The sequence below is a fragment of the Malania oleifera genome, chromosome 8 (assembly GCF_029873635.1).
Source record: "Malania oleifera isolate guangnan ecotype guangnan chromosome 8, ASM2987363v1, whole genome shotgun sequence".
Classification (NCBI taxonomy): Eukaryota; Viridiplantae; Streptophyta; class Magnoliopsida; order Santalales; family Ximeniaceae; genus Malania; species Malania oleifera.
In genome coordinates, this window is record NC_080424.1 from 105,126,818 (window position 1) to 105,198,906 (window position 72,089).

The 72,089-nt window shown below is 35.6% G+C and overlaps 5 protein-coding genes and 1 non-coding gene across 14 annotated transcripts; 2 read left to right on the top strand and 4 right to left on the bottom strand.

The window, feature by feature from the left end:
* Nucleotides 1-2,704: 2,704 nt before the first annotated feature.
* On the bottom strand, nucleotides 2,705-8,630 carry LOC131162119 (uncharacterized). Of its 2 annotated transcripts, none has more exons than XM_058118283.1 (9): nucleotides 8,540-8,630; nucleotides 8,133-8,258; nucleotides 6,708-6,788; nucleotides 6,529-6,617; nucleotides 6,305-6,379; nucleotides 5,040-5,101; nucleotides 4,884-4,943; nucleotides 4,251-4,439; nucleotides 2,705-3,097 (listed from the first exon to the last, which is right to left on the bottom strand). In XM_058118283.1, the coding sequence occupies exons 2-9, from the start codon at nucleotides 8,253-8,255 to the stop codon at nucleotides 3,012-3,014; spliced, it is 765 nt and encodes a 254-aa protein (XP_057974266.1). In that variant the 5' UTR covers nucleotides 8,256-8,258; nucleotides 8,540-8,630; the 3' UTR covers nucleotides 2,705-3,011. The 2 variants fall into 2 exon arrangements, with proteins under 2 accessions (XP_057974266.1, XP_057974267.1); XM_058118284.1 differs by having other exon boundaries at nucleotides 8,133-8,255; nucleotides 8,540-8,620.
* A 2,326-nt stretch (nucleotides 8,631-10,956) lies between these two features.
* LOC131162120 (uncharacterized) lies at nucleotides 10,957-23,931 on the bottom strand. Its single transcript, XM_058118286.1, has 4 exons — nucleotides 23,386-23,931; nucleotides 17,705-17,807; nucleotides 12,065-12,226; nucleotides 10,957-11,888 (listed from the first exon to the last, which is right to left on the bottom strand). The coding sequence occupies exons 1-4, from the start codon at nucleotides 23,670-23,672 to the stop codon at nucleotides 11,724-11,726; spliced, it is 717 nt and encodes a 238-aa protein (XP_057974269.1). The 5' UTR covers nucleotides 23,673-23,931; the 3' UTR covers nucleotides 10,957-11,723.
* Nucleotides 23,932-30,725: 6,794 nt separating this feature from the next.
* On the bottom strand, nucleotides 30,726-40,836 carry LOC131162122 (uncharacterized). Its single transcript, XM_058118287.1, has 4 exons — nucleotides 40,433-40,836; nucleotides 32,939-33,041; nucleotides 31,264-31,425; nucleotides 30,726-31,124 (listed from the first exon to the last, which is right to left on the bottom strand). The coding sequence occupies exons 1-4, from the start codon at nucleotides 40,714-40,716 to the stop codon at nucleotides 30,960-30,962; spliced, it is 714 nt and encodes a 237-aa protein (XP_057974270.1). The 5' UTR covers nucleotides 40,717-40,836; the 3' UTR covers nucleotides 30,726-30,959.
* A 1,101-nt stretch (nucleotides 40,837-41,937) lies between these two features.
* On the top strand, nucleotides 41,938-50,781 carry LOC131162123 (pentatricopeptide repeat-containing protein At1g20230). 8 transcript variants are annotated; one of them, XM_058118295.1, is made up of 5 exons: nucleotides 41,958-42,381; nucleotides 42,517-44,384; nucleotides 44,819-44,969; nucleotides 49,480-49,511; nucleotides 49,608-50,781. In XM_058118295.1, exons 1-2 carry the CDS (start codon nucleotides 41,958-41,960, stop codon nucleotides 44,226-44,228), a joined length of 2,136 nt encoding a protein of 711 aa, XP_057974278.1. In that variant the 3' UTR covers nucleotides 44,229-44,384; nucleotides 44,819-44,969; nucleotides 49,480-49,511; nucleotides 49,608-50,781. The 8 variants fall into 8 exon arrangements, with proteins under 8 accessions (XP_057974271.1, XP_057974273.1, XP_057974274.1 ...); XM_058118290.1 differs by having other exon boundaries at nucleotides 41,948-44,384; nucleotides 49,424-49,511; XM_058118291.1 differs by having other exon boundaries at nucleotides 41,948-44,384.
* Nucleotides 50,782-50,971: 190 nt separating this feature from the next.
* Nucleotides 50,972-51,043, bottom strand: TRNAM-CAU (transfer RNA methionine (anticodon CAU)). Its single transcript has one exon. It is a non-coding gene; the product is annotated as a tRNA-Met (tRNA).
* Nucleotides 51,044-53,671: 2,628 nt separating this feature from the next.
* On the top strand, nucleotides 53,672-55,560 carry LOC131162125 (E3 ubiquitin-protein ligase ATL23). Its single transcript, XM_058118296.1, has one exon. It carries the CDS (start codon nucleotides 53,813-53,815, stop codon nucleotides 54,218-54,220), a length of 408 nt encoding a protein of 135 aa, XP_057974279.1. The 5' UTR covers nucleotides 53,672-53,812; the 3' UTR covers nucleotides 54,221-55,560.
* The last annotated feature ends 16,529 nt before the right edge of the window (nucleotides 55,561-72,089 follow it).

Below are 72,089 nucleotides of genomic sequence, written 5' to 3' on the forward strand. Positions count from 1 at the left end.
CCTATATGGTTTGAAATAAGCACCAAAACAATGGTATAAGAAGTTTGAGTCTGTTATGAGGGAGCAAGGCTACAAGAAGACAACTTCAGATCACTGTGTATTTGTTCAGAAATTCTCTTATGATGATTTTATTTTCTTACTGCTTTATGTGGATGACATGCTAATTGTTGGCAGGAATGCTTCAAGGATTGACCAGTTGAAGAAGCAATTGAGTAAGTCATTTGCTATGAAGGATTTGGGGTCAGCAAAGAAAATTCTTGGCATAAGAATCAGTCGTGAAAGGAGTGCCAAGAAATTATATTTTTCATAAGAGGAGTACATTGACAAAGTGTTTCAGAGGTTCAATATGGACAAAGCTAAATTGGTTAGCTCTCCTCTTGCTACCCACTTCAGACTAAGTACAAAGGAATGTCCTTCTACAAATAAGGAAAAGAAAGACATGGAAAGAGTTCCTTACGCCTCAGCAGTAGGAAGTTTGATGAATACAATGGTTTGCACAAGACCAGATATAGCCTATGCAGTTGGTGTAGTTAGCCGATTCTTGTCAAATCTGGGAAAAGAGCACTGAAATGCAGTGAAGTGGATCATGAGGTATCTTCAAGGCACTTCTAGTTTGAGACTTGGTTTGGGAAACAGACAACCATTGTTAGTTGGCTACACAGATGCAGATATGGCTGGGGATGTGGACACTCGTAAGTCTACTTCGGGTTATTTGATAACTTTTGCAGGTGGGACTATAGCTTGGCAATCAAGACTTCAGAAGTGCATTGCTCTTTCTACGACAGAGGCAAAATTCATTGTAGCAACGGAAGTGACTAAAGAATTGTTATAGGCAAAGAAGTTCTTGAGAGAACTTGGTTTCGAGCAGTAGAGGTATGTGTTGTTTTGTGATAGCCAGAGTGTTATTCATCTTGTTAAGAATTCCAATTTCCATGCAAGATCGAAACACATTGATGTACGATACTATTAGATCAGAGATGTGTTGAACGATAAGTTATTGGAACTTGAGAAGATTTACACTAATGATAATGGTTCTGATATGTTGACAAAGACACTACCAAGGGAGAAGCTTGAAGTTTGTTGTTCGATTACTGGGATGGCGATTCCCTCCACATAGTTGGAAAGGGAGAGATTTGTTGAGTTATTTCCTTCCATGTGGAGGAAAGCCCAAAGCCCAGCCCTTTTAGTGTAAAAAAACCTAAAGAAAGTTATAAAAAGAGAGGGGAGAAGAGAGGAGTCATCACTTCTCAAAAGAAAAAGAGAAAAACGTGATTATTCTTATGCTGTCCAAATTTCATCAAAACTCCGATCCCGCTTCGTTTGTGGTCCGATCGAGCTGAAATTTGGAGGAGAGGTTTATGACTCAAGGAGCTACAATCTGAACGGTGGAGAATGGATTTGGAGCTCGGGAGTTGGTGTTTTTGCCAGTAAATAGTAACCGCGAATTTAGTATATTATTTCCATTTCTTTTTGTATTTGCTAAGATTGTAAATATCTTGATGAGAGATATTTGTATCCTCTAATTACGATTAAAGAAGACTTTGTATACCAATTATTTGATTGATAGTGGAAGTTTCAACTGGACTACGTCCCGTAATTTTTCTTCCTCACACTGGAGAAGTTTTCCACGTGAAAAATTGATTGTGTTCTTGTGACTTGGTATGATTGATTATTTCTCTTATAATTTTCAGTACGAATAAAAGTAGAGATATACTACATTTGCTTGCATATCGAGAGAAAAATTATTCCACTGTGGTTGTTTATTGATATCTCTCCCAACAGTAGATTGTACGCAGATACATGCACTCATTTTCTCCCATTTATGATATACATCAACTCATTTATTTATTTATGATGGATATGATTTGGTCAACAGACATAAGTTACAATTGCCATCTCCAATCACAAGATTGCAGTGAAAGAATTGACTCCCAGATTAATTTGGGTTTAACCCATTGGAACCAACGTTAACCATCATTAATTTTGTTAATTTTATTAAGACTTGTTTAAAATATCCGTTCACCAAAATGACGGATTGACAGTGATGCATAAAACTTCCCGACTACTCGACAAAAGTAGAAAATAATAAAAAGAAGGAAAAACTCGGGAGAATGGAACTCCCCACGCATGGGCATGGTTGTCACTTTCAATTTTAGGGGTACAAGAGTTGCGGACACTAGACACATAAGCAACAAGACCAACATTTTGGGAACCATTAATATTGGAATCTATTGTTGAAAGCCCAAAACTGCCGTGAATCCTTCGGTCAAACCAAGAGTTGGCAGCTAAAATAAGATCAGACTTACAAAAGGTGATAAATACATGTTTTGTACACAAGAAATGGAATCAAAAAAATAAAATCAAATAAAATTTATCACTTAATTTTATCATATTTTCCAATCAAAATTCATTCTATTCTTTCTTACCTCACAGAACAGAAATTGCATCCACACACATGGTCTTCAAATCGAAGATGATAGGAATGACTGAGGGAGGGCAGCGCAGCAAACAATGAAATCAACAATGCTTACGGTATCAAATGGCTTCCAAGCATTCTACCAGGAGAAAACTATAGTGCTTCCAACACATTCTCTTCCTGCAGGGAGGGCCATGGATTCCACCAGGTTTTACCCACGTGCAAGAAGGAAGAAAGCATTGGGGATTGTCAAAATGGGTTAATGAAAACACCCTCATCAAGCATTAATTTGATATATCAAAAACTCTCCAAACATAGATAAATAAAAGAATGTGCTGCTCGGTCAACACCAAAAACTACAATTTGTTACTCACCTACTTCTACACAACAATTGGAAAAAAGATGGAAGGGGTTGGGGCAAAAAAAAAAATCCACATGAGGCTGCAGTTTCATCACATTAGTCTACATGGTTACATTCCTCTGCCTAAAGTTAAAAATTAGTAATATGAAAAAGAAAAAAGGCAAACATAGAAATGGAGCAGGCATCCAACACTTGATAAATAGAAACTCTGCCTCATAATCCAAGTGAGACATTTTAAGCAACTCCAGCGCCAGACTGGATCGGCCCGTTAGATCTGAAACCACGGCCTCTTCCACGATTTCCCCTCCCACGGCCACGACCTACAACAGTCAACAGAGAAAATCCATAATTACATGATTAACTCGTCAGACATACTGCTTTTACTGAGCAATTTATTCCATGTATTTTTGTCTCCCCCTATAAACCAGTTTACTTTACTCCAAGAACCATTTAACTATAATGGACAATGACCTTCATAATCTTCGTGAATGCTTCTTATCTTGAAATTTAACATATCCTAGTGCGCATTTTAAGATCTTATACATTCCAGTCCGAATTATTCTTCTCATGTTGCCTAGTAGAGCAGATCATTGACAATTACGCCTTCATTTGACATCCTCACATGCAGTGTTTGGCATGAATTTCTCATTTTGGATTTGTATGGATTTGAAAATAATAATAATAATAATAATAATAATAATAATAATAAAATAAAATAAAATAAACTTAATGAAATTTTATATTGAGTTTGGTTTAAAATTCACAAAAATCCAATTCCAAGACCTGAACTCCATATTCTCAAACATACTCTCATTTGATTTGGGAACAAAGTAAATTCAAATAAGATGCAGGAACTCAGGCTATGATGTCAATGATTACTCTATAACCAAAATGCACTAGTGCAAAACCAAGTGTAAATCACAGTTGTAGTTGCAGACTAATGGATAATTCTTGTACAGAAGCAATCCTTATTTTTCACACAAGACTCGGTGTAATCAGTTACATGTGACCAAGGAATAGAACCCCATGTCCATATATAGCAAACAAGCACCACCAATCCGGGTATACATATCTTTAGAACCATCAAATAGGGAAAACACACAAACAATACAATGGTTAGATGTGTCAGAAACTTTTTATCCCTAAAGGATTGCAATATATAAGTGTAGTCAACAAACAGAAGGAAGAGAATTTGCAGACCTTCAACCATTTCACTACACTATGCATATGCTGGCTACTCTCTAAATTAGAGATTGCTGGGAGTGTTATCCTCCATTTGAAAGATGACCTCTCCAGTTAGCAGAGATTTGGTTAAGTCAAAGATTGCCAGTCCAGTGGTGTACCAAAAAAATTATAGCCGATGGTAAATAAACTAATCAGGAATACATCATTGCTGGAATAAATATCACAAATATATTGCGAAGGAACTTTTTTGTGCATGAATGTGTTTGCAGGGATTAGATGAAGCTATACCACGGCCTTGAACTGGTGCATCTTGATAGTAGCCTCCTGCATCTTGCTGCATGTCAACCATAGGTCCATTGTACCCTCCCCTTCCACGCCCTCGGAAACTACGACCTCTCGATCGACCCCTCCCCCTTGCATAACCCCGGTTGCGATCCCAACCACCATCTTCATACTCAAAGGACACAAAACCATTCCCTGAGATAAAATGCGACTGCCATGTCATAAAAACATTGAATAATTGAACCACTCAGTATTTCAAATGAAGAATCCTTTTTGAATAGTTTTTGCAATGTAGGAATAGAATGGAATCAAATGAAATTGAATCATATTTGTCGCTTGATTTTTTAATATTCTTTATTCATTATTCCATTCCCAATCCATTACATTCAGTAAACCAAATGTGATGTTAGGCCTTCAACTCAGATTCTACTGGGACAATCATTTTTATATTTGCAACTCAGGTGTTGCCATTTAAAAAAAATAATTAAACATTCTTATCCATTCATTTGTACTAAACAAGCTAACTTTGTTTTGATTCACAGGATTCAATGATCCAGTAGTAAAAATCCATACCAGAACCTCTCTAAATGAATGGTTCCCGAAAACTAAAGCACAATCAGATATTTATAGCAGTTATACCTCTAGCCCTTCCCCTCCCTCTACCACCACGGCCCCTGCCTCGACCATTAGGCGAACCCTCTGCACCATGAAAGGATATTAACATATATGCTGATAAGACATACATGCTGATAAGAGTTAGTGAGAGCTGTGTGGATCATGAATTACAATGCTTACCTCCTTCATAATCAAATTCTGTTGATGCCTTCACCTGTTCAGCTGGTAATGGAGGTTGATACCTGCAGGAAATGAGTAATAAGAAATTTTTTAAGTCTGCAGTCTCTGCAGAATTATAGTAGTCACCTTCAGATAAAACACAAAGCACATAATGCTAAGATTGCAGGACCATAGTCCATCAAGTAGTCAATTTAGATCTTACATTCAAGGAGAGTTTTAAGATAACCATGTGGGTTTCTATTCAAACTAACATGTCAAAATCCCATTCATGCTGCAACATTGAGCTGGTAAAGGTTTCAATTTTTTTAGATTCTTTACTTTGTTTCTCATTAAATAATTCAAAGTTTGGACCGATCAATCCAAGGGCTTTGTCTCTGAGGTATTTTTACATGGTTTTAATTAATAACAGGGACTAGTAAATTCAAGGACTGGTCTCAAAGTCTACAAAAAGGGTGGCAATATTTTTCTCTCCAAATTAGCGGACATTAAAGAGCTTTGGCAGCTTAGACCTTAAGGTTGAAAGAAGTAGTTGCATAGTTTCTTCTATTCTATCCTCCTCCCTTCTTTATCACCTTCCTTGCTTCCTCTTATGCATTCTGCAACCAAACTGTCTTCAACAAAGATCATACCTTAAACTACTTTTCGGCACATCCTCTACAAACCTTCCTCTACTCCATTACACTGCTTCTACAAACTCCTATCATATTTTCCCAACGCTAATCCCCTGTACTGGGTTCTAAAACACACAACAAAAACTGTTGCACGCAAATGTGAGAAGTCCTAGACCTGGTATCGAGGACCCTGTGCTAGTCTTTACAATTTTTTTCATATAAAAAAAAAATTATTAACTGGAAAAGCACAGGGAAGAGGAGACAAAGTACTACCAAACCAAAGTGTTTATAAATGGTTCTAAAATGATGAAGGAGCAATTTCAGGTGAACATCTTCATAAATCTTTGTAGATTACCAAGGAATAATGCAATACAAGTTAATTTAGAGAATTGGTGAGTATATTCCTATATAATCCTTGCCTGCTCTCTTATTTTATTTTCCAGTCTACTGATTTTGAATTTTTAAAGAGATTACCCCTCCTTTGTAGTAGAGATATAGATTCTCACCTATTCCTTAAAATAAAAGAATAAAGTATCAGACCTTGTGTGGTAGGAGGGAAACGAGAGAGAATATTTTTTTTACAAGAAAAAAAAAAAATAGCATGCCTTGGAAAGTTGAAATTAAAGACCCATTTTAAAACTAGTGAAAACTCACCCAACAGAGGATGTATTGAGCTCCTTCTTTGAAAGGGTTATAGTGATCATTGATACGTGCCTCGTAGTTTCCAGGCTGTAACAATAACAGGTATTATTCAAAGAACCATAAGAAAATGCAATTTCACATGCAATAGGAAATGGACAAGGCACAGACCAATTCCTATCATAATACATCGGATATGCAACATTTTCTCGGTAAAAGAAGGTTTGCAGTGCTCTTACGGAAGAAGGCCCTCTTCTAGGGGTTCCCATGTGTCAGTTATGTCTGTGGATCCAACAGATGTATTCTGATGAAGACCAACAATTCTTCGCTGTTTACAGGAGCCGAGGCATATTTTCAGGAACTCATAAAAACATGAAAAACCCAAAATACCCGGTCAAGCGAAATGCCAAAGCGAAACCTTGATTAACTCCACAATTGTGACAGTCTTGTTGATTGCTCTTCCCATTGCCTTAAACACAATTTCATTTGACCCTTTCTCCTATAAAAAATATGGCATCAAAGGAACATGCAAAAAAGAATAATCAATATCACAGATTCTCAAGAAGGAAAATTAAGAACATTTAATCACCCAAACTATTACCAAATATAGAGGCACATTTAGCATTTTTTGACACATGCTTCAGCAACTAAATATTTTTCCATAACTATACCAGCCCAGTGCAAACCAAGCTAGAATCAAAATGGTATATGCACATGCATTATATAGTTTGATTTGATCATCAATATTCATCTTGAAACATAATAGAAGCTACTGACCTTACATAAGTCTATCCACTCAAGACAAGATAATGCAGTACTGAAAAACTGAGAGAATGCAGACATAAGGGAAAGTGCACCTCCCTATGTGCTCAACAAAATAACAGTTTGTGTGCTAGTATCCATCACCAATCACCATGTGGTTTGGTTCAAATATCAGTATCGAATAGCATGTTTGCAAGCCACCCAAACTATGCATCTCAAGCACAATTGGTGTTACAGTACTAGGTCTTCCAAGTTTTACCTTTTGCAAAAAATTTATATCCCCAAATTTCAGGAATTATTCCTCTTAAAAAATTATAGCAGCATGATGCATACAACAACGACGACGACAACAAAAAACCAAACCTCAAGTCCCACTAGGTGAGTAGCAACATGATGCATACACTAAAAAATTAACGAAATTAACTCAACATTAAATTGTCATTAGCAAGGTGAGAACCTTTTTTTTTTTGGGATTAGAAAAAGAAGTTGCTGATAATATTGCAGGCTTTAGAGGGTCAAATAGAACGAGAATTTACTATTCTTCCCTGTGTTACTCCATGTACACCCAAAAAAGACAAATTCACAAGATTCTAATAGATATCGATAAAAACACATATAACTACATACATATTGTGTGTGCTATACACGGTCCATTTGGTTGCTGACAAAGAAAAAAAAATTAAGGATGCAGAAGTGCCAAATCATAGAAATTTCATTGTTTAGGACCCTAAATAAAAAGCTTCACCGACTCACGCTTAATCTAACTGTTCTGTTACCTGAGTTAATTTTTCATGGGAGGAAACCAAAAAAAAAAAGACATAAAACATAAAATTCCTAATCCTTAATTTTATTTTATTTTTCCTTTTAATTCTCTTAGCAAACACAATAACCCTAAATTTTCAATCCAAGATGGAAGCCCATTCAAAAATAACTTTTTTCAAAGCAATTAATACGTGCATATTTCACAATTTGGATAAAATAAAAACATTATAAAAAAATTAAACCAAAAAAGAAATTTTTTACAAAAAAAAAAAATTAATATAATATCAGCTGACCAAATTCAAAAAGAAAAAAAAAATACCTGAAGCAGACTCATGGCGTATGTGATATAGCTTCGCATCCGGCCCTGACTTGTAATCCGAATCTCATTCTCGTCTATAGGTGTCTCCGCTCTCGGCTTCTCCACCCTCTGATACCGATCCATCTTCTGAGGCAACAATAATTTTTCTTAAAACAGGAGAACACCAATAACAACAACAACTGAAATAGCAGGAAAATCAATAATAAAAACAAAAAATAAATAAATCGGAGCAAAATCAAGCAAAGCATCGGAAATCCTTCAGCAGCATAAAAGCCTTCGCAAGAAGAAAGGAGAGATAGAAGCAGAGGCAAGAGAATCGAAGAAACAAAAAATCTAGGGTCTCGTCGGATGAATCAATGAAACTACAAGAAAAAACTAGGGTTTTGTTCGATCTGGAATGAACTTACAACTTTTGGTCAACTGCGGAACAGTGGATGCTCTCTCGTGGGGAGCCCTCTTCTACGGCTTCGTTTCTTCTTTTACGCCCTAAACCATAAGTGGTATGTGTCAGGCCTTATATAGCGTCAGTCCCCACAACAAAACTGCCCTAACCGACTGCGTTATCCGGCCCAACCGGGCATCTCACGCGAACCGGATCTTGCTCGACCCGGACCCAGATGATGCCCCGATTCCTGAATATCGAAATGCTTTTTCATTTTTTTTTTTAAATGCGACTCTTAACTAGTGTTAGGTAATATTATAAATATATAACTATATATATTTATAATATTATCATTTCATATTAAATTAATTAAATAAATTTTTATATTAGTTATACTCATTTTCAATTCCTATGTTCATATATATAAATAATAATATAATATAATTTTTATTTTGATTTTATGTCAAACTAAACATGAGAGAGGAATCTGACATTTTATTTCTGATTCAATAAATTTTGACTTCGATTTGAATCTTGATTTTAATTGTTAATAAAACACAACTTTACATGTGTAGTCATTTTTAAAAAAAAAAATTATTTATACAATTCATTACCTCTATATTTGGATAGCCCTTAAATTTGAATATACATTGACTTTGCATAAAATGTATTACAACATTATATTAAATTTATTTAAGCTCACTCAAACTCAAATCTAAAATTTGAATTTTATTCTCCCAAATGCAACGTAAGAATAAGTTCAAAGGTACAGAGAGTCACAATTTTTGAAAATAAGAAATGCAAAAAGGTTTTTAAGAATAAAGCGAGAGGTTGCTACAAATTCATCAAAATCCATACTTTCTAATCTACAAACTCCTCTCACTCTTCTGTCTTGATTAAATTTCTGAACATCCTTATAATTTTAATGATCATGTAGCGCATAGATCCTTACATACTTTTTTTTTTATGATTTATTGAAATTAATAATTTTATTTGGAAAATACAAAATAATATTTTACTTTACTTTTTTCATGGTTGTTTGAAATTTGAAAATATTTTTTACAAAAATAAATTACACTGTGAATAAATTTTTATTGTTGATAATCAAATTTTATTTTAAAAATATTTAATCATATTAAATAAATTTTTATTTTTAATATTATTGAATTAGAGAGAAAATACAATAGTTTTTTTTTTTTAAATTTCCAAACAAAATATTAGATCTAGAGAATGTGTCAAATACTTTACTGTTAAAAATAAAAATTTATTTTAATATGATTACTTTTTTTTAAAAAAAAGTAATAATGTGTAAAATCTAATTTCTTTATTGATCTACTATCTATTTTTATCTTTTCTAAAAACAGAGTTGATTTTTTAATCTTTTTTAAAAAATAGATATTTTTCAAATTCTAAATAGAGTGAATGTTATTGCAAATTCATGATCTAAATCCTAATAATTGTTTTTCTTTTTGTGAAATAACATTTTGTTGATTAAGAACATTAATATATCTTGGCAAAACAATTGAACTTATTCAAATATTGTGCTCTAAAATGTACATCTTCCAAAACAATTGCGTAAAAATTAGTCATTTGCTTAACCCTATTAAAATCGATCAATTATAAATTTATAATAAATTGGAAAAAAGTTGATAAACTCTCATAATATTACTTAAAAGAATGCACAAGTTCGAAAGAATTTTTCACCACTTAAAGATGTAACTTACAAAATTACTCTAAATCTTCTTCAACATATACTAATTGCAGATACCACTTCTAATAAATTTAATTTTTAAATTAAAAATTTAGTATCATCATTTTCACTAAAATATCCCTTAACTAATAGAAAAGATGAACATACAAGGTATTTTAAGAACTCAAAAAGTCAATCTATAGAGATGGATTATGAGAATATCCTTTTCTATTAGTGGTAGATGTCTTTTAATCATTTTTGCCTAACCACTATTAAAACTTGTCGGAGCATTATGATGGTCATTCTACCTATGTTCCCCGCTACTATTAAAAGGTTTCAATATTAAATTTGTGCAAAGAAAAGTAAAGTAGTTTTCAACTAATGCAAATCAATTAAAACTAAAAGTATGACCTTTTAAGTTGATCAAATATAATTCAAATTAGCTTTCCATTGTTCTTTGATGGATTTCTATTAGGGATTTTTTGTGAAATTCATTGTATAAATCTTATCTTGAATATTAGAAGGAATTTTGTAAGGACGATTATAAATGCTTCTAATTATAATATCACTTCACAATACATTTATTTTTGCGTCTAAAAAATGAATTTTGGTTCAAATAATTTCATAAGAAAATATATCTGTTGATACATTCGAACAATTAAATATTTCACAATTAGTGAACTAAATTCATTTTTATAATCTATATTTTCTAACAAAATCAGCCAATATTGAATATTTTATAAAGGGATGTAAAAAAGTATAAAAAATTAAAAATCATCAAATATCGCCTCACAAAGCAAGTTGAGTAATAATTATAAATGTACCAAAATAATGAAAAATATTCAAATGGCCAGCAAAGGGGAAAACGATTAACACAAGTTCATTGCCTTGTCAATTGTCATCTGGGCCACCAAAGTATATCCAAGTCTAGATTTTTCCATACTGCTCTGACCCGGGTGAACTCGGCCGATTCCACTCATACAAAGACTTCCTGCACCTGGGCCAATCACAGGCATGCCCTTGGTTGGGCCATTTAGAAATTGAATTGACTCCACCCAAATCAGCAAAGAGGCCCAAGACACTCCAGCTAATTGCAGAAGTCCCATGCTTATTATCTTCTTCAACCTAAGACCTTTAATATGTCTCAAATTAGAAGCTTGTCATTTAAAGTTTCAAGGCAAATCATCCATTTGATTTAGGGCAGAATACACTAATTTTACTTGAAATTTGACAAAAAGACAACGACCTCCTCTAATTTTTGAAATTTCAAAAATGTCTGTGTCTTTTTACTAAACCTCAAGAGAGGTGTGACTATCTTTTGCCCTTTGATTTTATCTCCGTTCCTTCTTCTCTATGAAAGAGGCCAACTGGAGCTATACACAACACTAAAACCGTATCAAGCAAAGGCTCATATTCAATCTACACAGCTTGTTGCCACCGCAATCATTTCAATTGAGCACCAATGTCATTGTAACTCTTTGAGCAGTTGTACAACTAGAGGAGAACCATAGTTAAATCATTAATAAGACGAAAGGTGTTCCCTCTCTATTGCTCCTAGTTTACTGACCAATGGATCCAAGATGCTTCTCCATCCATTATAGTCTATAGCTGAGCCAGCACCAGGCAATGGAAACCCATTAACAAAGAAAAAAGGTGTCCCATACACCCCTCTTGAGCAACCATACTGCACAATTGAGGCAATGAATGAGCTGTGTGTTAGAATTAACAAGAAGTTACATACTCGTAGTGAGAAGGAATACAATATAATGAGAGATTATGAACAAAATGGAATGAAAAATGCACTTGGAACATCCATAATACCATGCTCCCTTGCAGTTTACCAACTATGCTAACCCTTACCTTGAAGGAAACCCTTGTCGCAAGATTAGTTTGCTTGTCATCGAAGCCAGATTTTACAGCAGAACGAAAGGCACACCCAACTGCTTCCGTTGCAAACTCCACCATTTCATTTACTATATCAGCTCTAGAAAGTTTGTATGTTTGTTGGTTGTAAAACTTATCCTGTTGGTTAACCCCAAACAATAAATAAATAGATAATCCTGTTGGAGAATATTCATGTGTAGACAAAAATTAAAGACACATTTAACAGTGAACACACGATTCAGCATGAATTTAATCAGCATTCATTTATCGTTGATATATGATATCAGCAATGCTTAGATTCTAAAGAGCGAATTCATTAACGCACACATATTTGCAATCTGCTAGTTTCAGTTTCTAGTGCCATCAGCGAATTGTGTTTTGAATCCATTCCTAAATCAACAAAAAAAATTTAAAACAAATATATGACAAATCTCACATAGAGACCATTCAATTACTAAAAAATTGATATATCTGCAATGTTTAGTGGCAAAATCAATCAATGCAAGCAATGCTATCTGCTATGCTCAGTTTTGATTTCTAAAAGTGAATTGTGTTTTGAATTCATGCATAAATCAACTAAAAAAATTAACAAATAAATGATAAATCACATATAAAGGCCATTTAGGACAGTCTGGTGCACAAAGCTCCCACGTATGCAGAGTCTAGGGAAGGGGGCAGACCATAATGGGTCTCTAATACGCAGCCTTACCTTGCAATTTTTGCAAGAGGCAGTTTCCAGACCTCGAACCCGTGACCTTCAAGTCACACGTCGACAACCTTACCATTGCACCTAAGCTACCATTTTGTTGTATTTGTGTGTGGCTCTTATACTTGTTGGGGTTCATAAATAAAGGAAGAAAAGCATATGGATGAAGACTTTGTGTTGTGCAGCAGTGACTCGTCGACAAGCGCCCTATGCTTGTCGACGAGTAGATACTGAGAGCCAGAAAATTACAGTTCTGAGACTCGTCAACAAGTGGCCGTACTAGTCAACGAGTGGTCTTCTCTCTCTCGCCAACAAGTGCTCTAGGGCTGCGAGGAAAAATTCAAATTTTGAATTGGAACGTTGGGACGGTTGGGTATTCGGAGGGAAGCCTCTGAGGGGTTGTTATATATGTTCTTCTAGGCATATTTTGATAAGAGAGAGGGTAAGAGAAGGAGAGAAGATCATTGTAATCAATTGTATTGTGTATCCTTGATCTTCATAGTGAAACTCTTGCCAATTGCTCCCGTGGATGTAGGCTTTGTCAAACCACGTAATTCCTGGTGATGTTTTTCTTATTATTGCTTTCTTTATGTTGCTATGGTTGTGGAAGTATTCTGTATTCATCATTTAGATTGTTGCAAGTGTGTGTTTGATCCTTTACAACAATATTGTTATTCTGCAGTGCATTGTTTAAGAGGCGTTATTTTTCACAACAATTGGTATCAGAACATGTTGTATGACCTCTGCATTAAAGGATCTCATGGTGCAACAAGGCATGGTGTAAGTTTTATACAAAATTCAACCGGATAGCATGGATGCAGCAACTTGGAATGAATTGGGAGCAATCATTTGTCCTTGTTTGGCTTATGACATGTTGTATCACGTCATGGATAAGAATTCTCGGGCATTAGTTTGGCGAAAACGGGAATGCTGATATATGTCTAAGGGTTCGTCAAAATTTGCATCTGCAAGAGTAGTGAAGGAAGATTCAAAATGTAGTGATAAAGATATGCTATGTGTTTCATCGGGTTCAAAGTGCCTCACGAGTGATTCTTGGATCTTAGATATCAGATGTTTTTATCCTAGAAAATGATTTGACATCTACAGGTCAATTTATGCTAGTTGTATTTTGATGGAAAATGATATTTTATGCAAAATATTTGTTATTGGAAATGTCAAAATCAAAATGTATGATGATGTTGTAAGAACACCATATGTGATGTAAAGCATGAATCGGGTCTAAGGAAGAATGGTATTTCATTGGGAACTTTAGACTGTAATGGATATTGTTATGAGTCTGAAAGCAGAGAAATGAAAGTGTGTGAAGGTGACTCGATAGTGATGAAAGGAGAAAAAGTAATGGAAATATATATACACTGCAGGATGTTACAATTGTAGGTGGAGTTACAACTATTGAATCTAAGTCGGATATCTTGTGGCATATGCAGTTAAAGCATATGGGTGACTATATGTTTTCAGATGTTTGGGAACTGATGATGATAGCATCAAAGGATAGACATATGTATTTCGTGAATTTATCACAAAGGGTCTTGGTGTACTTCATGCAGTGGTTGAGGTAGAGAACCAGATCGAGAGAGAGATTCTCAAGTCAAACAATGGGTCTGAGTACGCGGATTTTATTCAAGGAGTTTTGTGAGCAGAGCAGATCATATGCAAGGCTTGCAGGGTACTTCTTGGTGAAGTCAGTGAGTATGGCGCGTTTCTCGTGTGACCGATCGCCAAAGTTATCGCTAGATGGGAAAGTAGCAGGTAAATTGTGGGCAGGTTTTGTGGTAGACTACTCGGTAGTGAGTGGATGTTCACTGGTGCACTATTCTAGTGATGGAGGATCTAAGCTTGGTGTGATGTTCAGACAATACACTTTTCTGAGATATAAGAAAGGTGGGTACAAGCTAGGTTATCTTGTGGCAAACAAAGGGGTGATTGAGGATGTGGTTTTTGGTGATAAAGTCATGGGGCAGCGTACTTAGGTAAAGGAAGAGAAACAATTGTCAGAAAAACTGCGACAGCAACAATCTTGTTATTCAGGTAGAGTTAGGAACTCAGGGCAGAAATGCGGAGTTTTATCTCGGGTCAACAGTATCATGGTATGAATGAGCATGTGATGCAAGCGGAACAACAGACTAAGGGCAGTGATGACATAGTTTATATTGCAGGGAGTTTCAACTCGGGAGACCAGCAGAATCACAGTGGGCTCATGTGCACTATCAGACCACTACTCAGGTGTGTGAGTTGGTGAGGCTTTCAGTATTGAAGAGGATGATAAGATGCAGTGTCAATGACATGTAATTGGCTGGAAAAACTTTAACTGAGGCTGATCAATTGAAAACTCTGTCGAATGTTTTTGACATGAATGTGTTGGGTACGACCAAGATGAGTCTTGGTTTGCTGATTCGCATGGACAGAACTGCAGGGAAATTAGTGTTATCTCAGGGTGGTTTTGTGGACAAGGCTACAGGGAGATTGGTGTTATCTCAGGGTGGCTTTATGGATGAAACCGCAAGGAGACCTCTGTTTCTGTCTCAAGGGGGTTCTGTGGAGAATCAATATGGAATGTCTATCACTTAGTACCCAAGGACGAGCTGTGATGTCCGGGATACGTCAAAGGTTCCCCATGATTGTATAATGGGGTGTTTCAGTAGGCAACAGAGTGAACCGTCAATTGTGAGATTTGTTGAAGACTATACAAAGGACTTCGGTGATAGAAGGCTTGCAGCAGTGTTTATGTTTTCTATTGTGGAAAGGTCTTGTTGAAAGTTTAGGGTGAAGTCTTCAAGTGTTGCATCTACAACTGTATTAGGGCAAGTTCAAGCAGGGTTACTTGGACGTGGTGCATGTCTCCTAGTGCTAGAAATGGAGATAGTCTCAACCGAACGTTCTAAGTACAAGGTGGAGAAATCATATATGTTTTTCAGGTTCTCCTAAGAATTGTATAATCGCCAAGGTGGAGATTGTTGTATTTGTGTGTCGCTCTTATATTTGTTAGGGTTCATAAACAAAGGAAGAAAAGCATATGGATGAAAACTTTGTGTTGTGCAGCAGTGACTCATCAACGAGTAGATACCGAGAGCTAAAAAATTGCAGTTCTGAGACTCGTCGTCAAGTGGCTGTACTAGTCAACGAGTGGTCTTCTCTCTCTCGTCGACGAGTGCTCTAGGGCTGCGAGGAAAAATTCAAATTTTGAATTGGAACGTTGGGACGGTTGGGTATTCGGAGGGAAGCCTCTGAGGGGTTGTTATATATGTTCTTCTGGGCATATTTTGATAAAGAGAGGGTAAGAGAATGAGAGAAGATCATTGTAATCAATTGTATTGTGTATCTTTGATCTTCATAGTGAAACTCTTATCGATTGCTCCTATGGATGTAGGTTTTGCCGAACCACGTAATTCCTGGTGTCGTTTCTCTTATTATTGCTTTCTTTATGTTGCTATGGTTGTGTAAGTATTCTGTATTCATCATTTAGATTGTTGCAAGTGTGTGTTTGATCCTTTACAACAATATCGTTATTCCGCGGTGCATTGTTTAAATGCCGTTATTTTTCACAACACCTTCATATAAAGGCCATCTAAGTACTAAAAAATTTATAGAGTATAGTATTATGCTAAACAATAGAGTATATTATTATGGACAACTTCTCCGCAGTTCTGTAATCTTCTACGTGTTGACGATTTTTTGCATCTCCATGCATATCTTGAAACTGCACATATCTAATAAATATGTCATACAGAGGTAAGAAAGGGCTTCTGTTGAGTTATGGTTCATATTCAAAGGGTTATCTACTTGAAGTTTGTTACAAGTGGGAAAGTATCGAGTGGAGGGCGAGGGGGTCTGCAGGATATTTTGGGGTTTTCATATGGTATATATACATATTTAAGCCGAGGGTTAAAAATTTAAGGCAGTTTTCATTTGATTATACCGTTAAAATTGCGGCAGAGGCTCTGTAGACATAAGAACACTGCCGAACCACATAAAAATTCATTTTTCTTCTTCTCTCTTTTGATTTTCTCTGTTTTTCATATTTGCTATGTGTGTGAGCATAACTTAGGGCGTGATTTCACAACTACTTCTTTACTAGAGTTCAATCAATGATGAAATTAATAATCAGTAATCAGATTAATTCAATTTATCACAGGCATTCAAGCACAGCTAAGGACAGATGACTTCATTCTCCAAGAACTCCAATAGCATAAACTTAGCAAGCTCTTTTATCAAAAATAATAATAATTAAGCAAGCCTGTTCCGTGCATTGTTACTCATAGCAATAATCATAAATTATGTCAAGGTTCAAGTTTTCTAGATAAAAAATGATTATCTCAAAGCCAACCGCTCATACTTTCTTTTCAACCACAAAGTGATTATTTTAAACTTCTCCAAAAAGCAACAGTTTTTTTCTTTTTATGAGGTGTCTTGAGAGAAATCATTTGCACAATTTCATAGCATTGGAAGAGATAGCTTGTTCAGCGGTATAGCAAATATTCATGGTCATAGCCATTCACATCCAAAGTTAAACAACAGTGAGGTTCATGTTAACTTGAAAAGAAAAGGAAAGAGTTGATGCCATCAACAGAAGTTCATACAATAAGACTATAATTTTAATTTACTGCCTTATCAATGAACCAACTTGTGTACAGGAAAGTAACATCCTAAAACATTAACACATATGATTGGAGTTTGTTCTGCTGTAAAATCCCATGGTTCATGAATTTTCGAAAACCATTCAAACAAACAGTTTTCAGTTGTAGTGAAATGAATTTTTCTAACAAATTAAAGCACACCATTTGGTAAATCATTCCTAGGATGTCACTTTGAAGATGAACATTCATACTGAAAATAAATTTGGGGAAACAATGACATTTTCAAAATCAATAAGATATAATGCATTGTTAAACCTGATGCTGGAAGAACATTTCCAACAAGTTGTATGTAGCAGATGTGTTCAGCTTGTTTATAATATGCAAGGCACGGCAAGCAGCAAAAGCATTATCATGGTAACTGCATTCCCAAAAGAAAATTTTCATTGTAAAGAACCAAACATTCAGAAAATTAATCCTACATACCAACTGACCAAGAAGAGAATAGTATAAATTTATTCACAACCATTAAAAATTATTCACAGCCACCTTTTGGTGGGCAAGCTCTGTGAGTAAAGACAACATTAGGAGTTTAAGGGTAAATACATGATGGACAACACTACTGCTATATTCCTTAAAACATTTCAAAAACCTATTGGATAGTTGCATGATTCATCAGAATAAAAAAATGATCCTATCAAAGCAGGGGATGATGATTCTATTATGTGCCAACGAGCTGGTTCTTAGTCCATAAGTTGTAACGAGAAGAATGGAAGTTACGCATAATCCACGGCTAAACTTCTAGTAATACCTTTGTGTGGAAGTTTTATTTTTTAGGGGGGGAAGGGGAAGGGAGAGTTCCTCATTATGTTTCATTCCATCTGAAAACTCCCAAAATATGATACCCTTAAATCGGAGGCTTTAAATGGAATGTGAAGAAAATTTAATGATTATCCTTCTATTTATTTTTGTAGTTTAATAAAATATCAAAACGATGGAAGGTTTATCGTCCCACCCTTCTTTTCCTTTTCACTCCTCTCTCTCTCTCTCTCTCTTGCTCGTCCAGAGGAGACACAGAACACCACAAGGTCCACAACACAGGACCAAAGCACAGACAGAAAAACAAAGAGAACAACAAATGAAGGAAATATCTCTTTTTTAATTTCTGATTCCTTTCTATTAAAAAGCCATTCATGGCCTCTCCTTCAAACTCCCAAGTCCCAACTATAGCCTTAAAGATATTAATCATTTCCATGGGGCCTTCATATATGCAGGCACAGTGTCCTATCCGTGTTTTGCTCTTCCTTTATCTCCTCAATCATCCCAAAGACTGCTTGGAACTTGCTAAATATGAAGGAAAGTAAAAATAATGGGGAACCCACTTTATCTTGTTGGTTATCAAGGAAAGTGGGAAATAAAACCAGATGCATAGCAAATCAATGAACAAAAGGAAAATTGAGGCGGAAAGAAATACTAAGGAAAATTGATTTCTACTTACTTCCTTTTCCTTTCCTTTCCTCCCAAATCCCCTCCCCCGCTCTCCTCCAAAGAAATAAAATAAACTTAGGTGGTGATTGGGAGCATTAAGACTTGAATTTTGTGTGAATTTGAAAGAAATTTAACATGATTTTTTATACAAAATTTTGTCTAAATTCGCATAAACCCAAATCTAAATCCCAAAATCTATGCTAATCTCAACATAGCCCAAAGGTCTATTTTAACCACATATAAAGTTAACATTTGAAATTGACAGAATGAATTTTGAGACTTACATTACATTTGAGAGCATGAATTTCAGACTTTGGATTTAGATTTGAACAAATTTTAATGCAATTTTATATTATATCTTATCCAAACATAATACAAATCCAAATACAAGGCCTCTCAAAACATAAAGTTAGAGTTTGTGTGAATTTGAAAAAAAATTTAATACAATTTTATAGAAGGTTTTGTCCAAATTGGCACCCAAATCTAAATTCCGAGATTTATGCTAATCTTAACATAGTCAAAATGCCTATTTTAACCACATATAAACTGTTGAGGTTGGATCAAGGAGCGACAATCACACACGAAGAAAAATAAAAAAAAACATCCACAATGGAACATCGGATTTACATGGTTTGGTCCAACTTGACTTACGTCCACGGAGCACACACCAAATCACTATACTGGGAGAATATTACAGAGGAGCCTCACTGCTCTACTCAACTCTCTCTCTCTCTCACACCTCTAATTCTCTGCACTTGCACACACACACACTCTGCGCACAACACATACACCACTCACAGCTCACTGCAACACACACACCACAGCTCACACAGCAAGTCCATATATACACAAGGGAGAGCAATAAATTCAAAGGGCAGTGGCTAAATGTCAGCATAGTCGGCAGAGTAGGTGGAGGGCTGCTAGTATTCATTTCAACATAGGCTGCATGGGGAGGTGCTGCTGCTGACGGTTCCACACCACCAATCCCAACAATCTCCCACTTGGAGACGGAGGCAGCATCTCAACCAGTGTATAGACAAATGATGTGCTTATGTCTGTCTTCAAGCATGAAGACCAACTGAAGTTGAGCACAATTTCAGCTTTTCTGTAGTCACCATCTTCCTATCTGCTCGATTTCTACGGACTAATTTGATGGCTGTTATCTTCACAATTGGTGTAAAAATGCCAGTGTAGTCAATCTCTTCCTTCTGCTCAAAGCCTTTGACTACGAACTGGAGCTTGTACCTTCTGGAGCCGTCATGCTCCTCTTTGATTCTGTACACCCACTTGTTGTGAAAGACCTTCTTACCTTTGGGCAACTCAGCTAGTTCCCACGTTCTGTTGGAGGTAAGGGACTTCATCTCGTCCTTCATTGCAAGCTCCCACTTGCTCGTATCTGCGACCTGACATGCTTCATCACAGCATTTGGGCTCTCCTCCATCCGTAAGAAGTAAGTAATCTATATACCTTCTGTCTGGTACATGAGGCCGAGTAGATCTCCTAAACTCCGGAGCTGGAGTAGGAGACGATGGTGCGACGATCTGCTCCACTAGTTCCTCCACCTGAGGATTCTCGGCATTCTGCTGTTGTGTCCCGACACACTTCTTTGGGGCACGGGTGTTTATCTGGAAACTGACCCTCTTCTATTTCCCGACTATACAATCCTCACACATGTCAATCTGCACTGACTGTAGACCACTCAATTTTTCCTTTGAGTGCATCACCCTAAGTTCCTTCTCGCTCATGTGACCAAGTCGTTGGTACCAGATGTTGCTATCGTCATTTCTTGCAGCAACTGAAATAGACATGGAGGCATTGAAAGTTAGAAAAAGTGTTCCGCTTTTCTTACCTCGCGCAATCGTAAGTACACCCTTTGAAACTTTCCATTCATCGCCAATAAATTTTGTCGTGTATCCCTCATCTGCCAGCTGACTAACTGAGATCAAATTCTTTCTCAGGTCTGGAATATACCTGACATTCTTCAGCTTCCATACTGACCCGTTTATATTGATCTTCACAACTCCCTTACCGGTTACGTCGCAAGGTTGATCGTTGTCAAGGTACACCTTACCAAAATTACCTGGTGTGTACTCCTCTAGACAATCTCTGTAGCATGTGGCATGAAATGAGGCTCCGGAGTCTAAGACCCAAGACTCCTGCTTGCTTTCAAAAGAGCAGATCAACATCTCATCATTCTCGGAAGCAATATTTGCTTCTGTCTTTGCCCTCATATCAAATTCTTTCTTCTGACTCCTGCACTGGTTCTTGTAATGACCAATCTTTCCACAGTTCCAGCACTTAATAACTTTTGTGCTTTGGAAACCTGTGTCTTGAGTACCTCTGGGATTTCCAGATTTAGACCGTCTGGGCCTAGATCTGCCTCGATTGTTTGATCGTCCATGCCTGTTTCCTCTGCCTCGACTCTCCATGTTCAAGACTGAACTTGAAGTGGAGCCATGGATCGACTGCATTCTTATTTCTTTCGTCAAAATCATGCTGACGACTTCATCGTATACAAACTTCGATTTTCCTGCGGAACTACTGATGGCAGTAACGACACCATTCCAACTTTCAGGCAACTGACTAAGAATCAGTAGGGCCCGAATCTCATTATCAAACGTTATCCCTACTGAGGCGAGTTGATCAGACAACTCATTGAAGTTATTCAAATGCCTGCTGAAACTCTCACCTGTAGACATGCTCATCGTAAGTAGTCTTTTCATGAGATGTACCTTATTTGCGGCTAAAGGCTGCTCGTACATATTGGAGAGCGCATCCATCAGAGACTTGGTGGATGTTATATGCTTGATATTGAACGCCACAGATTTTGACAACGTCATTCTAATGGCTCCGAGGGCTTTTCGGTCAAGCAACTCCCACTCGCTCTCCTTCATGGATTCTGGCTTCTCCATAAGTGGTAAGTGTAACTCCTTACCAAACAAATAATCCTCGATCTGCATTTTCCAGAAACCGAAGTTCGTGCCGTCAAACATCTCGATTCGAGAGCTCTTTTCGTTCAACATCTCGATTCACTGATTTAGAGACGGAATTAGCTCAAACGGACAGCACAGTTAGATTCGGAACGGCCGAAAACCTTAGAATTGGCTTAAGTTGCTCGAAAAACGGACCCGAAATGGCTTCTAAATGTTCGGTCAAACTTTCAGTCAAACCTGGTCAACTTTAACAGAATATTCCTCTCACGGACGGAATATTCCCTGACGGCGTTATTAATGCCGTTAACAGTGCCGTTTGCTTACGTGGCACTGTGGGGCCCACCTACTGGCGAGTAACTATGGGCCCACTGCTGACGTGGCGTGGGCGCGGGGCTGACGTAGCGGCTAACTCGGCCGCTTATGTGGCGGTGACGCGACTGCTGACTAGCCGCTTACTCGGTGCCACGTGGCTCTGACTGAGCGCGGGTCCCGCTGATGTGGACCGTCTTTTTCCTCTCGCTGACTCGACGGTTGATCGTCGGCGCGTGGACACGCGTGGATGGTGCCGCAGACTACCTTCCGGCACGTGATGGTGCGTAAGAGCACGTTGAGACGTCCTTGAACGTTGGTAGCGCATGCGAGGTGGTATGAGGTTGTTTGGAGCTCCGGTTGACGCCGTTTGCTTTGTCTCGACGAGAGGAGTTCGATGGTGGCCTCAAAAATAAATTTTGAGCTACTGGACAGAGGCTCAAAATCCGGGAATTTTCCTCGGACTGGCAATTCAACTCCAACCAAGCTCTGATACCAATTGTTGAGGTTGGATCAAAGAGCGACAATCACACACAAAGAAAAATCAAAAACACATCCATAATGGAATACCGGATTTACGTGATTCGGTCCAACTTGACCTACGTCCACGGAGCACACACCGAATCACTATACTAGGAGAATATTACAGAGGAGCCTCACTGCTCTACTCAACTCTCTCTCTCTCCCACATCACTAATTCTCTGCACTTGCACACACACACACACTCTGCGCACAACATATACACCACTCACAGCTCACTGCAACACACACACCACAGCTCACACAGCAAGTCCATATATACACAAGGGAGAGCAATAAATTCAAAGGGCGGTGGCTAAATGTCAGCATAGTGGCAGAGTAGGTGGAGGGCTGCTGGTCCTCATTTCAACATAGGCTGCATGGGGAGGTGCTGCTGCCGACGGTTCCACACCAGCAATCCGAACATAAACTTCACATTTATACTAAAAATTCACACCTATTTAAGTTTCAATATACAAATTCAAAAGCAAACATGAGATATGCAGATATCTAGAAGAAAACTAGAAAAGAGGGGGAAAAGTTCTGAACAGCGTCAAACAGCTCAAATAAAATAATCACACTCCCGTTAAAAGAGTACTCGAAAACATGATCAGTGCTTCCAACAACGAATAAAGTATTAAACGAACAAAAAAGGCACTCATTAGAACCGGAGATTGTTAAAATTAAAAATAAGCGGCGTCAAACTGAAACTGCGAAAAGAACGAAGCTAGAAAGAATAGAAATACTAACGGTAAGGCGAAGGGGTGAACGAGGAGCGAAATGGCATGACCGTAGTAGTCGAGGGCGCGTTTCAGAGGCGACCAGGCATCCCTACTATCGGGGCAGAGCGGGTCGAGAAAGGCTTCGATCATGATGGTATCGAGTCCGAATCTGCGGTTCCCGTACATGAACCCGTCGTACTTGGCCGGAACCAGACCCTGCGCATCGACGATCCAATCCGGTAGGCCGGAGAAGAAGAAGAAGAAGAAGAAGAGATGTGGTAGTAATGCAGGAATTGTGGGCTTTATTCTCAGCATCTTCGGTGTTCTTCTTCGTCTCTCTCCGGTGCTGTCTCCGCCGATGGAAATGGATGTACGGTGGTCGCCGCCGATTGAAAATGTTGTATTCCGGATTTTATATATTTTATTTTTCACTTTCTCTTGTAATCGGCATGAAAAGGTGATCGATTCTTATCTGGTCCGTGCGAGATGATACTCGAATCTCTATATCATTTTCGTTAAGCGTCCATTTGTATGTTTTTTTCATCTAGGAAAAAGGGAGGAAAGAAAGATGACTAGGGAATTTATTTTTTATTATATTTTTATATAAATATATTTAAAAATAAAAAATTTTAATAAGATTAAAATTAGAAAAATTGAAATATTAAAAATTTATTTATAAATTTGATATATTTTTTCTTTTCTTTCTCACCTTCTTTGATAACGAAATATAAAAAATATAGATTTATTAATTTTTTAATATTTTTTAAATATTTTTTGAGTTGTAAATGCCTAAAAGAAAAATGTGACTCATATATGTATTATCAATTAAAACTTAAAAGTGCATAATTAATCATTCTATTTGAAAATTTTCTATTTTTGCCTCATTATTTGAAACTTGAAAAATATTTCTATAATAATAAATATATTAAAATATATTTTTTTAAGTTTATTTTTTTAATAAAAATAAAAAATAATGGACAAATTGTTATTTTATATTCTATTAACTTTTAATATTTTAAAAATGTCATCCATATTAAAATAAATTTATTTTTAATAATATTTGATTACAAAGAAAGTAGTCAAAATACAATGAAAATAATTTTTTTATTTTATTGAGGTTTTTTAAACAAACTTTTTATCAAAACAGAATTATGTATTTTTAATAATACTACAAATTTTTAAAAATAAAAATTAATGATGTATAAAGTCAACTTCACTTATCCCAATATTTTATTCTAAAATGAAGATCTCCCTAAATTTGTTTAAACTTCCTTTGATATGGCACAACTCCCAATAAATTTTTATTTTTAAAATTTAAAAATTAATATCATTTTTTATAAATATATTCTTTAAAAGAGAAAAATTAGTCATGAAATATTTTAAAATTCAAAAATTCAATTTGTTAAGATGTGTCCTAAAAATTTCTTTTCTATAGTAATGGATGTGATTTAATATTTTTTAATTAACAATTATTAAAAATTATCGACAAATTATGATAGCTAAATATCCTTTCATTAATAAAAAAGACGAATTAGTTATGAAACGTTAGTCTATTAAGATGTGCCATAATAGAATTTACTTTTCTTTTTCTTTTTTTTTATTACATAGGAATTTCAGCCATTAACGAGGCCTTCGGACCCCCTAGTGTGGCCTCAAACTTACGGATCAGCATCCTCCGCCTCCAAGTCTCATTGATCAAAATGAAGTCCAGAATGCGAACACGGCTTTTGTGCATCAGTTGGACATTCGGTCAACCCAACCCCCGAAACACATCTCCATTACCATCCACGGTCCCTGCTGGCTCAAGAAAACTCCCACAATCCATGGTCCCCACTGGCTCATAGAGCAAACTCTCACTATCCATGATCCATGTGGCTCACAGAATAAACTCTCACCATTCACAGGTACTGCTGGCTCCGTGAGTATATCTACTTAGAATTGAACTCCCGATGTTCCTTCTTACTTGCTGATGCATTTCCACTGCGCCATGCCCGTAGGGGCTAGAATCTACTTTTCTATTATTAATAAATGTGGTTTAATCTTTTTTTCCTTCATCGCTATTAGGATTAGTCAAAAAAATAAGATGACTACTGCATTTTTTTTCCCGCACCTACGCAAAGTGATTTCTTCATACCACCTTTATTATAAAATAAAAAGCAATTAAACAATTTTTATTTCTAAGATGTATGAATATTTTTAAAACAAAAATGAATAGAGTGAGTTCCAATTAATGTGTGTCAAAATTATTTTGAGTGCTTAAGCGTTGATGAAAATGTGAGAAGGGTGGGGGTATCACTTGCTTCGGCGTGTAATTGTTGTGAGATGAGGCAACCAGAAAATATGGAGCATGTGTTAAATAAGGGAGACCTTGCTGCTGATGTTTGGAAGAAGGTTTCGGTGGATGTAGGTGTACCTTTCTTTAAGCAACAAAGTTGAAAAGAAAGAGTCCAAATATGATTTAATAGGGTTTCCAGATACTCTCAATTGGGATCATTGATGGGTTTGATTCCTTGTTTAGTAATTTGGAGGCTGTGGAGAAAGAGATGTGCGGCTAGAATGGAGGGGAAATTTGAAAGTAGTACAGATGTGTGGCTGTCCATTAAGTATTGGGTGGAGATTTTGAACAAGAACATGACAAGATTGACTCAGTTAAAGAGTGCTGATGTTCGGATATTGCAAAATCTGGAAGTGCAAATTGTGAATAAAAGAATTAAAACTGTGCAATGTGTGAGATGACTAAAGCCGAGATAAGGAAAGTTGAAACTAAATTTGGATGGGAGCAGCTTGGGGAACTCAGGGTCGGCGAGTGGTGGTGGCATCCTTAGAGACCATACAGGTTCTTTTATTTCTGGTTTTTCAAAATATTATGGTTCTTGTTCAAATAATGAAGCTGAATTGAGAGCTATGCTGAAGGGAATAAAGATTTGCATTGAATGTGATTCGAATATTGTAGTAAATTGAATAAGATCCAATAAGTGTTCCTTGTGGTATTTGTGGAATTTTTGGGAGCAGTTTATTGGTTTATTGGAAGGAGTAGGCTTTTCGATAAATCATTGGTATAGAGAAAGGAACAAATTGACAGATACTTTGGCTCGACAATGTGCTATGGGGAGGAATAGTGTGTTTACAAATAGTAGTTAACTTTTTAGAGTTATCAATAGTTTGTATAAACTGGAGAAGATGGGTACGGCTTATATGAGATATGTTTAGCTGATTTCTTGCTAGTATTGGTTTATGCTTATATGAGGTTTTTTTTTCTTTTGTCTGTTTTGTTGCATGAGATTTGTTTTATAGGTCCTTATTTTGTTTTGTTTAGACTTGTAACCCTGTTTTGGCTGGATGTTGGTGTTATTTTTTGGGAGGCCTTTAAATCTATTATTTTCTCTCATTACTTATCTTGTAACCATGGTATTTTTCCGCCAAAAGTGAGGGTTTATCAATAAATAAATGAATGTGCCGCCCTTCTTTTTTAAAAAAAGAAAAAAAGTGTGTCAAAATTAAAACTAAAAGTCTGACTTTACAATACTAAAGTCATATGATAAAATAAAACTATAACAAAATCCAATCAAACTGCCTCTCCTGTAAGAGAAAAATAAAATAAAATAAGAGGATTGACACTACTTGTCCTCCGCAGAGACCTCCTCAATTATGAAAAAATAATTTTAAAATTGACCAATCATAAGTTGTTAATAATGTTTATACCCATAAATATTATGAGATCCATATTATTGAGACCTACATTTAATATTCGTATAAATATTAACTTCATATCTTATAATTGACGTCTGCCTCTAGTGCCACTTATGCTAATGGCTCGTTTGGTTCGATAAAATAGTTATTCATTGGAATAAAATGAAATATAGTTAAATTTTGTAAATCAAGAGAATAATTATCCCTTGTATATTCCTAATTATTTCATTCAGCATGTAATAATAAGAAAGTAATAAACATTACCATGATTAAATTTGAGAATAGTTATTCCTTATCTTTTTTTTTTGTTGTTAAGGACTCATAAAATGTTTTACATCGTTATGTGTCTTATAATAACAACATAATTTTTTATATAATTAATTGTGACTAATCTCTGCTAAAATTAGTCTAGTCCTGAGAATAAACATTTTGCATACTAAACTTAACCTAAGACTACTTGCAGCTCACTTACATATTTGCCCTGCGTTAGGGTATTTAGAAATGGACACCCAGTGAAGCAAGAACACTTCCCTCCAAGGTATTTGGACTTGGTGCACCACTTGGTTGAAATTGCAGAGTTCATACTTTCACCTTTTGGTGTGGGGGACTAATTGGACCACCAAGTCTTCAATCTAGACCTCTCAATATATGTTTTATGCTCAAATCATTGTGGTGTCTGCAGAAAAACATAGTTAACAACTTTTTAACTTTTTCAAAAAATGATTATCCAAGAAAAATAAAGAAGAAAGATCGAGACAAAGGCAGAAAAAAGGGAACTCCCTCATCATCTCGAACAAATGACTTATGAGCGATGCAATCCACCGCATAATCCCCTAGAAATCTTCTGAACTTGAAATATTTAGTATCTTTCACCTTCTGCAGTAGCCTTACCTTCATGAACACAGGGAGATGAACAAAATAAATTTTTGGATTTTAGATTTTCATCAACGATTCATATCATAGTGATCTAACAAATTTTACGCTGGTTGTAAGCTACCTAACGCAACCCTCCTTCCTTACCCGGGCTTTGTTGGGAATTAAGAACAAATTTCCGAAACCTATGAGAAACAAAATAGAGAAAGAATACACGTCAAAGAAAAATCAATCACACGCATAAGACAGTATTTACATGATTCAATAATTTTACCTACGTCCACGGAGTGGCGGGGATTTCACTATTATTAAGAAGAAAACACAGAGAGTGCGGCAATACAATGTTCTCCCTCTCGCTCTCTTGCAAGTGCGACCGTTTAACCCTAATCACCCGAAAATAATGATTTTATATGCTGCAAATAGGGTTCCGAATGGGCTACAAAACGGGTCAAACCTTCGCTCCATGGATTAAGCCTTAGGATAGAAATCTCTCATTAAAGAAAGGTCGGGTCATCATCCAGATTTAATGTAACTAGGCTCCACAAAAGCCTAACAGGCTTGAGACCGATTGTGTGTGAAAAAATTAAGACATTAAGTGCATCATAGGCGAAGTTGGATTAACAACTTGGAATATAGGGACACTTATGGGTAAAAACATGGAAATTGCAGACACAATGATTAGAAGAAGAATTAATATAATTTGTCTTCAATAAATTAAGTGGGTGGAGGAGAAAACTAGAGAAATTGATAAATCAAGATTAAAACTTTGATACACTGGAAAAGAAAAACATAAAATTGGAGTAGGAATTATTGTAAAAAAAAAACTTAAAAAATAGTGTTGTTGATGTAAATAAAGCAGAGAATAGAATTATAAAAATTAAGATGGTATTAAGCCAAGAGATAATAAATATCATTAATGCTTATGCTACTCAAGTAAGTTTAGCAGAAAATCTTAAGAGACAATTTTGGAAAGATGTAGATAGAATTATACAAGACATACCAAAGACTGAGAAAATATTTATAAGAAGAGATATGAATGGATATGTTGGAAGGGATAATAAAAGTTATGAGAGGATAAATAAATGATATGGATATGAAGACAAAAATGAGTCTAAGGAGATGATCTTAGACTTTGATATGTCATATGATCTTAATATAATGAATACTTACTTTAAGAAGAGAGAAAAACACTTAATAACCTTTAAAAATGAACAAAATATAAGTCAAGTAGTTTTTTTTTTTTTTTTTTAACGAAGAGGGTAGATCGTTTATCATGCAAGGATAATAAAGTTATTCCAAATGAAAGCCTAACCAGACGACATAGAGTCTTAGTGTTAAATATATGTATTAAAAAATGGAAGAAAAAACAGAAAATAAACTCGTGTAAAAGAACTAGGTGGTGGAATCAAAAGGAAGAAAATATAATAAAATTTAAAGATAAAATTATCAAAGATAGGAATTGGACAATAGAGGATGGGATGATACAAATACTCTTTGGAGTAAATTAGGCAGCTCTATTAAAAAGATAGCAAAATAGATTTTAGGTGAATCAAAGAGAAGATTTTCGAATAACAAAGAAAGTTGGTAATGCATTAAAGATGTCCATAAGGTTGTAAAGACAAAAAGAATTTAGTATAAAATATGACAAAAATGTAAAAATATGGATAACTTTGAAAAGTATAAAGAGACGAGAAAAGATACAAAAAGGTGCATTAGTGAAACTAAATATAGATCATTTAATAATTTATATGATATATTAGATACAAAAGCAGGGAAAAAAATATATTTAAACTTACTAAAACTAAAGAAAGAATAAAGTAAGGACTTCGGAAATGTAAAATGTATAAAAAGTGAGGATGATACTGTCTTAGTTAAGGACGAAGACATTAAAGAAAGATGACAAAATTACTTTAATAAGTTGTTTAATGAAAACAACAAAATGCTTAAATGTAGATTTAACAAATGAGGAAAAGACTAAAAATATGAAATTTATTCGTAAGATTAGAGTTAATAAAGTTAAGTTTGCAATAAAAAGATGAAAAATGAGAAAGCTATAGGTTCTGATGATATCCCAATTGAAGTCTGGAAATACTTAGGTGATAACGTAATTACATGGTTAACTAATTTATTTAATAAAATTATAAAAACTAAGAAAATAACAGATGAATGGAAGAAAAATATTTTAATACCTATATACAAAAATAAAAGAGATATTCAAAATTGTAATAACCATCGTAAAATTAAACATATGAATCATACGATAAAACTATGAGAAATGCTTAGATGGATGAATGGTATAACATCAAAAGATAAATTAAGGAATGAACATACTCGCGGTAAGTTAGGTATAACTCTTACAGAAGATAAGATAAGGTAGGGACGACTCAAATGGTATGGACATTAACAACGTAGACCACATAATGCGTCAGTAAGAAAAAGTGAATTAGTTACTGTAAGAGGCAGTAGAAAGGGTAGGGATAGACATAAAATAACTTAGAAGAAGATAGTGAGTAAGAATTTAATAACTCTGAATCTGGCCAAAAAAAAAAAAAAAATGCATGATCACATAAATTGGCAAAAAAGATTTATATAATCAACCCCACCTAGTGGGACTTAAGGTTTGGTTTTATTGTTGTTGTCATTGTAGATTTCCATCAACGATTGAAACCAAATGGTTGTTGCAAAATCTAAAGATTTCTTTCCCGTGGAAGCAAGAAACTAGCAAAGCACTTGATTTGCTGGACAGGTTGTATGCATCTTGAAAATTTCAACCTTCAACAAAACTAACACAATTGAAGCTCACCATTTAAGATTTTAAGGAGAACCATTAGATATGATAACCTTCATCACTTCTTTGCTACAATAGAAACCAAATGGAGCATCAACCATCAAGTAGTACACATAGTAAAAGCTTATGAAGCACAAGCTAATAATCAATTTACACAGCTTCCCGCAGCAATCATTTCAATTGTGCATCAATGTCATTGTGAACTCTTAGTAGTTGTACAACAAGAGGAGAAGCATAATTAATTAAATCATTTATAAAAGGAAATGTGGTTCCTCCCTCTTCGCACCTAGTTTACCAACCAATGGATCGATGATGCTTCTCCATCCATTATAATCTATAGTTGAGCCAGCATCAGGCAATGGAAACCCATTAACAAAGAAAAAAGGTGTCCCGTACACCCCTCTTGAGCAACCATACTGCACAATCAAGGAAATGAAATAGAGTTTTACTTGCAGAAACAGAACTAACAGTAAGTTGTATGCTAGTAGTGAGAAGGAACACAATATCACGAGAGATTTATGAAATCGAATGAAAAATGCACATGGAACATCTTACCTTGAAGGAAACCCTTGTCATGAGATCAGTTTGCCTGTCATTGAAGCCAGAATTTACAGCAGAGTAAAAGGCGTTCCCAACTGCTTCCGTTGCAAACTCCACCATTTGACTTACTACGACAGCTCTAGAAAGGTAGTATGTTTGTTGGTTGTAAAACTTATCCTGTCGGTTTCACCCCAAAACATAAATAGATAAATAATCGTGTTGGAAAATATCAGCGAGTAAACAAAAAGTAAAGAAAATATATGTGTCAACATGAACTTAATCAGTGAAATAGGTACATTCAATTATCGTTGACAAATGATTCCAACAATCAGTGCAACCTACTATATTCAGTTTTTAATTCCAATAGTGAATTGTGTTTTGAATTCATAAATAAATCAACTAAAAAATTAAAACAAATAACTTATAAATCTCATATACAGACCATCCAATTATTAAAAATTGATATACGATATCTGCTTCAGTTCTCTAAAAGCAAATCCTTTCAATGCAAAGTTGCAAACATGATCTGCTATGTTCAATTTCCAATTCTAATAGTGAATTCTGTTTTGAATTCATACATAAATCAACTGAAAAAAAAATTAACAAATAAGTGATAAATCTCATATATGGACCATCCATTAATAAAAACTATAGAGTAGAATCATATTATAAACAATAAAATCCCACTATGTATAAGTTCTACACTGTTTTATAACTTTCTACTAATAGATATAAGTTTTTTTGCAAATCCATACAGATCCTGAAATTGAATATAGCTAATTATGACCTCATAATAGAGTTAAGAAAAGGGCTTCCTTACTAGATGGAGTTCGACCAATGGTGAGATTGATAATCAGTGTTCAGATTATTCAATTCACCGCAGGCATTCAACCACAACTAAGGACAGATGACTTCACACTCCAAGAACTACAGATGACTTCACACTCCAAGAACTCCAATACCATTATTTAAGCAAGCTATTTTATTTATTAAAAAAAAAAATCCTGTCCCATGCATTGTTTCTTATAGAAATTATCATATTCCAACAAATTATGTCAAGGTTCAAGTTTCCTTGATGAAGATGATCAGATGATTATCTCAAAGCCAGCTGCGATGATACTTTCACTTTCAACCCAAATTGATCCTCTTTAACTTCTTCAAAAAGCAACAGTATTTAAAAGAAAAAAAAAATTTGTTTCTCTGAAGAAAATACTTGCACAATTTTATAGCATTGGAAGAGATACCTTGTTCAGTAGCATAGCAAATATTCGTGGTCATTGCTGCTCACATCTCAAGTTAAATAATACCCAGGTTCATGTTAAACAAAAAACGCAGAAGAAGAAGAACAAGGAAAGAATTGATGTCATCAGCTAAAATTCATAAAATAAAACTATACTTTTAATTTGCTGCCTTATTAATGAACCAGCTTGTCTACAAGAAAGCAGCCTCATACAACTACAAGAAGTATGATAGGAGGTTACTTCATTTTGAAAAATAGTATTTGTATTGACGAAGTATTATTTTTCTGCTGCAAAATCCCCATGGTTCATATATTTTCAAAAACCATCCAAATAAAAGGTTTTCAATTATACCAAAAGGAAATTTTCTAACAAATTAAGCAATACATTCCACAATATAGACACTTAAAACAAACCATGTTTCATAAATAAGATATGGAGCATTATTAAACCTGACGCTTGAAGAACATTTCCAACAAGTCATACGTAGCAGATGTGTTCAGCTTGTTTATAATATGCAAGGCACGGCAAGCAGCAAAAGCATTATCATGGTAACTGCATTTCAAAAAAAAAAAATTTCATTATAAAGAACTGAACAAGAAGAAAATATTAGAAGTTATTCACGACCATTAATAATTAGTCACAACCAAGCAAGGAAGCTCTGTGAGTAAAGGCAACATTAAGACATGTTTAAGGACAAATACGTGATAGTTAACATTATAGCTGTACTCCTTGAATACTCTAACCTATTGGATAGTTGCATTATTCATCATAAGATAAAGAATAATCCTATCAAAGCAGAGGATGGCGACTGTTTTCATATGTCAGTGAGCTGTTTCTTAGTCTATTAATAAGAGTGAAAAGAATGGAAGTTAGGCATCATCCACTGCTAAACTCTCAAAACCAGTGATATTCATACTAGCTGTGGAGCATGCGCTACAGGTTAGACATAGTCCACAGCTAAACTCTTGAACAAGCATTATTGATAATTTGATACTAGCCACTCCACAGCCCCCAAATATACAATTCTTTTAGAGAAGATTGGGAGTTATGGAAATATTTCAGGATTGAAAATACCAAATTTCCTATTTTTTAGATCAGATGGGGAGTTTGTGGAAATATATTAAAAATTGAAAATTGAAATTAATCTGCAAAATTATTCATGTAACCATATTTCAAAAATATGTTATTTTTTAAAACCTGTATTTTTTATTTTTTATTTTCACATGGAGTATGGGGAGTAAAAAATGATAACTGTAAATGAAAACTGTCAAGACTTTTATTTATTAATAGTATAGATAAAGGTCGATCCGATACACAAGTCTGCCCATTAAACATTTTTGGGGGGGGGGGGCCTCAATTCCTAAGAAGACATATATATTCCATACATTAGAATAGGCATCAAGATATTCGACAAGTACTTACTATAAATCATTGCTGTGCTCAGATTCAGATTCAGTATGATTGGGCAATATAGAAATTTGAATATCTTGGAACTTTTATTCAAGATAGACATTGGAAATGGCCTAGAAGGATATCCAAAAATGTTCAAGACATGATTACCAATATTAGCTTTCTTCCAAACTCTTCTAGACGGGATAAAGTTCAATGGACGTCGACAAATAATGGAAGATTCACTTCAGCCTCTCTCAGAAGTAGAAATCTGAACTTGATTGGGCAGGCTGCTGTCATTTGACCAAAATCAAATATTCTAGGGTTTAATTTAATCAACTGGTTAGCAGCTCTTGATAGGCTACTTGTTAGATAATATATATTTAACTAGGGGCAATTTAGTCTATGTCCATATAGTAGGTTTAGGTTTATTCTATTGGGTATTTATTTTGTATTGTTCTGTTCTGTAGTTTTTACTTTTCACTGTGCTGGCCTGCGTGCGGCTTCCCTCTCTCCCTCTTTGCAATCTCCTTCTCCCTCTCTCTCTTGTATTGAATCTTTATTGTTAACATGGTATCAGAGCATCAGTTCCCGTCGCTTGCATGACTGATTGCTCTGATATTGATCGCTAACAGAGAAAATTACAGAAGACAGCTCGACGTTGCCGCTGCACTCGCCGCCACTGCACTTGCCGCTGCATCTCCCCTGTTTTGCACTCACACGCAGGAATCTCCCCTGTTCTGCACTCGCCGCTGCATCTCCCCTGTTCTGCACTCACACACAAGCATCTCCCATGTTCTGCACTCGACGTCGCCGCTGCATCTCCTCCGTTCTGCACCCGCACGCACCTCCGGCAATCCCCTCTTCTGCACTCGCATCTCTGGCACATTCACTGCCGTTGCATCTCCATTTGCAAAGAATTGAGGATTTCTTGCACTCCTCTCCTTCTCAATAATGCCCCCGCACTCTCTGCAACTCCGACACATCACCGCCAGATTTGCTGCCGCACTCTTCTTGGACTAGGCACAGTCTCTTGGAGATTATTTACAGCAAGGTAGTGGAATTCTTGGCGGCTCCCAAACTCAGGGTTTTCTCTCTTTCTCATTGATATATGTATCTTGGCCTCATTTGTTGATTGGATCTCAACAATTAATTCCTTTGCATTTGAAGATGGTTGGTGAAAGAGATGATTCTCTCTAAGCTAGTAGTGCTAAATTAAATGGAAATGATTATTCATATTGGGCATATGTTATGAAGAATTTTTTTATTGGAAAAAACCTGTGGGGATATGTTTCTGGTAATGTGTCTATGCCCTCTAATAGCAAAAAAGAGAATTATGTAGAATTGTTAGCCATTTGGGAGGTGAATAATTCTAAAATTATTACTTGAATTAATAATTCTGTTGATCAGTCCATTGGTATGCAGCTAGCTAAATTTTCTACAGCTAAACAAGTTTGGGATTATTTAGAAAAATTATATACGCAATCCAATTTTGCTAAACGATATCAGTTAGAGATGGATATTAGAGCAACAAGGCAAGGAGATCAAAGTATTCAACAATTTTACACTCATATGACTAGTTTTGGGGATGAATTGACACAAACTGAACCTGTAGATCTTAGTTTGAATAAGTCTTATGCACTTATAGAGAGGAACAACGACTTGTTCAGTTTTTTATGACACTTCGAGATGAATTTGAGGCACTTCGTGGTTCTATCCTTCATCGGAGCCCTTTTCCCTCTGTTGACTCAGTTGTTAGTGAACTAATGGCGAAGGAAGTGCATCTCAAGTCACATGTGGATAAAGGTCTTCTCCCAGTTCCTACTCAGACTGTGTTGGCTGTCTCACCTAAGCAATCTTCTAATGGTCAAAATCGACGTTAGAAAGTTGCCATTGATGAATGTAGTTTTTGTAAGCTTGGAAAACTCAATATCCATTACTATTACGGGACAACAACAGGCTTTAAAGCCTAGGCTTATCACACTGCAACCACTACATCATCAGAAGAGTTGTCTCTCACTGTGCCTACACTATCCATTATTGTAGAGCAGTTGCAGAAGCTTCTTTCTACATCAAAGCCTAATGCCTTATCTGTCTCTCCCTCTATAGGTTTGTCCTCTTCATCCACTTCAGGTATATCTCCGTCCACTTGGATATTTGATTCAGGTGCTACTCATCATATGCCAAATGACATCTCTATATTTACATCAATATCTTCTACCTTGACACCTTGATCTGTTTTGGCTGCCATTGGTAGGTACTGGTTCCATCATTTCATCTTGTTTGTGTCTTTCTGATGTTTATTGTATTTCTCAACTTTCATTGAATTTGATTTCTATTAGTCAATTATGTGATTCTGGATATGGTGCTTACTTAATTCCAACCTCATATTTTGTGCAAGATCCACATTCCAAGAAGCTAATTGGGATAGGCCGTAGGAAAGGGGGATTGTATGTGTTAGAAGAGCTTCGGGTCAAAGAACTTGCTGGTTCTAGTATTGATTTGTCTTCATTTCGTTTGAGTTCAAATTCTTCTAATTTTTATTTATGACATTCACGCCTTGGACATGTTTCTAGTTCTCGATTAAGATTTTTGGCTTCTACAGGAGTATTAGGAAATTTATCTTCTCACGATCTTTATGATTGTAGTGGTTGTAAACTTGCAAAATTCTCTACTTTGCCCTTTAATAAAAGTACATCAGTGTCTTTTGCACCCTTTGATCTAATTCATTTTGATGTTTGGGGACCAGCTCCTACTACCTCAAAGGGAGAGTCCCGATATTATGTTTCTTAAGTTGATGATTATACACATTTTTATTGGATATATCTTAAGAAGAAACGTTCTGATTTCATTAGCATTTACAAAATATTTCGTGCTTTGGTTCAAACTCAACATTTAGCTGTCATTAAATGTTTCAGGTGCGATTTTTTTTTTTTGGGGGGGGGGGGGGTGGAGAATACAATTCTACTGAGTTTTCCACCCTACTTACCTTTGATGGCACCATACATCAATCACCGTGCACAGATACTCCTGAGCAAAATGGTGTGGTTGAAAGAAAACATAGGTACATCATTGAGACAACTCGATCTCTTCTCCTTTCTGGTAATGTTCCTAACATTTTCTAGGGAGAAGCAGTTCTTATTGCCACATATTTGATTAACAAAATTCCTATTGCTCTTAATTTGGGAGTCTCTCCTTATGAGAAATTGTACGCCAAGGCTCCAGAGTATTTTTATTTGAGAGTGTTTGGTTGCACATGCTTTGTCTTTCGTCCTCATACTAAGCGTTCTAAGTTGTCTGCATGATCTTCTATGTGTGTGTTTCTTAGTTATGGTGCTGGACAAAAAGGATATCGTTGTTATAATCCAAAAACACAAACTTTATGTTTATCGTCACGTCACCTTTCTTGAACACATTCCTTTCTTCTCTATTCCAACAAGTTCTAGCATCTTACATGAGTCTGACCTTGTAGATATTGATCCATTTACTTGTGATATTGATTCAGAGTCTTCCCCAGTTGCTCCCATTTCTTCTACTTGTCCTTCATTTTCTTATGCAGGTACAAATTCCCTATCCTCCTTGGCGGACTCCTCTTCATCTTCCGATCATGTGGACCCTGCATCTTCTCGTTATCCAACACGACTTCGTAAGCCCCCCTTCTCATCTTGATTCGTATGTTCTTGCATCTAATTCTTATTATTCTTCTAGTTTTGCTACTTTTTTAGTTTCTTTTCATTCTCATTGTGAATCTGTTTACTATAAGGAGGCAGCTCTTGACCATGTTTGGCAACAGACTATGAATGAAGAACTTGCTACTTTGTATAAGACTAGCACGTGAGAGTTAGTACCTCCTCCTCCTGGTAAAACGGTAGTGGAATGTTGTTGGGTCTATAAGATCAAAACTAATTCTGATGGTTCTGTTGAAAAATATAAGGCTCGTTTGGTCGCAAAAGGGTTCACTCAAAAAGTTGGTTTTGATTATGAGGAGACATCTACATCAGTTGCTAAGATGACATCTGTACGTACTTTGATTGCAGTAGTTTCTACTAATCAGGGGAATCTCTCACAGTTAGATGTAAAGATTGCCTTCCTAAATGGGGATCTCAAAGAAGAAGTTTATATGTATCCACCCCGTTGTGTTCCTCATCATCTAGGAGAGGTCTATAGACTGAGAAAAGCTTTGTATGGTCTTAAACAAGCTCCCAGAGCTTGATTTGAGAAGTTCTCTAAAGTACTTTATTCTTTTGGCTTCCGCTTAAGTGATCATGATTCTGTCTTGTTTACTCGTTTTACATCTGCTGGGCGTATTATTCTCCTTCTTTATGTAGATGATATGATTTTAACTAGAGATGATACAGATGGGATTGCAACGTTGAAATTAGAACTGTACTACCACTTTAAAATGAAAGATTTGAGACCCTTGAGATACTTTCTTGGCATTGGGATAGCCTATTCTCCTAAAGGTTATCTCCTCTCTCAGTCTAAATATGTAGCATATATCATTTAAAAAGTCAATCTTACTAATACTCGAACTATAGACACTCCTCTTGAACTCAATGCTCATTATACCTCTTCTGATGGGGTTCCATTGGCGGATTCAACTCTATACCATACTATTGTTGGCAATTTGGTTTATTTCTCCCTCACTCGACTTGATATTACATATACAGTTCATATTGTGAGTCAGTTTGTCTCCTCTCCCACTATGATCCATTGGGTTGCCATTCTCCGTATCTTGTGTCATATCAGAGGGACTTTGTATCAGAGTATATTTCTTCCTTCTACATCTACTTTAGAACTTCGTGCTTATTTTGATGCTGATTGGGTTGGAGATCCTACAGACCGTAAGTCAACAACTAGTTTTTGTATTTTTCTTGGTGACTCTCTCATCTCCTAGAAAAGCAAGAAGCAATTTATAGTTTCTCGTTCTTCTACTGAGGCTAAGTATCATGCTATGGCTTCAACTACTGCTGAAATAGTTTGGTTGCGTTGGTTACTTGCTGACATGGGTATCTTACTTACTAAACCCACTGTTATGTATTGTGACAATACTAGTGCTATTCAGATTGCTCATAACTCTATTTTTCTTGAATGCACTAAACATATTGAAATTGATTGTCATCTCACATGTCATCATCTTTGCCTTGGTACCATCTCTCTCCCATTCATTTCCTTTACCATGCAATTGGATGACTTCATCAAAGTACCACACTATTAGTCGTTTCTAGTTTTTACTCGGCAAACTCTCGATGCTTCTCGGTGCGCCATCGTGAGTTTGAGGGGGGGGGGGAGGATGTTAGATAAATATATATTTAACTATGGGCATTTTAGTCTATGTACATATATTACGTTTAGGTTTATTCTATTAGGTATTTATTTTGTATTGTTTTGTTCTATAGTTTTTACTTTTCACTGTGCTGGCCTGCGTGCGGCTTCCCTCTCTCCCTCTTTGCAATCTCCTTCTCCCTCTCTCTCTCTTGTATTGAATCTTTATTGTTAACACTACTAACTCTGGAAAATTTGGTTAAATGGGGAAAAATTGAAAGTAGTACTTGCAGATTATGTAACACAAATGGAAACCAGATCACATCTGTTTTTCAATTGCTCTATATCTGGACAAATTTATTCAAGAGCAAACAGTGAATGAACACCGTTGGAACTGGAACTGAGTAGAATTCAAATCTAAACTGGCTAAAGCCTCTGATGAATTTGAAGAAGGGAAAAAGGGAAACACTGATCTAGTCTACAACTAGATATTGCAAATGGGAGATGGGAAATGACATGCTTTATGCTGAAGCTGCCCCAAATGTAAACTTTACTATTCAGCAAATTGTATTGAATGCAAAAATCAGCTCTAAGCTGATATTCTGTTCTCAAAGTTCTTGTATCTATTCCGACCTTGCCCTCTTTAGCAATATAAATTGCTATCTTCTACTACAAAAACAATTTATTGTCCGTTAAATCAAGAATTTTACTTGAGAAAAGGAAATAAGAGACATAACGAGACAACTCATTTTCTATTACATTTTCTTTTTAGATTAAATACGGAAAAAATGAAATTTTATTTTAATGATATTAAAAATTAGAAAAAAAAAATTCAAATATTAGTGATGTATAAAATAAAAATTTGTTTGGTAAATTTAATATATTTTTCATTTTCTTTCTCCGATTTACTGAAAATACGAATTTTTTTTATATTTTCAATTTCTTTCCCTAATATTTTGCCAGTTCCAAACAGGGCCTCATACCAAAAATTTTAGAACCCATTTTTCATATTCACGAGTACAAATTCAAAAGCAAACATGAGATGTGAAGATACTAGAAGAAAACTAGAAAAAGAGAGGGAAAAGTTCTTAACAACGTCAAACAGCAAAAATAAAATAATCACACTCCCGTTAAATGGGCACTCGAAAGCATGATCAATGCTCCTAAAATCAATCAATTAACAAAAGAAAACACTAATTAAACGTGGAGATCATCGAAGATAGAATTAAAAACAAACGACATCGAACCGAAACTACGAAGAAGAAGGTCGAAAGAACAGAAATACTAACGGCAAGGCGAAGGGGTGAACGAGTAGTGAAACGGCGTGGCCGTAGTACTCGAGGGCGCGTTTCAGAGGCGGCCACGCGTCCCTGCTGTCGGGGCAGAGCGGGTCGAAGAAGGCTTCGATCATGACGGCATCAGGGCTAAATACGCCGTTCTTGTACACGAACCCGTCATACTTGGCCGGAATCGAAACTTGGGCAAGCACGATCCGACCGGGTAGGTCGGAGAAGAAGAAGAAGAAGAAGAAATATGGTAGCATTGGAGGAACTGTGGGCTTTGGTAGCCGCATCTTCGGTTTCCTTCTTCGGGTCTCTCCGGTGCTGTCTCCGCCGATGGAAATGGGGATAAGGCGGGGAAGGTATGGCGAAAGATCCCGACAACATTGCTTTTTATTTTCTTCTTCGGTTGGTGGTTGGATGGCGACAGCGGCTCAAAATATGTTGGATTTATCTCCGAAATATTTTATTTTATTTTTTAAAACAAATCTTTAAATTTTATTTATATTATAGTTTTTGTGTCAACGATTATTCAAAATAAAAATTTATTTAGTGAAAATTAAGAAAAAAAAATTTTAATAATGCATAAGTTCATTTTTATTTATTAATTTATTATATATATATTTATATACTATATATATTTTTTCACCTTTTATAAAATAAGTGCTACACCAAAATTAAAAGATTACTTAATCATTATGAATATTTATCAATATGCTAAAAAAAATTAAAGTATTAGCATTCAAAAATGTGCTAGTATCTAACAGATATTTTAATAAGACACAAGTCAATGCATGAGATTCATATTCAATATTATTTTCACAGACAATCTGGTTATTTTTTGAGATAATATTCTTAAAAAGACTAAATATTTTTTTAAAAATAAATTCATGAATAAATTTTAAAAAGCAACACTTAATGACTAACTTTACATATTCAATTTATGAAGGAGTAAGGAACTAACTCTTTTGATTTGTAATTCTGTCCACATATTGTTTTAAATTTGTTTGTTACATCTCATTTTTACATGTATTATTAAATAGTAAATAGTAACATTGTATCTTTTATTAAGTGATGTGTTATTTATGGACGATTAGAAACAATTAATTGTTTATTTTTTTTTTTAGACACCTTAACTTACATCTTTTTTTTTTCTATTTAGTTTTTAAAATAAAATATATAAATTATAAAAACACATATTTTCCCTAAGGTTTAATAAAAAGACAAGAATAAATCTATTTTCATGAGATTTCAAAAAAAATTACAAATCTTTTTTGATAGAAAGTTTCTTAAACACTCGTATGCCTAATTTTTTTTTATCAAGAACAAAAGGAGATTTGTATTTAAAAAAAAAAATTGAAGTGAGATTCTAAATTTTTTAAAGGAAAAATTCATAAAGAAACAAGTTTCTTTTTATCAAACGTGTCTTTTACCCAACCTAAAGAACCGAAAATAAACCGGCCGGTCCGCTTTTCAAAATATTGCGGCAAAGTATAGCTTACTTTGCTGCTTTGACGAGGGGAGAGTACAGAGCATGACGCAGCAAGGTCTCCCTGCATTCCGCAGTTTCAACCATGCCATTTTCCAGACCCTCAATTCCACTGCAGCTTCTCTAACGCATGCGCAGCAAGCTCATGGCCTCCTGCTCAAAACCGGTCAATCCAACGAAACCCGTCTCGCCACCAAGCTTCTCTCCATCTACGCCGGTCATCTCTGCATTTCCGATGCAACCCTCGTTTTTGATTCGATCCCACAACCCAGTGTGTTCTCATTCTCTACTCTCATCCATGCCCTTTCGAAGCTCAATCGTTCCGATAGCGTCCTCCGACTGTTTTCTCGAATGATATCACAAGGCCTTTTGCCCGATAGCTACGTGCTACCCAGTGCCGTCAAAGCTTGCGCAGGTTTATCGGCGCTGAAAACCGGACGAGTGGTCCACGGCTTTGCTTCGACATCTGGTTTTGCTTCAGATTCATTTGTTCATTCCTCCTTTGTTCATATGTATCTAAAGTGCGGTCAGTTAGGAGACGCCCGCATGATGTTTGACAAAATGCCCCAACCAGACGTGGTTACTTGGAGTGCTTTGGTTGCAGGTTATGCTCGTTGTGGGTTCGCAGATAAAGCGAAGGAGTTATTTTTTGAAATGAGAAATTTGGGGATTGAGGCCAATTCGGTATCCTGGAATGGGATGATTGCTGGGTTCAGTCATAGTGGGTTACATTTAGAGGCGGTTCTTATGTTGCAGAAGATGCATTTACAGGGACCGAGTCCCGATGGGACAAGCATTTCTAGTGTTTTATCTGCAGTAGGGAGCTTGGAAGATTTGGATTTGGGTGTTCAGATACATGGGTATGTCATCAAGCAGGGTCTTGCATTGGACAAGTGTGTTGTTAGTGCACTTATTGATATGTATGGGAAGTGTGCTTGCACATCTGAGATGTTGCCAGTGTTTGATGAAATGAAAGAAATGGATGTAGGTTCTTGCAATGCCTTGGTAGCAGGGCTCTCACGAAATGGTCTGGTTGAGGATGCAATAAGGGTCTTTGCACAATTCAAGGGCCAAGATGTGGAATTGAATGTTGTGTCTTGGACGTCAATGATTGCTTGTTGCTCCCAAAATGGGAGAGATGCTGTTGCTTTGGATATCTTCAGAGAAATGCAGGTTGCAGGTGTGAAGCCAAACTCTGTAACAATCCCTAGCCTACTACCAGCTTGTGGCAGTATTGCAGCGCTAATGCATGGGAAGGCGACCCATTGCTTCTCTCTTCGAAGGGGAATATCTGATGATGTTTATGTAGGCAGTGCATTAATTGATATGTATGCAAAGTGCGGAAAAATCCAAGCATCACAGCTTTGTTTTAGTGGGATGCCTATTAAAAACTTGGTTTGTTGGAATGCAATTATGAGTGGATATGCAATGCATGGAAGGGCTAAGGAGGTTTTGGAGATTTTCCATTTGATGCGGAAAAGTGACCAGGAGCCTGATTTTATCAGCTTCACTTGCGTGTTATCTGCGTGTAGCCATGGTGGCTTAACAGAACAAGGATGGTATTATTTTAAGGTCATGTCCCAAGAGCATGGGATTGAAGCTAGGATGGAGCATTATGCTTGTATGGTGACGCTTCTAGGTCGTGCAGGAAAACTTGAGGAGGCTTATTCCATGATCAAGAAAATGCCATTTAAACCTGATGCTTGTGTTTGGGGTTCTTTGCTTAGTTCTTGTTTGGTTCACAAAAATGTGAGTTTGGGCGAGACTGCTGCTGAAGAACTGTTTGAGTTAGAACCAGGGAATCCCGGAAACTACATTCTTCTGTCCAATATATATGCGTCTAAGGGCATGTGGAATGCTGTAGATAGAGTAAGGGATGCGATGAAGGGGATGGGCTTGAAAAAGAACCCTGGTTGCAGCTGGATTGAGATCAAGAACAAGGTCCATGTTCTTCTAGCTGGAGACAAAGCCCATCCTCAAATGACCCAAATAATTGAGAAGTTGTATAAATTGAGCATGGAGATGAAGAAAGCAGGTTACTATCCAATTTCTGACGTTGTGCTGCAAGATGTTGAGGAACAGGACAAGGAGCAAATCCTGTGTGGGCACAGTGAGAAGTTAGCAGTTGTGCTTGGGCTTCTGAACACTAGTCCAGGGTCTCCACTCCGAGTTATTAAGAATCTTAGAATCTGTGGTGACTGCCATGCTGTTATAAAATTTATATCTAGCTTTGAAGGGAGGGAAATTTTTGTCAGAGACACAAACCGCTTTCATCATTTTAAAGACGGAGAATGTTCTTGTGCGGATTATTGGTGATTTACATTAAATGGTATAGTGGGGAAAAGCCCCCGGCCAGTGTTCTTCAAAATATGGAAGCCAAATTAGCCAATGCATGCCAGTCCTACCTGGAAAGTCCAATGGGGAAGAACAAGGTGGAGACTTCAATAAAATGGTACCACTGCAAGCCTGAAGGTGAGGGAAATAAACTGTTCCGTTAGAAGAAGGATGACCACTTGATCAAGTTTCCTTATAAAGGTTTAAATTTCAAGAATAAACTCATCTTATTGGCTGAATATGTCATTGTGAATTTGGGGATTGCTGTCTAATTCAGTATGCATGGTTCAAGTGTGTTAAATCTGGAAACTTGTATTTTAAACAGAAGTTGATGGTAACTTGTGAGTGTGTTAGATCTGAACTCATGTCATCTGGTATCCTATACTCAATAGGGTGTGTTTATGATTGCAGTTAGCACTTTCATGAATGGCAGCATTTTTTAGAAAGGCAGGGAAAATTACAGTAGGGAAATATGAGCTGTTCAATGGGCATTTATGTTCTTTTGGCTGTTAATACCTTTTCTTAAATTGCTTCTTGAAAATTCAACCACTAATAATTTTTCTGCTTTGTAGGCATGAGGAGCTTGTGTTGGACCATTTACTTGTCAATAGCTTGGATTTTCAAAAGATTTTCTTCTTCTGGTTAGGAGCAATTGCAGAGAAGTTCCAATTTTAACAGTTCTCTTGTTGAAGAATCATTTGGAGCTAAATCAGAGGGATTAAGGTAGTAATCTTTCTCTTCCTTTTTTCTGCCATTCACTTTCAGAAGTCATTGTTGACTGTTGTCACTGTCCAGATACTTTGTCACATCAAGATTTATGATAAGTTGGACAAATGCCTATATGGTGAAGTTCTGTCATCCTTTCACATCTTGCTTGTGTGATCTAGAATTTTAGGGATTTCCTTGGGGCAAATGAAATCTGTTGCTTGTATGTAACACTCCAAATTTGGGAATGACCGGCTAATATCTCACTTAAGCAGAGCCCAAGAAGCGTACAAAGTCTAAAATAATAGTCCCAAGTTCGCTGAAGCTTTCAAAAACTGGGAAGCAAATAAATATAAATTTTGAAGGAACATTCAAACTACTTGAAATGTTGATTTCCATGCTATGAAAAAGAGGCAAAAATGCAGTAAATGGAGGGAAAATGGGACAAAATAGAAAGGGCAGACCAGGAAACTTGATGATGAAGAAATAAATAGTATTTGTAGATTTCGATACCTTGGATCTATTATGCAAGTTAAAAGAGAAATTGGAGATGATGTAATACATAGGGTTAAAGCAGGTTAGGTAAAATGGAGAAGTGCTTCAAGTGTGCTCTGTGATCGCAGGATACCCTTAAAATTAAGAGGGAAATTTTATAGGACAGCTATAAGACCAGCTATGTTATGTGGATCGGAATGTTGGGCGATGAAGAAACATAATATCCAAAAAGTAAAAGTTGCCGAGATGAGAATGCTTAGATGGATGAATGGTATAACATTGAAAGATAAATTAAGGAATGAACATATTTGCAGTAAGTTAGGTGTAACTCCTATAGAAGATACGATAAGGGAGGGACGACTCAAATGGTATGGACACTTGCAACATAGGCCACATAGTGCACCAGTGAAAAAGATTAAGTTAGTTATTGTAGGGGGCAGTAGAAGGGGTAGGGGTAGACTTAAAATAACTTGGGAGGAGATAGTAGTACAGATTTAATATCCCTGAATCTGTCAAAAGAAATGGTTCATGATCGCATAAATTGGCGGAAAATGATTTATATAGCCGACCCCACCTATTGGGAATTAAGGCTTGGTTTTGTTGTTGATTAGTATGCATAGACTAAGCATAGACGTTTTTTTCATTTTTTATTTTTTTCGCAACAACTTGGTTTTTGTGTCATAATCCCTTTTTAACCAAGTAAACTTAGTAGTAAGAATTTTGAGTGAGGTAGGTATGTTCAAACAATTCATTTTCCATAATCCCTTTTTAACCAAGTAAACTTAGTAGTAAGAATTTTGAGTGAGGCAGGTATGTTCAAACAATTCATTTTCCATATTTGCCCATGCAATGACATGGAATAGGTCATTCATAAAATTTTGCATTTGTCATCTGTATTCATACATAGTGCTTAACAATGAATATGACCTCAATCTACACAATCAAAATAATAATTTTTTTGAACAATAAAAACAATAAAACCATTCCTTCTTAGTTTCTATGGAAAGTCCTAGAGTATTATCTGTTTTATTGGATTCCATGTCAACAAGAAAATAATGCAGTGGCCTAGCCTCCAAAAAACTATACATCCATAAAAGATGTTCAATCCCCAAAAATAAAAATGCAGCTTGTAAACATCCACGAGAGGCTCAACCACCTAGAAATAAGAGCATAATCTTCCAACCTCCTAGAAGTGTTAATACGAGCAATTACCATCCACAAGAGTCTAGCATCCCAAAAAATAAGAACACAAGAAAACATCCGCAAAAGCGGCTTAGCCTCCCAAAAATAAGAGCATAACAGGTAAACATCCATAAAAGAGGCTTAACATCCCAAAAACTAAGAACAAAGCTTGTAAACATTGAAAAAGAGGCTCAGCCTCCTATAAATATTAAGTTATTAATACAATGCTTTGCATGCACTTAGTGTCTTCACTTTTTTCTACACATAGCCAACCTCAAGCTCAGATGAAGGAGGATGGTTGCTCTAGTTAGCTGATAGCTAGTGCAAAATTTATCTAATGCCCACGATAAGAATCCTTACCAATTATTTGCTAGGACAACTCCTACAATTGATGCATTGCACTTTCGCCACCCGATGTAATGACAAATAGGCAAGGTTGAGTTATGTTGTATCCTTGCAGAGGGATGCACTATATTGTCCTAAGTATGGTGTCAAATATGCGAGGAACATGGGCAAGTTAGTTTAGCACTTGGAACAGAAGGGCCCTTCCTAAAGCATGGAGATAGTTTACACAATGATTGTAAAAAAAATTAACATAATTTGCCTTAAAGAAACTTTTCTATGTATTGGGGCAAAAATTGGAGAAATATAAAAATAAGGATTTGAACTTTGGTACACCAAGACAAAGAAACACAAGAATGGGTAGGCATCATTATTTATTTATTTTTTTTAAAAAAGTTTAAATAATACAGATGTTAAAAATTAGAAGATTTGATCATAAGAGCAAAGATGATTTTAGGAGAAGTGGCAAGATATTCTTAGGTTAGGCTTAGTGGATAATTTTAAAAGGTAATTTGGGAAGATGTAGATAATATTATACAAAGGATGTCCTCGAGGAAAAAATTTGAAAATTTTCATACATGCAAACTTCAGTTTATGTGGTCATATAGAAAAGAATAATAGAAGTTATAAGATGTATGGAGGAAATTTGTATAGAGATAGGAATGAATCCAATAATATAATATTTGCTGGTTCACTTGATCTTCTTTTTTCTGATTTTTGTTGAGTTAAATTATGCAAGTTGAAGGAGAAATTGAAGATGATATAATGCATAGAGTTAAAGTAGGCTGGGTAAAATGGTGAAGTGCTTCAAGTGTGCTCTGTGATCGTAGAATACCCCTAAAATTAAAAGGAAAGTTTTATAGGACAGCTATAAGACCAGTTATGCTATATGGATTAGAATGTTGGGCGACGAATAAACAGAATATCCAAAAAGTAAAAGTTATCAAGATGAGAATGCTTAGATGGATTGAGTGGTATAACATTGAAAGATAAATTAAGGAATGAACATATTCGCGGTAAGTTAGGTGTAGCTCCTGTAGAAGATAAGATAAGGGAGGGACGACTCAGATGGTATGAACACTTGCAACGTAGGCCACATAGTGCGCCAGTGAGGAAGAGTGAGTTAGTTACTGTGGGAGACAGTAGAAAGAGTAGGAATAGACTTAAAATAACTTGCGAGGAGATAGTAAGGATTTAATATCCTTGAATCTGTCAAAAGAAATGGTCCATGATTGCATAAATTGGTGGAAAAAGATTCATATAGTCGACCCCACCTAGTGGGATTTAAGGCTTAGTTTTGTTGTTGTTGTTATATTATACCATGTAAAATCAATGCTATTCAAATAGTAGAGAAACTATTAAAGGCATTAGTTAGAGACAAACTAGTTTGGGGAAGGTAATGTTGTGGGCCACGTTCAAGAAACATATTGTTAGTTGGGAAATGGTTATGGAGGTTTCCTCCTGGAGGATTATTCTATGGTGCAAGGTGATTAAAAATAATTATGGTGTGGATCTGAATGGTTGGGATGAGATGACATAGTCTTTGGCAGAAACAAGAGGGCAAAGTGTAGATTTGAAAGAAAGAAATGGTTGCACTGAGAATTAAGGCATACGAAGTAAATAAAGCTCCTAAATTCTGAAAGTAAAATTCATCGAGATTATGTCTGAGATTGAATTTCCAGGAAATATCACTTGGGTTAAATTTGGTTTGCAATATGCCTATTCCTAGGAATTAGAAGAAAATATAATAAAAATTGTATAGGGATTAATAATTTAGAAAAAAGTCACTAGTACAAAAGCTTGTGTTATTCCATCTAACATGGAATAGGATAGGAACATATATTAACCATGTAAAATTTTTGGGTTGTATTTTTCAGTGCTATTTAAATTCATTGAAGAATTGACTGATTCTTTCTACAATTGACTTTTATCTATGCATAAGATATATTTTAAACCACTGATTTTTCATGATCCCAACCAGAAGCCCATGTTGATGTTGGTTATACTTATTTTTCACATATTATTCAAATTCTTTTAGGCTACGTTTGGAACTCAAAAATACTAAGGAAATGAAAGGAAAATAAAAAGGAATTCACATTTTTATGTTTGGTTATTAAGGAAAATGAAAATGAAAATAAAAAATTCGCCAAATCTATGAACAATATTTTGATTTTATACATCATTAATATTTTACTTTTTTTATATTTTTAATCATATTAAAATAAAATTTCATTTTCAATAGTATTTAATATAGAAGGAAAATACAATGGAAAATGAATTTCCTCCTTTTTTTTTTTTTCTTTCCTTTCCTTTCCTTTTTCCAAGTAAAATCCTTGATCCAAACACACCCATAAAGAATGAGATGAAAAATTGTTGGACTTATATTTGGCAATGACATTTGTTAAGGCTTGATATACATTATTGGGTCACAACCTAATGGCTTTAGCTTTTAGGTAAAATGGTTTTTGGGGTTGAGCTGGATTTAAAGTTTAACTTGGTGATGTGGCAGTGATTGATGAAGCAGTAGGCGAACTAGAGCAGGTAAGATACTGTTTCCTTCCAATTTTTTCCTTAACACACTCTACTTCAGGCAAAAAAATTTTTGCAGTTCTTAAATTTTGCTTTCTTGCATAACAGATGTAAATTCCAATGCTCAGTTCAGCTCAACTCAACACAAATTTTTTGTGAATTGCTCCTTGTTGGCTGCATAAGTACCCATACATAACAAATGCTGGAAGATAAGGCTTTTCTCCTCCTTTTTTTTTCGCCTCTTTTTTTTCCCCACCTTATCCCTGTTTGGGAAGTTTTTCTTGGAATTGAGATGATGTAGTCCTTAGCAGAAACAAGAGGGTAAAATATAGATTTCTGAGAAAAGTCAACGCTGGGATTTAAAGCATGTGAAGTAAATGAAGCTCCTGAATTCTGAAAGCGAGATTATGTTCTGAGATTTAGTTTCCGGAATGTATCACTTAGTTTAAATTTGGTTAGCGGAATGAATAGGGTGGAATTGGACGAAAATATAATAAAAATTGTGTAGGAATTATTAATTTCGGAAAAAGTCACTAGTGCAAAAGCTTGTGTTGTTCCATCTTAGCACGGAATAGGATAGGGATTAACATTCCGATGTGAAATTTGGAAACACTTGTTCATTGACTATTTTATGTTGTGGATTTAATAGAATTTTTTGTATTGACAATTACTTTGTGGTGTCAATACATCTCCCTTTGTGAGCTATCAAATCCTCATATTTTATCCCTAACAATCGACATTCCATGAGCTGAAACCTAATCTTAGGAATTTGAGTAGAAACCCTAGAAAGAAATCAAAACGTGGATGACATTGGAAAGGTAAAATCTTTTAAGGAAAACAGACAATGAAAAGGCAGCAATGGCTGATTAATTTAATTTTTTTGCTTGAGCATGTTTTCTTCATGCAGCAGTTTACAGTTTGCCAAGGTATCATTTATTTGTATTTTTTTTTTTTTTTGACATTACCATCTTTTTATGTTTTCCTTTGTTACCAGCGTAGGTATCTTGCGCTCCCCATTCCGAGCACCTGCTGAAAATGGAGGAGAGGTTAGATATACCGGCGAAGGGATTGCTGATGCTGGTTTCATTGGAGTATTTGCTTTAGAAATCACTTGTTGTAGATGTTGGGAGGGGATTTTCTAATTATATTAGAACATATTGTGGGTATATTATGTATCATAAGATCCCAAAGCAGAACATTGAAACTGCCTCTGGTATCGATTTGGGTTTGAAAGGAACCAACTTTCCTTGAATAATTTATTTATGCTATTGGCTTTGTGCAATTGTTGTTGCTGGTGTTGTAAGCTAGAAACTTAGAATTGCCTTGTTATTAGCTTTGCTTTAGCGGTTGGGGATTGTGAAATGTGAACTGATAATTGAGAGTTAATATGAGGATGGTGGGGACGCTGTGACTGATGTGGCTTTATCATTAAAAAATTAAAAAGGGAAATTGAGTGGGGGAAGCAACTCTTGTATCAGAGCCAGGTTTCGATCCTGGGACCTGTGGGTTATGGGCCCACCACGCTTCCGCTGCGCCACTCTGATTGGTTTGGTAATATTGAAGCTTTTCTTATTGTATATCACATTCTTCAGCACCACTGCCAGCTGGGTTCCGCTCTTCAACACTGGTGATTTCATTTTCATTATCTTTCCCTGGAATTTGCGAGACTTCCTCCAGGCTTATTTGAAACTTCAAATGTGCTGGTCGAAAATTTTAAAATTATTTAAAAAATATATTTTCGTATTTATTTAACCATAATTAATTATAAATATATAATGATTTCATAAATGAAAACTTAATTTTTTACATTATTAAAATTTAATTTCAAAAAACTTTAATCAAATTTGAAAATTCATTTTTAAAAATGTTCAACAATGAATAAAGTAATGGAAAAGTAATTTTAATTTCTCAAACAATTTTTTATCCATATAAATATAAATTTTAATAATTTTTTTAGATATTTATGTTGAAAGTCTTGAATTTTAATTTTGAAACCAAATAAAAGTAATATAAATAGAAGACGACTATCTCTTCTTGCGCAACTCGAACTCATTAAATTAACGAAATAAATAAAAAATTACAAAATCGTCCCTAATGGCTACTTTACATAGATAAAATTTTCAAATGATCTCTTCTTAAAGGGGTCCTCCTTACAAATTAATCGACCTCTCCATTACTTGAAAATCTAACCGAATTTTTGATATATCATTTTATATAACATTTTTACAATAGATGCATTATATTATATATGTTTATATATTTAATATTATAATTATTTTACTTAGTAATAATTAAATTGGCGAATTAAACCAAAATTTTAGTTTAAAATTTCAAATTAAATTAACCCCAAATATCTCCTTTTTTTTTTTTATCAACTCAACTTAAAATAAATCCCTCGGTTATGTTTTTCAATCTAAATAAATTTCTACTAAAAAATGAAATAATTTCTCCAGCTAAGTCACCAACGAAGGTGGCCACCGATTCACAAGAATCAATGCATTCTGAAAACCACAGAGATATTTCACCAAACAGAGACCAAATTAAATGCTCTTTACCAATGCAGCTTGGCTGTCACCAATTCACTAAATTTACAAAAATTTAATTTTAAAAAAAATGAAATACATAGATACCCGTGACCTCCTTAATTTCTCAGAATATTCCATGAGAAAAAACTGAGATACCCTCTTATTAGTGAAGTTTTCTGAAAATATTTATGAATCTTATAAGGTTTAATGAGCTTTAAAATTGTTTACTAATTCTATAAATAGCTAGAAAATATTTTTTTTAATTAATTTTAAAAAATAATTTTTTATTTAAAGAAAAAATTTGCTGATAGATAGAGTATAATCACGTTCTTATTAGCTCTCCCGATAAAATTGAAGTGAAAGAATCGAACTCATAACATAGTTAAGATAGGAATGAAATTGTTATTGAGATATGACAACCAAGTTATATTGATAATATGAAGTGGTAGTTGGAATTTTAATTTTTAATTTATTTTTAAATTCTGATATACTTCAACATGGCTACAGTAAAATGTAAAATTCATTTTTATAAAAATTAAAAGTGAAGAATTATTTGATTTTGTTGTTATATATACATACGACATCAATTTAACTTGTTTTTAATTGAAAAAAATCTGAATCTCTTTAGTTATATTATTTTTAAAAATTTATATGCATATAATAATAAATAAAAATATTTTTATTTGAGTGATTGGTGTCATTTAGAAGTAGTATTAGTTTTAATTAATAATATATTATTAATAATAATATTCTTATTATGTTATTAATAATTATCAATTATTGTAGTAGTTGTTTAAAATATAACATTAAATCAAGTGTCCCTCATTTAATTTTCTTACTAGGAAATGGTAACTATTTAGAATTAGTTTATTGAATTCGGCCTCTTTGAATTCATGAATTTATTATTAGAAACTTTTTTCTACTTAGGAGATGTTATAATTAAAGGGAAAAAAGATTTTTGATTTTATTTAATACTATACTATTAAGTGGTAGAAATACTTTCTCAAATATTTATTAAGGGACTTACTTTTTGAATTATAAAATAACTTTATCACTTTTATCACACATTTTAAATTATAAAATGATTAAAAATCGAATTGTCAATTTAAGAGATCTTAAAACAATGCATGACTTACTAAAATCAATAAGTTAATGATCTCATCGATTACGCAATACATAAATTATACAATAATTAAAATTTTAAAAATTTGCATCCACAATTAAGAGTTTTAATATTTTTTTCATTAAAAATAGGCATCCACAATTAATAGTTTTAATATTTTTTTATTCAGATTTTTTTTGTATTAAATGATTCAAGAGTTAAATAAAAACAATTGTAAAATTAGATATTTTGTTTATTTTTTTTAAAATAATAGATTCATTGAATGTTTTATTGAATAAAATTTTCGTTTTGTGCCATTTTTTAGAATTTAGTTATGAAAGGGTACGACATGCGTCCGCCAGTACGGTTTTTGGATTCTTTCTTGCCACCTACGAAACGCGCCACCTTCAAAATATTTACAATATTATGTAAAATTACGTATATGTATATATATAAATAAATTCTTTTTTTGGTTGCTTCCAGTGAATTTCCGTCACCCGATGCACGTCATATATATACACCAACCCAAAGGCATCCTTCCCATTTAATTCATTCCCTCATTTTTCCCGGAAACCTTAGCGTGCGCTGCGGGGTGCAGTACGCCCCCTCACCGCCAAACAAAATCTTTCTTTTGTTTTTTCTTTTCTGTACTTCCGGTGAAGGGAGTATAGTATACGACGGCGGCGATGCTGGTTCCGGTGTTCTTGGCGCTGTTTCTACCGTGCGCCGGGATGAGCGTGGTCTTCGTCGTGTACATCTGCCTCTTGTGGTACTCTGCCGGCCGCACCAGCGGCGAGCCGGAGTTTCATCCGGGGGCGAAACCGCGGAACAATAAAGGACTGTCGGAGTCGGAGCTGGAAAAGCTGCCGAAAACTACCGGCAGCGCGGTGGTGATGGGGACAGAGTGCGCCGTCTGCCTCGACGATATCGAGAGTGACCAGCCGGTGCGGCTCATTCCCGGCTGCAACCACGGGTTTCATATAAAGTGCGCCGATACGTGGCTCTCTAAGCACCCGGTGTGTCCTCTCTGCAGGACTAAGCTCGACCCTCAGATCCTCAATGTTCCTCCCGATGGCGATCAAAACCCCTGCTAAGTAAAAAAAAAAAAATGCACTGAAAGGAGCGCGCAAATCAACGAGAGCTTCTTCAACCGCTCTTAAGTTTGTTAATTAGTTTTCTATTTTTTTTCTCCCTTGGGAATTAGGTTTTCAAGCACTTTGTTTAGATTATGCTTATATATATACATATATATATATATATATATATTACATTGATTTTAAAAAAGAAAGAGCAGTGTAGAGATTAAATAGTTAAGTAGTTCATGCTTTATCATATATTAATTTTGAGAAGAAATTAAAAATCGATGGAGTTCTTTATTCTGCGAATCTTCTTGAATAATGTTGATCTGTTTTCCCGATCTCGATCTGTTTTGATGTCTAAAACTTCCTTTTTCTCTGGAGCATCGATCGAAAAGATTGGTGCTTCGCGCGGAAGCTGCTTCCATGCATGGAAGATCAATCGATTGATGACGAATATGAAGCTAAAAAGGCCGGCGAATTCCGAAGCGATCTCATGTATATGCGCAGGTATCATGTGTGAAACGGATCGATATTTACACAAAAATGCATCACAGCTAGCTGCAATCCCACAATCACATCGCGATAGCGTACAATCTCGGGCTTCTCCATCGAGCATGAAGTAAAGATCGCCTACGTCCGTGGGCCGTGGCAGATTCATCCGTCCCGGCCGGCCCTTCTTTTGACATTTTGACGTTTCTGATCACGGAAAGCAGGGGACCGTCCGATTCACGATGCGAGCAAGAGCCCTACCGCCCTTGATGTGCCACGTAGCTGGAGATATTTCTTCCCCTGCTGACCTGGGGCAGGATAGGGACATATTGGGCCAGAGCCCCAAAACTGCACCCCCGGGGTGTTCTATTGGAGGATGCCACGTGGAGCCTTGGTGCGTGGCGTGGAGGCTCCCGTGACAGCCTAGCCATGCATCATGATTCATGCATGAGAGAGCGGGAGTGTTCACTTAGTGCCGATGACGTGGCTTTTTCAAAAATTAAAAAAAACAGACTGGAGGCAGAGCATGGGCCACCCACCGGTAGGGTAGGTCCGGCCCCTGCAGAGATGGTAGAAAGCGACAGCTGCCCTAAGCTGGCCTAGGACTCGTGCCTTTCATGCAACTACCATGGGCCCACGATCATAACTGGTACACGTGGCACATATGCTAGAGGCACATTCTGCTGTGATCTCATAAAAATTTAGTGACTAGAGGGTTATATATTTTAAGAGATTGATGGCCTTTTTATAGTTTTATCTCTCAATCAAATGTGTGTATTGGCTCATTGAAATATTTTGAGACTCATATTAAGTAAAAAATGTGTATAGAAAAAACAGGCTAATGCCAAAAATGGATTAAAGTTCTACTTCTAACATTGATCTTTTGGAGTTATAATTTATTATTTTATTAGCTAAAACGATTAATGAGCTCAAGGTGCAAGGGCAACGCTCTCGCAATATGACACATGAGTATTTAAAGAATTTTTCTAATACCCCTACATTACTACGGTTAGTATAAATACATATGATATAACCCTACTTTTTTACAATTGGAAAATTAAATCGTCGCTCGTTCTTGTGGATGTAGGCATACTGTTAAATCACGTTAAATCCATGTGTGTGTGTGTGTGTGTGGTTTTTTTTTTACCTTATCTATCTCTTCATTTTTCTATACTATTAGTTATAATTGTCGCACGTTTCATAATATAAATAATAAAGTTTAAGAGCATAATTTAAGCAAAACGAAAAGTGAAATATGTTAAAGCAAATTTTTAGAACAAGTTCAAAAAATGAGTTTGGGGGTTGGTGGATGAAAATTTTTTGAAAGACATTTTGCTATATAATTTGAGACAGCTTGCAAAAATATACAATGTGCTGTTGGTTTACCATCGTAATTTCAATTATATGTTTTTCAAATTTTAGCAATTATGATTTTAATAATGTTAGTCTCCTTGGGTATTTATATAAAAAATGTGTATTTTACTTTTGGACATAATTTTAATATATTTTTTTCCAAAAAAGGTAATGCATACAAATATGTTTTTCGTCTTAATCTAACTAGGGCTTTTCACAAGCTTGAAATTGAGAATTTGCACTCTCCACGCATATAAAATCACATTTGTTATCACTTGACTAACCAATTTTTGAAGTAGATCCTTTAAAATAAATGGTGATCCAAAGGTCATATGTTCAATTCCCCATCTCGAGTTGCTTGATGAATTACCAAGAACGTATCAATAGACGTGCAACAATATTTTCATTCTCCCAGTTTAGTGTTATTTAGGTGCATTTAAGAGTTCGCTCAAATTAGACTTCTAGATCATCATAAAAATAAAAATTTAAAATTTTAAAAAATAATTATTATAATTCTATTCTAAATTTCAAATAAAATTGACTTCTAGCTTCTTTAAATTTTGAGACCTTACCCCATTACTAGCTAGAAAGTAATAATTACATTTAAGTAATTTTTATAATTCTATTTAACATATATTTAGGGATGATTTTTAATTTTTTATGACCTAAGTCAAATAATTGTTACAATAATTTAAATATAATCTTTATTGCATTTCTTTTTCTTTTCCTAAATTAAATTAGCGACATATAGATAAATTAATCATTTTTTATTGATAATATATTCAAAAAATATAGCTTTTTTTGAAAAAAAAACAACCTTCGTCTTATATAATCATTACTTATTTTTCAAATCATTTGGATATTATATACATATACACACATATGATCTCATTATATTTTTTTTTGGTCACGTGAAATGATTAAATAATGACAAACAATTATAGAATTCTGATTCAAACCCGTGCTAATTAAAAAATAATTTGTTGAAATTAACTTTAACTTGATTGGCTTGAGTTTGAGTTGATTATAAAATAATATTAAAATCATTTAAATTATATATATATATATATATATATATATATATGTGACGACCTGCTTAATTAATTGGTTTTTTTTTTTTAATATACTAATCTACATGCTCTGATACCATCCTAGGAAAAAACTCAATCATTAACCTAAGCAGCAAGAAACATAAATCACATAGACATTAACATTTGAACATATATATAGAATATTACACAATACCAGAGTACTACCTATTTCCCAAAATATGTACATATACTTGTTTCCCCAAAATACCCTCAACTAGTCAGGGTATACAAAACATCCCCAAAAAAATACTCACTCTCCACTGATAGGGCACTACTGAAGCCCATTTATTTGCGAGTCTGGCCTGCTCGCCTACCTGGATTACCTGAAAAATATATCAACACTGTGATGAGTCAACGCTCAGTAAATAGAAATATACTATTACTAGTGTGTGACAAATGAGTTACTATATATCATGAAATCTGTTTTCACATAAACATGATTAGCTGAATACAAAAGTACCGTACAAATAATAAAATACACCACCCCTTTTCCATATTTCTTAACATAACAGTATTATGGTTATAATTCAAAATATTTCTAGTGTACATAAGTATGGTTCATGTTTCTGTAAATCCGTACGTATATAATTGTAATTGAAACTGTTCCCTATGGCTATTTGTGTGTCATGACTTGCCCCCTCATGACAGGGTTGTGCGGCCTATAGGCGGGATTTATCCTGGCTGGCCAACCAGAAATAAATCACTGAACTTCGTCAGTCGATCTGCCCACCTCAACGTATATCTGGATGGGGAGCCTGACCTCTTCAAGAGCCTAAGTGATCGACCTTACCACGTATTATTTATAAAGTAACATAGTATCTGTAGCAACGGTACCGAGCTCTAGAGCTGCAAGTCCAACAGGGTCTGATATCATATAATATATTTCTCTATATATATATATATATATATATATATATATATATATATATATATGATTTACCATGATTCTGAAGTACTGAAATAATCATGATGCTGCATAATTGTACTATAATTCATATGTCGTAATACTGAGAACTGAATATTAATAACACTGTAACTACATAATAATAATAATAATAATACTAATATTCGTGTAATCATGGTACTGAGATCCGTATAATCATGATACTAAAATCCATAAAATCATGGTACTGAAATTTGCATAATCATAATACTGAAATGCATAAAATCATGAAACTAAATTCGTAAAGCATATCCCTGTACCATATACATATTCACAAGCCACACCATACTAATTGAATAATTTTCATAATTAAATAAACTGTATCATATTTTAAGAAATGCCTGGCATAACATATTTCCCTTACTTGACTACTAGAAAGCTCCTAGGGAATACTAGCCTAACACCTGTAGGGTCTCCTACAAAACACCCTGAAAACAATATATGTCGGAACATAATATCAGTATTTCTCTGCCTACATTATTTTCCACAACTGCCATAAGGCCAAAAAGGGTCTAAAAGACCTTACCCTGAATTTGGGATGAAATCCAACTCTATTTTCCCGACGATCCGCTCCGGAAGATTTGCAGAGAACTCCCCCAAGAGTGTTGTGGTAGCTTCGAATCGTCGATCCGGCGACTGGTAGGGCCGGAATCGAAGAGAGAAGCAAGAGGGAGATGTAAAGAGAGAGGCGCGGTGAAAATGATAAAAATCCCGGGTTTCCACTATTTATAGGGCGAGGTTCGTCGACGAGACACGTCACCTCGTCGAGGAGCCCTTCATAAAATTCATCGACGAAACCCTGTATTCGTTGACGAAATTCAGAGCAGCCCGAACCATCTCTCAGTATTTTCTCATCGATGAAGCCATGTGTTCGTCGACGAAATCCTTTATACTTTCGTCAACGAAACCCTATGTTTGTCGACGAAGCCCTAGAAATTTTCTGAAATTTTTTATTTCCCTCAAAATGCAATGTCGTCGACGAAGTCTACGACCTCCTTCTGTTCCTTTTTCTATTTCTCTCTCTCTTATTATTTAAATACTATTATTCTTCGGGTCACTACATTCTCCCCTCCTTATAAAATTTCGTTCTCAAAATTTACTATCTGAATCTCTATCTATACTTCCATCATTCCATAAAGAAAGGGTCTACTTATTTTATTACCCGTCTTCACTTATGGCGGAGGAATACCGTGGTTACAATTACGTCCTGGGAGATTACATATATATATATATATATATATATATATATATATATATATATATATATAAACTAAACTATTTACTAACTAAAATTAAAACATGTACCTGCAAAAAAGAACTTACCTAACTATTATATTTTACCTGAGTACCTTTATACCTCTTGTAATAACTACGGGTATCTCTGTCTAATCTGCTCCTCAAGTTCCCAAGAAGCTTCCCATATAGCATGATTCCTCCACAAAACTTTAACTAACTGTATTTCTTTAGTACGTAAAATTTGAACCTTCCTGTCCAAGATCTGTATTGGTACTTCTTCATATGCCAATGAATCCTTAAGCTCTATCTCTACATAGCTAACGATATGGGATGGGTCTGGGACATATTTTCGTAACATGGCAACATGAAACACGTCATGGATATGAGCCAAAGCTGGAGGCAAAGCTAGCCTGTAGGCAACTGACCCTATTCTCTCAAGTATCTCAAAAGGGCTAATGAACCTAGGGCTCAACTTGCCCTTCTTCCCAAACCTCATAACTCCTTTCAAAGGAGCTATTTTCATAAAAACTTGATCACCTACTCCAAACTCCAGTTCCCGGCGGCGAGTATTTGCATAACCTTTCTGCCGACTCTGTACTGCACTAATCCTATCTCGAATAAGTCAGACTTTATCACATGCTTGCTGAATTATCTCTGGACCCAGAGTTCGCCTTTCGCCTACTTCATCCCAGAAAAGAGGAGATCTACATCTCCTACCATATAATGCCTTGTAGGGTGCCATGTCAATGCTAGCCTGATAACTATTATTATAAGCAAATTCAACTAGCGGCAAAAACTAAATCCAGCTACCTTTGAAGTCTAGCACACAAGCACGAAGCATATCTTCTAATACCTGGATGGTTCTCTCAGTCTGACCATCGGTCTGAGGGTGGAAAGCTGTGCTGAATGCTAGCTGGGTCCTTAGTGCCTCCTGCAAACTCCTCCAGAACCGTGATGTAAAACGTGGATCACGATTCGAGACTATGGATACCAGCACTCCATGTGATCGAATAATCTCTTGTATGTAAATCTCTGCTAACATGTTCATAAGGTAGCTGAACTTTATAAGCAGAAAATGCGCTGTCTTCATCAATCAACTATCACCCATATGGCATTTTGACCATGCAACGCTGGCGACAGCCCAGTAACAAAATCTATGGATACATGATCCCACTTCCACTCGGGAATGAATAGTGACTGCAACTGACCAGCCGGCCTCTGGTGCTCAGCCTTAACCTACTGGCACGTCAAATATTACTGCACAAATTCTGTTATCTCCCTCTTCATACCACTCCACCAGAATAAATCTCGCAAATCCTTATACATTTTCGTACTGTCAGGATGAACAGTGTATAGATACTTGTGTGCCTCCTCTAGAATCGTCTTTCTAATGCTATCATCTGCAGGCACACACAATCTGGTGCAGAATCTCAGAGCTCCATCATCAGAGATACTGAACTCCTCCCCCTGACCATCCTGTACTCTGCCTATCACCTCCAATAACTTTGGATCATCTCTCTAAGCAGCTTTAATCTTCTCATACAATGTGGGTTGTACAACCAAACTGGCGATAAGTGCCTGAGGATCATCCTCCACTAACTCCACACCGAGTCTTTCTAAATCCATCTGAATCGGATGTTGAACTACTGCTGCTAATTGTGCTGTATCTCCTAACTTACGGCTCAACCCAATCGGCTACCACGTTTGCCTTACCTAGGTGGTAACTAATGGTGCAGTCGTAATCCTTAATGAGTTCTAACCACCTCCTCTGCCGCATATTCAATTCTTTCTGTGTAAAGAAATACTTGAGACTCTTATGATCAGAAAATATCTCACACCTCTCACCATAAAGGTAATGCCTCCAAATCTTCAGTGCATGTACAACCGCAGCCAACTCTAGATCGTGAGTAGGGTAATTCTTCTCATACTCTTTCAACTTCCTGGACGCATACGCTACTACCCTACCATGCTGCATCAGCACACATCCAAGCCCTTTCAAGGACGCGTCACTGTAGATAACATAACCATCGCCTCCCGATGGAATCGTAAGAACTGGTGCAGTGACGAGCCACTGTTTTAATTCCTGGAAGCTCTGCTCACATTCCTCATCCCATACAAATCTGGCATTTTTCCAAGTCAACCGCATGAGAGGACCTGATAAGGCTAAAAACCCCTCCACAAAACGACGGTAATAACCTGTTAGTCCTAAGAAACTCCTGACTTCCTGCACATTTCTCGGCCTAGCCCAATCTACTACTGCGTCAATCTTGCTGGGATCCACTGAAATACTGTCCCCTGAGATCACATGGCCTAAAAATGCCATCTTCTCAAGCCAGAACTCACACTTGCTAAACTTAGCATAAAGCTTCTCCTTCCTGAGAGTCTGCAATACCTGCCTCAAATGCACCTCATGATCCTCAAAACTCTTCGATTAAACCAGTATATCATCAATGAAAACTACTACAAACTGATCTAGATACTGGTGAAAAACTCTATTCATTAAGTCCATAAACACGGCCGGGGCATTCGTCAAACCAAACAGCATAACAAGGAATTCATAGTGCCCGTACCTAGTCTTGAAGGCAGTCTTCGCGACGTCCTCGGCTTTTACTCTCACCTGATGATACCCAGATCTGAGGTCGCTCTTGGAATATACCCGTATACCCTAGAGCTGATCAAACAAATCGTCTATACAGGGTAGATGATATTTATTCTTGATAATAATTTTGTTGATTTCTCTATAATCAATGCACATCCTCATGGACCCGTCTTTCTTCTTTACGAACAACACTGGAGCTCCCCACAGCGATACACTGGGCCGTATAAATCCCTTGTTCAATAAATCCTGCAACTGCTCCTTTAATTCTCCCAATTCAGTTGGAGCCATATGGTATGGGACCTTAGAGATCGGCGCAGTCCCTGGAGGTAAATCTATAGGAAAATCTACCTCACGCACAGGAGGCAACCCTGGTAGCTCCTCTGGAAAAACATCTAGAAATTCCCGCACCACTAGGGTGCTGTCAATCTTTAATTCATTTTCAAATGCTTCTTTCACAAATGCTATAAACTCCTGACCTCCATCCAGGAGTAATTTGTTCGCTTGCACGACAAGCACCAGATGTGTTGGAGCACGTACTCGTGAACTAACGAATCTGAATTCCTGTTCTCCAGGAGGTCTGAAAATTACTTCTTTCTGGAAGCAATCAATGCTAGTGTGATTGGCAACCAACCAGTCCATACCCAGTATTATATTGAACTCACACATATCAAACACAATAAGATCTGCTGGTAATACTTTTCCCTGAATCTCTATCGGATAGCCTCTAAGTACCCTCAAACATCTTATCACTGACCTTGATGGTGTAGCTACCGGCAGTGCTATATCTAAGGACTGGGTCTCACTCTCAGATAATTTAACATAAGATACAAAAATGAAAAAATAAGAAGCACCCAAGTCAAAAAGAACAATAACTGGGTATGATAGAACAGTAAATGTACCCGTCACCACATCCGTAGCAGCCTCTGCATCTCCCGGTGTCAAAGCATATTCCCATGCTGGGGCCACATTCCTTTGCTGGCCACCCCGAGACGCCTGATATCCTCCCCTAGTTGCCTAATGTCCTCCCTAGTAAGGCATGGGAGCTGGGACCTGGTCCTGCTGACCTGGGCACTCATGATAACACACTCCCTTGCCTACCCGACACTCTCCTAAATGATGTCTCCCACATGTCTGACACACAGGGTAAGTCTATGCACCCTAGTTCCCACGAGGTCCTGCCATCTGCCTCTGGTCTCCCCTATCACGACCACCTCTCTATGGACCCCTACTGGAGCCAACCTGGAAACCCTGAGGTGCAGGCCTCTTCCTCTGACTCTGAGCTGCTACACCCCTCTAAATGTCACTCTCAATAATCGCAGCTCTGTCTACAACCTCTTTGAATGTCTGAGCCCTAAAACCAATTACCTGCTCAAACAAATTCTGCCTCAACCCTTCTTCGAACATCCTCGCCTTCTTCTCTTCACCAAGTGCTAGATGTGGAGCAAAACACGACAACTCGACAAACCGAGCAGCATACTAAGATACAGTCATCTGCCCTTGTACTAAATGTAGGAACTCTGCTGCCTTCGCACTTTGAATGATAGCCGGGAAATACCGCTCGAAGAACAAATCCTTGAATCGATCCCATGTCACTAAAATTGGAACCGGACTCTACTCCTCTATCAGACGCGCTGCTCTCCACCAGAACTTCGCCTCTCCTGTCAGTTTAAAAGTGGCAAATGCTACCTTCTGCTCATCCGCACATGGAAGCACCGCCAACATCTCCTTAATATCCTAGACCCAATTCTCAGCTACAGTTGGGTCATCTCCTCCAACAAAGGATGGGGGCTTCATACGCGTAAATTGCTCAATTGAACAGCCACACTCCCCAAAACTCCTGACCATCTCAGCCATCACCTGCTGAGTGACACTGTGCAGCACAGCATCAATATCTCCTCCACCTATGCTGGAAGGTCTTGGCCTGTCCTCCCCAGTATTCGTGCCGCTGCTTCCTGGGTCCATCCTGAAAACAAGAAACACACTTAAACACTTTACCTCCTATACGGAACTATCCTGTACCAACTCACAATTAATTTCCTTCCCTAACCTTAACCAATATCCAGTTCTGTCACCTAGACACACGACCCGACAATAGTTTACTATGGTTTTCCTGAAATTGTCACCCCAGGAAAAATACAGAAACCACCACGGTAATCTTGTACCCAAACATAGAACAAACCTTAATTCCCTTTTTCCTATACTCTGGTATTGCTTCTGCTGCACTTTAAAGTCTACAGAACCTAAAAAAACTTGACTCTAATACCAAACTGTGACGACTTGCTTAATTAACTGGTTTATATATATATATATACTAATCTACATGCTCTGATCCGATCCTGGGGAAAAAATCAATTATTAACCTAAGCAGCAAGAAGCATAAATCATATAGACATTAACATTTGAACATATATATACAATATTACATAATACTAGAGTACTACCTATTTCCCAAAATATGTACAAATACTTGTTTCCCCAAAATACCCTCAACTAGCTAGGGTATACAAAACATCCCCAAAAAAATACTCACTCTCCACTGATAGGGCACTATTGAAGCCCCTTTATTTACGAGCCTGGTCTGCTCGCCTACCTAGATCACCTGAAAAATATATCAACACTGGGATAAGCCAACGCTCAGTAAGAAGAAATATGCTATTACTAATGTGTGGCAAATGAGCTACTATATAACATGAAATCTGTTTTCACATAAACATGATTAGCTGAATACAAAAGTAAAGTACAAATAATAAAATACACCACCCCTTTTCCCTATTGCTTAACATAACAGGATTATGGTTATAATTCAAAGTACTTCTAGTGTACATAAGCATGGTCCGTGTTTTTGTAAATCAGTACGTATGTAATAGTAACTGAAATTGTTCCCTGTGGCTATCTGTCATGACTTGCCCCCTCATGACAGGGTTGTGTGGCCCGTAGGTGGGATTTACCCTAACTGGCCAACCAGGAATAAATTATTGAACTCCGTCAGTCGATCTGCCCACCTCAACCCATATCTAGATGGGGAGCCTGACCTCTTCAAGGGCCTAGGTGATCGACCTTACCACGTATTATCTAAATAGGTGGTTGCACTCATAAAGTAACATGGTATCTGTAGCAACGGTACCGAGCTCTGGAGCTGCAAGTCCAACAGGATCTGATATCATATATTATATTTCTATATATATATATATATATCTGATTTACCATGATTTTGAAGTACTGAAATAGCCATGATGCTGCGTAATTGTACTGTAATTCACATGTCGTAATACTGAGAACTGAATATTAATAACACTAAAACTGTATTGAGATCATGGTACTGTAATTCATGTAATCATGGTATTGAGATCCGTATAATCATGGTACTAAAATCCATAAAATCATGGTACTGAAATTCGCATAATCATAATACTGAAATGCGTAAAATCATGAAACTAAATTCGTAAAGCATATCCTCGTACCATATACATATTCACAAGCCACACCATACTAATTACATAATTTTTATTATTAAATAAATTGTATCATATTTTAAGAAATGCTTAGCATAGCATATTTCCCTTACCTGACTACTGGAAAGCTCCTAGGGAATACTAGCCTAACACACGCAGGGCCTCCTACAAAACACCCAAAAAATAATATATGTCAGAACATAATATCAGTATTTCTCCGCCTACATTATTTTCCATAACTGCCATAAGGCCAAAAAAGGTCTAAAAGACCTTACCTTGAATTTGGGATGAAATCCAACTCTGTTTTCGCGATGATCCGCTCTGGAAGATTTGCAGAGAACTCCTCCAAGAGTGTTGTGGTAGCTTCAGATCATCGATCCGGCGACTGGTAGGGCCGAAATCGAAGAGAGAAGCAAGAGGGAGACGTTGAGAGAGAGAGAGAGAGAGAGAGAGAGAGAGAGAGAGAGGAGAGAGGTGCGGTGAAGATGATAAAAATCCCGGTTTCCACTATTTATAGGGCCAGGCTCGTCGACGAGACACGTCACCTTGTCGACGAACCCTTCATAAAATTCATCGACGAAACCTTGTATTCGTCGACGAAATTAAGAGCAGCCAGAACCATCTCTTGGTATTTTCTCATCAACGAAGCCCTGTGTTCGTCAACAAAATCCTTTATACCTTCGTCGACGAAACCCTGTGTTCGTCGACGAAGCCCTGAAAATTTTCTGAAAATTTTTATTTCCCTCAAAATGCAATGTCGTCGACGAAGTCTACAACCTCCTTCTGTTCCTGTTTTTATTTCTCTCTCTCTTATTATTTAAATACTATTATTCTTCGGGTCACTACAATATATATATATATATAATATCAATTATATGTATAAAATATAAAAATAATAAAATTATAAAAACTTGAATAGAGTTTAATAAGCGTGCAAGTAATATAATAAAATTCGGACTCAACACATTAAGTTACTCAAATAGTTCGAACTTGACTCAAATTTAAGTAAAATGGAATCAAATCGAATTACAAAACAAATTAAGTTTTGATATACCCAAAATATATCAGTTACCATAAGTCCAAAGAAGATTAGAGTCTAGCATTTATGAGAGCAGTTACCACCTAAGTCAACTGCTCAGTCAGAGCAATTGACGCCAACTCCATAATGACTAGAGCAATCTACGCCAACGCTATAACAACCAGAGCGATTCACGCTTGTGCCATAATTCGCCAATAAATGACACATCATCCTTGGGTCAAACTCCATTATTATAAATGGGGATTCAGAGAAGATGTTAAGGTATCTCATTCTAAACTCTACTTAACTACTGCATAAAAAATCTCTCGAGCCAATCCCTGACTTAGGCATCGGAGAGATCCCCTGGAGTACACCCCGGGTCCTCCAAGCCTTGCTTATTTATCTCTTTTCAGGTGGTCATGATCAGGGATCGTGAAAGTCGTTCAATTTTTTGCTGTAACAGTTGGCGCCGTCTGTGGGAACTTCTTGAGAGATTTTCTCTTTCAATCCTTAATCATGACTACATCAAATAATTGAAGGTCAATGCATTGGCTCGATTAAGATTGTTCGAAATGTCGTCGTCCGACACCTAGACACACTCAACGCTGTCCGATCCATCGCCGATCGTGACCCTACCTAGTGCAAACTCTTAATTCATGACCTTGGATGGGACACTACCATCAAGAACCTCCGCAATCTCTTCTCCATCTACAATGACCTCGAAGAAGTCGTCGTGATCCTTGGCAAGGTCACCGAGAAAAGTAAAGGGTACGGTTTTATTACATTCAAACACATCAATGGCGCTTTGCTCGCGTTGAAGAAGCTAAGTAAGAAAATTGATGGACAAATAATTGGGACCTAACTTGCAATCTTGGGAAATTTAAGATCTAATGCGAATCTGACTACAATTGATGTTTCTATGCGCACGATTTATATTGCCAACCTGCCTATTCTCAAGGTATGATTTTTTCTCCATCATACAATAATAATTCTAAAAAAAAAAAAACAAATTGATGTCACAGTTACAACGCTTGAAGAGCTCCGCCTTAATGACCAATAATAATTAATAGGATGTTCAAGTTATTTAATTAAATGAACAATGACCTATGTAACAAATGCATAGTGGGGTCATGATAGCTACACTGCAAGTCAAATAAATAAAGTCAAACTTTGAAATTCCAATGAGTTGGCCGAATGCACCATGGGGTCAGCAATAATGACTCTTGGACATTCATGTGCCCTGAACAGTGAATTTGAAATTGCAATTAGAAATTTGAGTTGAAATTGCAACGCACACTAAAAGCGTCAAGAAGAGCTGCTTGACAAAAAACAAAAAAACAAAAAAAAAACAACAACAACAACAACAACTTTCGAACTTTGGAAGCCAACTTTAAAAATTCGAAACTGAAGGGGGGGGGGGGGGAACTGATATACCCCAAATATATCAGTTACCATAAGTTCAGATGATACTAGAGCCCAACATTGATGAAGGTAGTTACCACCTAAGTCAACTGCTTAGCTAGAACAATTGACTCCAGCTCTATGATGACCAGAGTAATCTACGCCAACGCTATAACAATTGAAGCGATTCGCATTTGCACCATAATTCGCCAATAAATGACACATCACCCTTGGGTCAAACTCCATCACTATAAATGGGGATTCAGAGAAGAGACCAAGGTATCTCATTCTAAACTTTACTTTATTGTTGTATAAAAAAACTTTTCAAACCAATCCCTAACCTAGGCATCGGAGAGATCCTCCGAAGTACACCCTGAATCCTCCAAGCTTTGCTTATTTATCTCTTTTCAGGTGGTCGTAATCAGGGATCATCAAAATTGTTTAATTTTTGGCTGCAAAAAGCTTGAATAATTTGAAAGTAGACTTGACTCATTTATAATGAGCCGCGCATAAACTAGCTAATTCCATAATATTTCATTTTCTCATGTTTTATGTGCATCTAAACTCTAAAGCAAACCATTTCGTTTGAATGCATTTAGATTAGTTAAGTGATATAACTATACATATATGGAAAAAATTTAATATCACGAGTTTGTGTCATTACAGTATCTTGTGACAACAACAGAGAATCAAAGAGAACAAGAAAGAGCAGGATCACCTGCTATCTCTATTATGTTGCTACCACGTGAGGTTATGATGGCTTGAGCATTCATAGATCAAATAACACCTTTTTAAATATTTTGGTGACAAATTTCTACCACGTCAATTTAACAAGGAGTTTGCTACACATTTCGAGGATTATATTATGGGAATATCCTTAAAAAAAAATAAAAAATAAAAAATAAAAAATAAATAAAAACAGGAGTGGAACCCACTTATAAGATCCACACATATAAAATCCATTGATTCATCTCTCAAGTCGGTACAAGATATTTTAGAGTTAAGATTCCTGAAATGCTTATTATTTCTCATTTAATTATCAACTTTAATAAAATGGGTAATAATAGGTTGAGCCCTTTAAAAATGGGCTGCCACTTTTTAGTTGGCCCTCCTCAAAGTTGGGCCTCTGGTGAACTGGGCTCTAATTTATTTATTTTTTTCTCAATCCTTATGGTTTAATCGGCTTGTTCTGTAAGCCTGGGTCCCACCCCCTATATAAATATATATACTTCCAACCCTTGAAATATTCAAAATAAATATACAAAATAAAAAATTACTTAACTTTTAAATTTTACCACATTTAGGTGGAAAAAATGACAATAATCACTTGTAGAAATAAGTATTTTTTTATTTTTTGTTTTCTAAATAATCACACATATTGTCTTTCAATTTTTTTTATAATTATATATGAAATTTAGAAAATATTGTTCATTACTTTCTAGATTTATGATTTTTTATTGTGTTAATGGAAATTGATTTCGGATTAGATTTCAATTAGTGTGGATTTTGAAAAATGTAGTGTAAATCTATACCGAGTTTTTTTTTATTTATTTATTAAATTCATATAAATTTATACCCACACTCAAAAAAAATCATATAATCTTTTAATAAATTAAAAAGCAATTTTATTTTTGTAACTATTTTGAAGTCTGAAAATTAAAAATATATATATTATTTGCATAAGTAAACAAATCCTTTATTTCTAACTCTTTAATATGAACTTGGAAAATTAAAATTAAGAAAAAAATTTTATAATTCTTTAAAAAAATGAAGAGGGAAATTTTTTAATTTGCTATTACTAGTTATTTTATTTTTATTTTTGACACCAATTGTATATAATAAATTTTATTATGTAACTATTAGAATTTTAATATTTACTAAAAGATTTTATATTTCAACGTTAATAATGTAGTGAGGTGACTATTCTTTAGTTCTTTCTTTTTTTTAATTTCATTTTTAGTGTGAGGATAAGCATTTTTTTAATTATTTTTTTCTTTTTATTGCTTTATTTCTTTAAAGAAAAAAAGAAGAAGGTGTGAATCATGTCACAAATAAGCTTCTCCAATGCATACACCTAAAGTAAAGTTTATCAATCATATATTTTTAAAGCTTATAAAAGCAATTTTGTCCAAGAGTTGTTTAATTTTATATATTAGTGCGGCTATTGTACTTAAATAAATAATATAATCGGTCCCTTAAGGTTTTGAAAAATATTAATGAGTCCACATATTCATGTTTGGTTACTATCAAAACTAAGAAAGAAAATATATATATATACTAAATTTATAAACAAAAATTTTATTTTATACATCATTATTATTTGGGATTCCTAATTTTTAACCATATTAACACAAATTTTATTTTTTATAGTATTTAATATAGAAAAAATATATAAGAAAAGATAAGTTTACTCCTCATTTTCCATTCCTTTCTTTTTCTCTTGGAAAATCCTTCATATAAATCGACCAAACTTTTAAAATTTAAAAAAATTAATTCGTTTTAAATATTTTCACATAGTTTACTACTCTTGACAAAAAAATTATAATCTTTTTTTACGAAAGAGCTAAATAATATTTACAACAATTTAAATATGATCCTTTTTATCCATCTCTCTTCCTCTTCAAATTTCCTTTGCACAAATAATGGTGTGGCTAGACCAAGCTTTAGTTGTGATTCCCTTTATGAATAAGTTTTACCAGAGCAAATTAAATTAAATGGTATTCATAAAAGTCAAAATAGTAAATATTCTTAGTCATAGATGAGTTTTGGTTTGTATTTGTATGAATTTTGACAAAACTAAATTTAAAATTATATTAAATTCAATCTAAATTCCCATAAATTTAAATAATGCTTATTGAGTAAATAATATTAAGGATAAAACCTAAAACCACATATAAATTTTCTATATATAATATTATACCTAATGAAGTTTTGATATTAAAATAATTTACAAAATGAAAATTAAGTGGAATGAGATTATTTTTTGTTAAGAAAATTCTTATCTTATGAATTTTCTAACATTTATTAAAAATTAATAACTCCAAGAGCATAGTGTAATATTTAGAAAACTAAAAAATATTATGAAAATAATTATATTAATTTTTTAATAATTATCAGTTAAACTTGATTTAAATAAACTTAAAAAATTTGTTTCATCAAATTTCAAAGACTTGGTTATAATTTTTGTAAAACTAAAAAGAAATCACAATGCATAAAGATGAAATTATTCAAAGATTAATATATATTTTTGGGTCTTCCAAAGGAGGCCGCTTTTTCAAGGCATTCCTTTAAAACCGAAGGAGGTCAAGCACAGTGCAGACAAGGTTACACGTGTAGGGATCTCAGGGCGACACGGCTGCACGGCCCCCATGGTAGCTCACGGTTCCCATAAAGTCACCTCCCCTTAAGCTTTAAGCTTGGGCTTTTCGAGCACGGCAAGTGCGTGGGACACGCCACTCGTAGGCATAGGCCCGCGTGTCAATTCTGCTGACGTGTGGTTCGGAGAGCCAGCGGGGGGTCTTCCGACGTGGGCCCCCCATGTGGATTCCGAATAATTGAGGAAATTGAAAACATGCCAACAACTTTTATCCCGGTGCATGTGACACCTGTCCTCAGGCCTTTACACGTGTCTATATTCGTACGCGTACGATTCCCCTGTCTCGGCGCCCTTTGACAATGATGATCTTGAAAATATCCACTCCGCCAATCACCGGCTTTCTGGTGTCGCCGCCTCATCGAAGACCCCGCGTCCCGGGTAATGTTACGGTGCGGCGCGGACAATGGCGCGACGTACCGATGATAGGCGCGTGATCCCCGTAGCTGTGAAACCCATGGGCGTGATTATCATAAAAGTCACATAGATGAACGACTGTGATTGCACGTTTGTACCAAGTCAGTTCAAGCAATTTATGGTAATTGTCTTTTAGAAATTTATAAAAGTTTATCTATTTAAAAAGTTTAAAATTAGGTTAGGTCTGTAAGCATTTTTAAATTTTAGAGGATTGTAAGTTATTATTGTCAAAATTTATATAAAATAAAAAATGAAAATAAAAATTAATTATTAGAAATAAAAATTTAAAACTAGAAATCAATAACCACGTTAATTAATGTTTATAAAATTTTAATTAAAAAAATACTAATCTTTCATTTTAAAATTAAATAATATTATAAAATATAATTAAAATAATAAAATCAAAAGACAATGCACGTTTAAAAAAATACCACAATAATAATAAATAAATTTATTATAATTATCTTACGTTATACTTTCAAATTTTACTTTATAATAAATATTTGATTGAA

Bases quoted from the DNA above. Each gene is read 5' to 3' on its own strand.
- LOC131162119 (XM_058118283.1), bottom strand. From the start codon at position 8,255: ATGGATCGGTATCAGAGGGTGGAGAAGCCGAGAGCGGAGACACCTATA. The intron at 6,380-6,528 runs GTAAGAGCACTG...TTATTGTTACAG, and splicing joins CTAGAAGAGGGCCTTCTTCC to CCTGGAAACTACGAGGCACG. The intron at 5,102-6,304 runs GTGAGTTTTCAC...CATTTCCTGCAG, and splicing joins CTCAATACATCCTCTGTTGG to GTATCAACCTCCATTACCAG.
- LOC131162120 (XM_058118286.1), bottom strand. From the start codon at position 23,672: ATGCTGAGAATAAAGCCCACAATTCCTGCATTACTACCACATCTCTTC. The intron at 17,808-23,385 runs GTTAGTATTTCT...TTGGGAATGCAG, and splicing joins GTTCACCCCTTCGCCTTACC to TTACCATGATAATGCTTTTG. The intron at 11,889-12,064 runs GTAAGGGTTAGC...TCAATTGTGCAG, and splicing joins CGACAAGGGTTTCCTTCAAG to TATGGTTGCTCAAGAGGGGT.
- LOC131162122 (XM_058118287.1), bottom strand. From the start codon at position 40,716: ATGCGGCTACCAAAGCCCACAGTTCCTCCAATGCTACCATATTTCTTC. The intron at 33,042-40,432 runs GTTAGTATTTCT...TTTGAAATGCAG, and splicing joins GTTCACCCCTTCGCCTTGCC to TTACCATGATAATGCTTTTG. The intron at 31,426-32,938 runs GTTTAATAATGC...TGAAACCGACAG, and splicing joins AAATGTTCTTCAAGCGTCAG to GATAAGTTTTACAACCAACA.
- LOC131162123 (XM_058118288.1), top strand. From the start codon at position 41,958: ATGACGCAGCAAGGTCTCCCTGCATTCCGCAGTTTCAACCATGCCATT.
- LOC131162125 (XM_058118296.1), top strand. From the start codon at position 53,813: ATGCTGGTTCCGGTGTTCTTGGCGCTGTTTCTACCGTGCGCCGGGATG.